We start from the raw sequence: 54277 nt of genomic DNA, 5'->3' as shown, positions 1-54277 counted from the left end.
CCACTGGTGAGCGCTACTGTTAAGCCCGGAGAAGGCTGGTTTTGTTTTTTCTTTGTTCTGTTGTTTTGTCTTGTTTTTTAAACACAGGGTACTGTAATAAAGCCCAGGCATGCAACACTACATCCTGCTGGAAGGTTGTTTTAAAGACAAAGAATCCCAGGAAGGGTGTGCAGGGAGGCCACTGGACGGACACCAGGAGAGTTCACAAGCCACTGGGACCCCGTGAATGTCGTTCACGATTTTGCCAGAACTTCACCGTCTGTGGCTGTCAGCCAGCACGGTGAAAAACAGACCCACATTCAGTTCCTTGATGCCCGACGCGATCAGTGGCATCACTGGAATCCTTGCCGAAGAGACTACAGAGTGCTGAGGAGGACGCATGCGCAGTATTTGAGAGACTGGATGAGACTACCAAGGATTACTCAAAATGACAGAATGGTCCAACAACCCCACCTGCAGTTTCAGCAGCCGGTGCTCACCTTAAGTCTTGATCCATGATATTATGGCAGACTCTAGAGTCATCTGAGAGGCAAGGATAGGAAGACAGGAAGAGGAGGTTGTATTTAATGGCCACAGGCTTTGTAAGATGAAGAGTTCTAGAGTTGGGGGTGGGGGACTGGGCAATGTGGATGCACACCTTCAAAAGGCATGTAAGGAGGGGAGTTGGTCAATAGCTATGTAATACAGAATTTTAGAACTATGGTAGTTTTTAAAGTTAGTTTTTAGATTAGCATCCAGAGTAGTTACTTTCTTCACAGCATCTCTACACATGTGTCGTCATACACTGCTCGTCTCCGTCCTGAACTGGGCCCCCACCTTCTGCCCCTCAAGCTATTTCCCTTTTGCTCGGTCATGCTCCCCTCTGCCTTATTTCCTGTGCTCTATTACTCCGTGCTCCACCTCTCTTAAGATATCTCCCTCCCTGCCATGATTGCTTTTGTAGTTTTCTGAAACCTAACACACACACACACACACCATATATACACACATATACACACACTCACACAACATACACACACATACACATTCACATACACCCATACACATACGCATACACACACTTACACTCATACACACACTCATACACACCCATACATACGCATACACACACTCACACACACCCATACATACACATACACACACTCACACACACCCATACATACACATACACACACTCACACACACCCATACATACACATACACACACTCACACACACCCATACATACACATATACACACTCACACACACCCATACATACACATACACACTCACACACACCCATACATACACATACACACACTCACACACACCCATACATACACATACACACACTCACACACACCCATACATACACATACACACTCACACACACCCATACATACACATACACACACACACACCAGAACACAGTTCTATATCTAGGATCTGCATATGAGGGAAAGCATGGCTAATTGTCTCTATGCTTATTTCAATTAACACATTGCTTTCCAGCTGCATCCAGTTCCTGAAAATGTGATTTCAGCTTTATGGCTGCATAAAATTAGGAAGGATCTTTTACTTTTCTTTTTCTTTAACTTTTTCTCATTTTTCTTCTTTTTTACAATTTTACTTCTTCCTTATTTTCTTTCCTCCACTAACATTTTCTTTATTAGTAACAGCTTTTAATTAACTTCAATTTTTTACTTAGTCTACATTTCAGTGCCTTTCTTTATACTGCCAAATGGTAGCATTGTTTTTAACTTTGTAAAGTGTATTACTGTGTCTGGTCTATTCTTGCTATGGTTGCTGTTACCAGTGCATCCTCTTTAGACAGTACTGGGGATGGAGTTCTCCAGAGAAGCTAGTCACTGAGACCCTCACAGAAACTGGACATTATCCATGGAGACATATGCACAAATCTCAACACAGAAACATAAGAAACATGGTGTGTGTGTGTGTGTTGGGGAACAACTTGATTCCTCCAAAAAAAAAAAAAATAATAGCTTTACAGTAACTGAGACTCCAAAGATACCAAAATGGATGAAAAGCTGGACAAAAATTGAAATCAGAATTTATTTATTTATTTAATTACTTACTTGTTTATTGGTTGGTTGGTTGGTTGGTTGGTTTTGTTTTGAGACAGAGTTTCTCTGTGTAGCTTTGGCTGTCTTGGAACTCACTCTGTAGACCAGGCTAGCCTTGAAGTCAGAGATCCACCTGCTCCCAAGTGCTAGGACTAAAGGTATATGCCCACCACACCCTTAAATCCAGTTCCTCATGTTGTGGTGACCCCCAACCATAATTTTGTTGTTGTTGTTGTTTTCGAGACAGGGTTTCTCTGTGTAGCTCTGGCTGTCCTGGAACTCACTCTGTAGACTAGGCTGGCTTTGAACGCAGAAATCCACCTGCCTCTGCCTCCCAGAGTGCTGGGATTACAGGCGTGCACCACCACCGCCTGGCCATAAAATGATTTTTGTTGCTACTTCATAACTGTAATTTTGCTATTGTTATGAATCACAATTTAAATATTTGGTATGCAGGATATATGATGTACGACCCGTGTAAAGGGATTTTTTGACTCTCAGTGGGGCTGTGATTCACAGGTTGAAAGACTCCGCCTTAGATTAACTGGATTTAACGACATTACTGAATATTCCATTTAGTAGGAACATACACTTTGCTTTTTTTCAGCTCCTGAAACCTTTTCCAAAAAATACACAATAACTTAATTATTCTCTTGCATCTGATCAGATCTTCAAAATGAAATCAGAAACTCACAGATATCATAAAATATATAAACACATATACTAGATAATATGCTTTTTCATGAATATTGCCATGTTTTCTCTTAGACATGGAAGCCAGAATTACAACTCACACACACACAAATGCACACACACACACACACACACACACACATCTTGAAAGCAGAAAAGGAAATAACAGGGTGTGCAAGAGGACTAGGGAGAGGAGGAAGACGGAGGCAAGAAAGCATGGGAAGAGTGAGTTATGGTCAATGCACTGTACATGCTGTGTGGAAACGTCACAGTGAAACTCACATAGAACAATCTGTAGTCATAATTATAAAGTTAAAGACAAAGAGAGGAGAAGAAAAAAGGAGAAAGAGGAGGAGAAGAGGAAGAAGGAGGAGAAAGAAGGAAAAGGAAGAGGAAAGGAGAAGAGGAAGAAGAGGAGGAGGAAAAGAATAGGAAGAGGATGAAGAGGAGGAGAAGGAGGAGAAAGAGGAGGAGAAAGAGGAAGAGGGAGGAGGAGGAGGAGAAGGAGGAGGAGGAGGAGGAGGAAGAAGAAGAAGAAGAAGAAGAAGAAGAAGAAGAAGAAGAAGAAGAAGAAGAAAGCAAGAAAGTGGGTTATGCCCCTGGGAAAGTTGAGAATTTTTAGTTGTGGGATTTTCTGTTTAATGTTCTTGAACTACAGTTGTCACATAAAGTGAAATGATGGTTTTGGGGGACACCACTGTCAGGCCATCTGGGCTTGGCTTGGTCAGAGCCATGTACACTTTACAGATGTGCCCTTCCGAGGCAGAGGCCCAGGGTATTCGGCATGTGGCAGCGGTGCCCTCGACATCCACATGAATGGTCTCCACGCTGCCTTGCAAGCAGCATTCCTTCCAGAAAGCCATTGAAGGGAGGCGCAACCTCACAAACTGAAAACTCATTTCCTGCTGAAATTACTTCCATGGTGATTAACAAATGCTTCCCAGAAAAAGCAATAAGGAAAAGACGCGAGGAACAGGCAGAGGTATGCTCGCACGCCACGGGCTGGAAAGAGGTGGGATCTGCCCACTCTAAGTCTTCACAGCAGCCCGGGGGCCGCAGGAGACCCTTTCCTCCCGCTACAAAAATCAAGGCATGCTCATCTGCTGAGAAAGAGGCATTCTAAAATGCTGGAAGTCAGATCTCCCAACTAATGAGCTTAATGGAAGGGTATCCATGCTTTGTTCTCTGCTACATTTCTGCAGGTGGTAGACAAGAAAGGGCTTTTAGAGACACTCTGAAATATCCCAAGCTCATCTGCTGCCTTTGAGAGTGATTTCAAAGACAGAGAAAATGTCCCAGGTCGTTGTGTTGTTGTTGTTGTTGTTGTTGTTGTTGTTGTTGTTGTTGTTGTTCTTCTTCTTCTTCTTCTTCTTCTTCTTCTTCTTCTTCTTCTTCTTCTTCTTCTTCTTCTCTTCCTTCTTCTCCTCATCCTCTTTTTTTTTTTTTTTTTGCATCAGCACCTACCTGTGGCCCAACTAAGATGCAATCAGGGGTAAGGCCCAGTTGCCCAGTTGCCAAGCCAGGCTATTAGGCATTCCTTTCTGGCTCAAACACATTGGTGCTCCCAGACCATCAGGAGGTGGGAAGACTGTCATGGTGTGACATTTCCATAGTCTGGGACCAGGGACCAATAGTTCGTTGAGAGATTTGGGGTCCCCGGGACCTGCCAATTCACACTGTGCTCTTCAGGCTTCCAGCCCCAGAACCTGCACAACCCCCCTTGGGGAGCCTGTTTCCACAGAGCCATGGGCCCCTGGCCCGTATGATGTTGAGGTGGGGTCAGACCACAGTATCAAGGTGGGCCCTGTGAGGACAAAGGACATCCATTATCCCTAGAGGAAAGGCCTAGTAGCACTTGACTTCAGGAGATCCTGCCAAGAGGAAATCCCCAGGACCGAGGTGGGATGTGTGAGCCTCCCAGGGTCCACTGACCAGAGGAGGAAGTTGGCTGCATTGCTGCCTATTAGCCGAGCAAACAACTCATTTCCCAGGGGGGTGAGGTTCCACTCCTGGATATATGAAACCGGCAGGGCCAGGCTTCAGGAAGAGCGTCTTAGACCCCAGGAGCATCTTCTGAGTCTCTTCCACCATGAAGCTTACCACCACCTTTCTAGCGTTCTGTGTGGCTCTGCTCAGTGACTCTGGTGAGTTCCCTTGGGGCTTAGCATCTCCTGTGGAGGACCTGCCATTGGTCCCTGCTCTTTCCTGGCGGCTGCTTTTCTAGCTCTTCTAGCAGAGTTGTCTACAGGGGAACCCAGAGGTTCCTCTGCTTTTCCCTTCAAGGCTTCCCTCCGTTTCTACCGTGGCCTTTAAGGCTTTCTGCTGTCAGCCGCACCTGAGCCTGTGAGCTGCCTCTCATTTACCTACTCACCTCCAGCCCTGGGTTGACACCACCCATCCCATCTGTTCTCACCCTCAGTCAGCAAGGCCCAGTATGAATGTCCCCAACTCTAAAAACCTTTCCCATCTCCTATGGCTCTCTGTAGCTATCTCCTCCCTGGGCCCTCTATGTGGCCACCTTCCTAACATCTGTTGGCATCTCCCTTGGCACAGGGTAGCCATCAATCAGGAAGTAGGTGGGTGTCTGTCAAATCTCCCTTGGGTACCCTCCCTGAAGGAGTTGGGTCTTCAGAATTCTCGAGAAGGTCCCAGGTTCTGTTTGTGTTGGCAGGTGTGGCTTTCTTCGTGGATTCGTTGGCCAAACCCGTGGTAGAACCCGTGGCTGCTCTTGCTCCCGCTGCAGAGGCTGTGGCGGGGGCTGTGCCTAGCCTACCATTAAGCCAACTGACCATCCTGAAGTTCATCCTGGCCGGCCTGGGCATACCATTGGACCCTCTCATAGAGGGTTCCAGGAAGTGTGTCACCGAGCTGGGCCCTGAGGCTGTGGGAGCTGTGAAGTCACTGCTGGTAACATGGGCATCTTCCTTCCATGGTTATTCCTTCCTGGGTGGGTGCCCCCCAGCTACCTTCAACATGGTGGGGAGGGAGGGAAGGAGGGAGAGAGAGAGAGAGAGAGAGAGAGCACCCTTGCTTCCTGATCTGCTCCAGCAAGCCATATCCTAAATAAACTGGGAAGAGTCCATGGAGTTCTTCAGGGTTTACCTTTCACAAATGGCTGCCAACGGGCCATGACATTTGTCCTAAGGGATCCTCCCCAGAACCAGCTACTAAGCTTTCCTGTCTTGAGTAACCTAAGGCGCCAGATCCTCTCCCGAGCAATCCTTGGCAGCAGTGAAGGGCACTCTCAAGCTTGGCTTCTCTTCTCCAGGGGGCCCTGACAATGTTCGGTTGAGGTGAACCTGGAAATACTCTGCCTGACAAGACGTTATTTTTCAGCAAGAGCTGGAAAGCCTGCTGCTCGCACCTTCCCTCTCTACCTTAATAAACACAGCCTGAGCAGCTTCGCAGTTGATGTCTTCTTGCCTCAAGGCCAAATCCCTCAAAGCCAAAAAGCATCATACTTGTGTGGTGAGGGGTAGGGGGAGAAACTGGAGATACTTAAGATCTTTCACACTTAAACATTGGGCTGGGATTTTCTATTCCTATTATAATAAATAAACAGGGATTTGAACTTTCCAATTTGGGGAGATGATGAGAAAACTAGAGTAGAGAAAACCTAGAGTAGAGAAAAAAGCTGCCAGGATTCAGGTGAGGTTTGAGTTTCCTTTTCAACCCACTGCCCCTATGATCACCAAGGGGTGTGGCTCTTGGTGGAAGATTCTTGTCTTAATAGTCACAAACACATATAGACGTCTTCTTTCCCAACTCCGGTGAAGCGGGTGGGGACACCCTGACATGTAGCCTGGATAACTTCTTAACAATAACATGCTCAGACTCTGTAGATTGTCTCATAACATGCCCTAAGTTGCCACAGAAACACCGTACACTACAGAAGCTCACTACACCTGGGGGTGGGCAGGCTTGTATTGAATGAAAGAGCCCAGTCTGAGCTCTGCTACCCTTCTTAAACTGGTGACTCTCCCCCAGGACAGTGAGAAAGAAATGCTTGGAAGAGACCTTAGGATTCGGCTGAAGCCCAAGACCAGCTCTTGTAGATTCCAGGGGAAATGAGACCAGCAGAATCCTGGTCTGATTAGGAGGTGGATCCCAGAATCTTTTATTTGAGGAGTGAGGAGAGTGCAAAGGGGCGACTGTACTGGATGTCCCCACATCACCCAGTTTCCCCTTCATGGGGTCCTTTCCATAGCTCTTGAGAGTTTTGGCAACTGACAGCACCTAGCTGAGTTGCCTTCTGGGAACCACCCTCAAAGAACTATAAAGTCACAACTCTGAGCCAGAGGAAGTCTGCATTCTGGTTGATGTGGATTTATTTCTGTCACCAGCTCTCTGGGGTAGGTCATAACGACCTGGACAAGAGGGAACAATTCTGAAGGGTTTTCGTACCACCAGGGTCGTCACACCCCATTGGATCATCACATAGTGATTCGATTACCACTCAGCTCCCCCTCTGCCCAATACGAATTCCTTAATTTTTCCCACCACACCACAGAATTGTAAACTCCAGGGTGTGGGCAGAGTTCTAGAGGGTGACTCCTCATCCACACAGGTGTCATCTCCGATCTGGTACCTGAATTTCTCCTTTCCCATTTTCCTTAATGTTTTTGTTTGTTTATGTATATGTATATGCATACACACATTCATGAGAGTGCCTCTGGAGGTGTATAATCTCTTAGAGCTGGAGTTCCAGGTGATTATGAGCTACCTGACTTGGATACTGGGAACTGAACTCAGATCTGTAAGAACAGCAAGCACTTTGAACCATCTATCTCTCCAGCTTCCAATTTTTATCTTTCAAAGGCTACACCATCTCTCTATCTTTTCCAACAGAATTCCTGCACATAACTGTGTCTCAGAGAATGCACTATGACACAGGTTATATTTGTTAAGAAAGGTGTCTCTGGTTTGTTTTTGTTTTTTTTAAATCAATGGCAGGGAGAAAGAACTAAAAGGCTTTATTTCCTTAAATAAATCTTATTTTGTTAATTTGCCACTGTAAATATTGAGACTACTACCAAAGCCAAATAAATGGATTTTGAGAAAGACAATCCTCTAAAACTTGACAGTAAGAAGTAAATCTAATTTAGTTACTGAGGATAGCCACAATAGAAGTAATCCATATTACAGAAAAAGATGGCAGTGGAAGAGGGTGTACCCAAAGACAAGAACTGCCTAAATAACAATACATTTTTTTTAGTGGTGGCATTGCTATCCTGAGGCTGTCAATGGTACATTCTAAGTTAGATGAATACAGCTTAGTGGTAGAAGACTGACCCAGCATGCACAAGATTTTGGATCCCAGGCCCAGTACTGGGGATAAAGGGATCTTTTGTTTTTTTTTAAAAAAAAAAAGTCAGTTCAATGGGGAGGGGGGATCCGGGAAGGGGAAATCATTTGGAATGTAAACAAAGAATATAGAAAATAAAAATATTAAAAAAAAAAAGTCAGTTCAGTGTCATTAAAACCCAAGTTGTTCTGGCCAAGTTAAAGGGAGATACTGACTTAGGACCATTAATTTCAAGTACAAACCGTATGGTTCAAATGAAAACGGAAGTAGGACTATCAACACTTAACATATTAGTTACTTTTTCCATTGCTGTGGTAAAACGCCATGACCAAGACAACCTAGAGAAGGGTTTATTTATTTGGCTTAAGTGTCGGAGCCGTGAGGCAGCAAGCAGCCGACATGACAGCTGGAGTAGAAGCTGTGGGCTCACATGTTGAAGGGCAGTGCAGGCAGAGAGACTGTGAAGTGGGAATAGCATGGGTCTTTGAAATGTCAAAGCTGGTTCACAATGACACACCTCCTCCGAGGCCATACCTTCCAAGCCTTCCCAAATGGCTCCACAAACTGGGAACCAAGCATTCAAGTGTCCAAGACCACAGGGAACATTTTCCTTTCAAAACACCATGGACATATTTTATCTTTGGGGGAAACGCTCACTTCTGTTCTCTGAAATGACCCAGAACTCAGAAATGAGTCTCCATATGTAACTTCCTACTTCAAGCCTACTTCAAGAAGCAGAAATCTTTGAATGAATAGTTAACTACAGTCCTCATGTCGTAAGAATAAAAGGTAACAACTATCAGGACCACCTCAAAGATACACGGGCCATAGATTAGGTTATTTTTGAATGTTAATAGTAATAGCTGAAACAAACAAACCTTACCCCAGTGTGTATATAAATCCATGTTCTGGACCTTGAGCAATAAATGGCTTATTAGACAACCTTTTATCAAAGAATGCAGGGAAACCAACTTATTCTGAAAATGGATTTAAGAAATAATCAAGAATGTGCCTTGCCTTTCCGATCTAACACAGGGCAACTGATAGGGGATGTTTTCACAAAACATTGAGCGAAGGAATACTACAGGCTAGGGTTTCTGTTTGTTTTAATCAAAAGCTAGATGAAGGATTTGAGACCAGACCTCACTAGGTAGTCTTGGCTGGCCTGGAACTCATTACTTACTTGGGAACTCAGAGACCCACCTGCCTCTGCTTCCCAAATCTGAGATTAAAGGACGTTCTACCTTGCCTAGTTAGTTGTAGGATTGTTGCCAATGGCTATTAATATCACGAAAAGACAATGCATTTAGCAGAAGCTGAAACCCTAGAACTTTTGTTTTTGGAGTATATCAGTATGCTTTTCTTTTGATTTATATTTTATGTGTTTAAGTGTTGCCTGGACCGCACATGCGGTGCCTGGTGGCGACAAGTGTTGGAGCTCCTGCTAGAACTGGAGTTACAGCCAGCTGTGAGCTACCAAGTTGGGTGTTGGGAACAGAATCCAGGTCTTCTGCAGTAGTAGCCAGTGCTCTTAACCATTGAGCTGTCTGTATTTTTGACTGTACTATTTGTGTATACACCCAGATGAGTGCGGGTGTTCTCCAATGCCACAAGTGTTGGATGCCCCTAGAGTTAGGTTGGCTCACTTGATGTTAGAGTTGGGAACTGAGTCTGGGTCCTCTGCAAGAGCAGTAAATGCTCATATTTACTGCGCCACCTCTCCAGCCTGCTTCATCTGCTTTGGTATCAGGATGATAATACTGAATTTATAAGTGAGGCGAGAAGTTTTCACACACACATACACACACATCCTTCAAAAAACTACTTGAAGACCTGAAATTTTCTAAATACAAGAATTAAAGGATGAAGATTGATACTTTAGTCTGTTGGAATTTAGCAAGACACCATCCAGGCCTGACCTCTTCTTTCCAGAGTTTTTTTTTTACTTTGTATTTCCCACTAATTCAGTCATTACTTGTTACATATCTACTAGGATTTTAAGTCTCTCTTTTTTGAGATGGTATGCAACATTCATCAACATTCCTGTTTTTCTGAGGTTGGTAGTAATGTCCTTTTAGTATCTAAATTTCGTAACTTGACTTTCCCTTCTGCTGACCTGTACACTCATGAATTCTGCTCATCTTTCTAAAGACCCAGCACAGGTTAATTTTTAATTTTCTGAGTCTTCATTCCACACTTCTGTTTTACTCATTTCTTCCTGCTTCCTGCTTTGGCTTGCCAAATGGTATTAGATCATTTTCCTCTTTAATGTCTTTGCTTGTAACTTCCCTCTGTGCATTGTTCTGTGTTCCCTGCTTTGATGTTAATATTTTTTTCATTCATTTCAGAGAATTTTGCTTTGCCTTCTCTTTGATCCGCTGGCTTTTCTGGTACTAACTTCCACTTATTCTTGAATTCTCCAACTTTATTACATGTCACTAACTAGATTAAATTTTGTATGAATTCAAATTATTCCATGTGTAGTTGAGAAGACACACACTCTATTACTGTCTCATTCATTCATTAGCTCTAGCTGAGTATAGTAGTTCAGTTTTCTATTTCCTTATATCCTGTCCAGTCTTGGTTTTGACAGTTCCTATTCTGTGCAGTAATTGGTGGTGCTGAACTTGTGTTCCACTGATTGCTCCATTTGTCCACTAGTTCAGAGCTCTGTGGTCTGATGTGATCATCATTACACACAACCCCTTAGGTTTCTAGTAAGGATTTAAGCCTGTGACTGGCATAACCACTTAAAACTAGATGCGTTTATGTGACACTTTTCATCTGCTTATTGTCAACCCACTGTCTTTATTCCTAAAACAGGTCCTGTGGACAGCATCTATTTATGTGGGAGCTGTGGATCTTCATTCAGGTCCCAAGCTTTGGCAGCAAGTGAGCTATTGCCCCAGCCAAATTAAAAAATATCTTTTTTCTTTAAACATGGAAAATATTCTAAAGACAAAACAAAGTGTAAATTAGGCAATGTATGCACCATGGGCATGAATGTCTCTGGAGAGCTTCGGTCTCCCTGGAACTGGAATTACAGACAGCTGAAAAATGACATGTGGATGCTGGGAATTAAACCCAGGTCCACTGCAAGGGTCCTTAATTGCTGAGCCATCTCTCCAGTCCTTCAATCAACTGACCTTCTGTGGCACCAGGAAAGTCTTGTGCTCTGGGCTAACCGCAAAGCTTGCACTTTTATAAGACACTCACTCAGTCTTTTCATAACTTTGCCACTAAAACTTCCCTATCAAATCACTTTCCATCCAACACTCCATTTTCCCCTAGTGCAATATGAGCCCTTTTATAAAAGCTGGCTGACCCAGAAGCCCAAATCTGTTCTTTTTTTTTCTAAAGCTTTTTGTTCGATATCTTAACCTCATATGTTGTTCTACTTCTTTTATTTTTTCCAAGACAGGGGTTCCCTGTGTAGCCCCTGGCTGTCCTAGAACTCACTCTATAGACCAGGCTGGCCTTGAACTCAGAGATCCACCTGTCTCTGCCTTCCAGGAAGTGCTGGGATCAAAGGCGTGTGCCACCACTGCCTGGCATCATCTATTTCTTGACCACTGACATATTATTTGGGAGAAATATTGATACAGTTCTTATTACTGCCTTTAATTCACCTTTTTACACAACAAAAGGCTTTCCTTTTTCTCAGCTATAGCAAACTGTCATTCCTGCAGATTTTTGTGGCACACTCAGTTTTCACTATTCTTGATGTGGTGATAGCTCTGCACATCTAAATTCTGTGTTAGAACAGATTCTAATTTTCCCACACTTGTAAATTTAAAGGGGACAATACAAACATACACAGGTACTGTACTTTCCTTTGTATTAGACAGTTCCCTTGCCATCTGCACAAAATACTCAAATCAACTTTATGTTTTAGCTAGTAGCAATACATGACTAGAAATCAAATCTTTGACACTAATGTGATGTTTGCATATAACACAGATAAGCAACACGGTAGTTCCCTTCCTTGCACAATGTAAAGATGAGCCAATTGGCTAGAGAGACAAATGGCTCAGCAGTTTAGAGCGCTTGCTCTGCCTTCAGACTGGAGCTTGTTTGAATCCCAGTACCCGTATCAGGAAGCTCTCACGTAAATACGCACAACTTTTTTTTTTTTTTTTGATTTAGTTTTTTCGAGACAGGGTTTCGCTGTATAGCCCTGGCTGTCCTGGAACTCACTTTGTAGACTAGGCTGGCCTCGAACTCAGAAATCCGCCTGCCTCCCAGAGTGCTGGGATTACAGACGTGCGTCACCACCTCCTGGCTTACGCACAACTTTTTAAATTAAGAAATCTTTTTTAGGCTGGATAGATGGCTCAGCCGTTAAGAGCACTGACTGCTTATCCAGAGGTCCAGAGGTCCTGAGTTCAATTCCCAGCAACCACACGGTGACTCACATCCATCTGTAATGGGATCCGGTGTCCTCTTCTGGTGTGTCTTAAGAGAGACAGTATACTTACATATATTAAATAAATAAATCTTAATAAAGAAAGGAAGGAGAGAGGGAGGGAGGGGAGAGGAGAGGGAGGGGGGAGGGAGAGAAAAGAAATCATTTTTAGGGGCTGGACAGATGACTCAGCAGTTTAGAGCAGCGGCTGCCCTTCCAGAGGTCCTGAGTTCAATTCCCAGCAATCACATGGTGACTCACAACCATCTATAATGAGATCCGATGCCCTCTTCTGGTGCGTCTGTAGACAGCTACAGTGTAGTCATATACATAAAATAAATAAAATCTTTAAAAGAAATCGTTTTTAAAAGTCAAGTCTCATAAATAACAAAAGCTATTTCATGGTGCTGTGTTGCGGAGCCAGGCTTCAAGTCCTTAAAAGTCATGGGTGGCGGAGGCACAGGGCCAATTCTCCTCCCAGAAGAAACTCATTTAAAGTTTTTGGACTGCTTTGATTGTCGTCAAAGGATTACTCTGTATGTTTTCTTTAAAGGTTCAAGTGAACCATACTGACACTAGCAGCTGATGACTAATGAGTCTCCTTATCTTCATCTCTCCTCCATAGTGCTGTTTATAGTGATGCTTCCAGATTTTGTTTTGTAAAGTATGGTTCAAGGATTAAAGGGGCACCAGGAAGTGGAATGCAGCTAAATCCTGTGTTCAAGGAGATAACCAGATTAAAGATATTAAATGGAATTAAGGGAGTGATGACCCAACTAAGCTTCCATCGTGTGAAAGGGAATCAGAGAGAAGCTAAAGTCCAGGCAGGTGTGTTGGTCCACTACTTCCCAGTCAAACCTTCATGTGGCTCTCTACACCACTCATAGAACAGAGTTCAAACTTCCCACGTGGTCCAAGTGCACTCCATGAGCGCAATAGTCACTGGCAGTCCATAAAGGCTTCTAATAGAAATTGTTTTGTTCCTCTGGGAAACCAGTTCTTGGTCCTTTAAAATACAGTCACAAGGTCACCTCTCCAGCCATGCAAGCAGTTGCTCCTTGGTATGCATGTGGCATTAGGATATGATGACAAACAAGCTAGAGACTGTTCCTATACATTTCTCTAACTAAGTATAAAACTACAATCCAAAATGTCTGTTCATCAATGCAACAACAACAACTAGCTTAACCCCTATTCATCAAGGTGTATTAGCACCCCAAGCGCTCTCCTCATTCCTATTCACCAAGTCTGAGCCCAGAGGCTGCACTCACTTTGTTAGCAGGCTGGAGAATAGTGAATCATTACTTAAGTCTGCCTTAGGTCAGATTAACAAAAAAAAAAGTTTGTCCTGATAGGTCCAATGTAAATTTAATAACTATGGGTTGGATTATAGTGGTTCAAGTTTGCACTTCAAAGAAAACAAGAACAGTGACATCTCTTTGTTCAAGATGTGTTAAATGTGCTCAGGAGTCTAGAGGAAGGGCTATGACAGCCATCACCCACCCAGCAGGCTCCCCATTTCGCAGGTACAGACAGACTCTCAGGTTACACTCATGATGAGAACTTGGAACCTGATTGGGGACAATGTACTTACAAACAGGCCCAAAATCTGCCAACAATTCTAGTAAGAGATTTTACAACATATTTTCTTCTAATATATGTTGGGTATGGTCTCTGTAAAGCCAGGAGTGGTAGAGAACACCTTTAATCCCAGCACTTGGGAAAGGAGGCAGAGGCAGATCACAGGATCTCTTAAATCTCTGGAGTTATCTCTATCTCTAATAGCTTATCAAAATCAATTTAAACTCAAAAGGGAATCTTTGACATACATTAACACTGCTACCTAAAAGCTGAAAACGTTATACTAAACATTTTCAGCTCATATTTTAGATAACTATTACCTAAAAAAGAAAAACACTAGTTAAAATTTACAAACTATACTTAGCTTTTATATTTACTTGCTTTGAGCAAATATTAGACTCAGGTTTATGATATGTATTTATGCTAAGAACCTAACCTCATTCTCTCTAGTCTTCGGATTTTAAACACTTTTTTCAGCGTGCATACAAAGTCCATGAAAGCAGCCATTCCTTCCTCTCCTTTTTAAGAGGGATAATTGGAAACCACAATCCTCCTGCCTCAGCCTCCGAAATAGAATGGTGTAATTTAAGAAAAGGAAATCAACATTTTGTTTTTAAACTGTAAACTCACACATGAAACCTTGGGAAATGAAATTAAAACCATTTTAAAGGTTATACATACAACAAAATTTAGAGATTAACAATAATACCTTTAATAATTATCTTAACCTCAACACAATGCTTGCTACTGGATTTAAAATCATTTATTTAAAATATATGTCAATGTCCTTAACATGAGCTCGTTTTTATACCGTGAGGTATACGGTGACAACAAAACTCCTAAAATGTAAAAGGACCATCCATAACCTAAATATAAAATTGAACTTTGGCAAAAATGAGTGTTACAGAATTAACACAGCCCATGAGGAAAAGTGTTCACACCGTTTCACTGTACTGTGCCTGTCCCCACTCACTCCCCCACCCCTAAGGATGAACTGTACCTGTCCCAGGGGACTCTAAACTGTAAGTGCACGGTCTTCTGATTACCACCTGTTTGGAAGCCTCAGTGCTAGAGCTGTACAAACTACACTTTTAAAATATTTGAAACAGATATTGAATTTATTGGTTGGCTATGAGTAGGAAAATACATCGGTAAGGAAAAGAGACCCTGTATATAAATATAATACTAGCTAGTTACAATTTGACCAAGAAGATTCCACTGAAAAGAACAGTACAAGCCCTTGTTAACCACCAGTCCATATGGTGCAGATTCAGTTTCTCATCACCCTTATCAAAGAGCTGCCTGGGCAGATGTGACATTCTGGAGCATAGTGCAGAAAGTGTGCTGGGTTTTGTTACAAGAATGGTAAACAAGAGTTAGTCCAGTGCATTACACAACAGAATGTACTGTGAATAAAGACTACTCTATTTTAGACACTACATCAACATACTAGTTTTATAAACTTATGTAACCAAAAGGAACAAAGCAAACATCTTAAAATACTGCTTGTGGTTGGAGGACACCTGCTTATGTTCTCGGAATTATCGCTGTACTGGATGTTACGGTGGGACTCATCGCAAGACTGAAGTGTCTTGCCTGGTTGGCTTTGTCCTATGATATGACCACCAAACTTCAGAGTCATGATGGAAAGGAGTTCTGTAGTTTAAATAGTGGAAAAGTGGAACTCTAAACCATGAATGTTATTGGAAAATGGAAATCTTAAGAGGTTTCAATTATAATTTAAAGATTTAGAAGTGCATTCTACCCAATTTAATTACTTATTTAGGTTTCAAAGTGCTAATATGAAATAAATTTTCCTGGTTGACACCAAATCAAATAAATGTACAAACAAAAACAATTTTTGGAGATGCCTGTGTTCTGGGATTATTAAAGCTGCAATCAACAATTTACTTCTAAAACTTCAGTTTATACTATGCCATAAATTAATTTCAATGAACATTATTTAAATTCTCAAAGCATAAATAATTACCACCAATACTGTAAACTGTACTTCATAAGATTTACAAAGATTTGAGTGCCTCCAATCTGCTCATCTTTAGAAAGGGAAACATTCCAAACATTCTGTAAAACACTCCTAAGATGTATTTATCAGCAAGAACACTGAAATTACATTATAGCAAAACATTACATATATTTATTACAGAATTTTCCAAAAATAATCTACATTATGAAAACAGACTAGTTTTATGCATTTTAAGAAGTATAGGTTCTTGGAAATTATTTTGGACACAAAGCATTTAAAACATAAAACCTTACTTAACAAAGTATCAGTCTATTTTGGTGTGAACATTTATTCTCAATAGATTCAAAATATTTTTCTTTTGAAGATTATACTTGTAAATCTACACTCTCCGTTCAACTTATCACTATCTAACCAAGGTGGAGATGTTCAAGCTGACCCATAGAATGCAGTATGCCTAAAAGAGGCAAAACAAGTACTTCCAAGACATAACAGGCAATTATAGCTTACTATGCTGCCCCCAAATTCAAACATATTGTAGACAGTAACAAATACAGATGAAATGTTTTGTGTAAAGCTCAAACCTTTAGCATCAAACAAGTGCACTCTAGTTCCAGCATCCATGAAAGGAATACATCATCCACTAACAAATGCAGAAATGAGTAAGTGCTCCTCCCCACTCCTCACGCCACACTCTGGACCTGTGCTTCTCTTAGCAGGTCACAAGAAAAGTGGGTTCCTCAGTCCCATCAGTCCAACCAGATCCAGTTCACCTTCACTGGAAATTGTCATGATGCACACTACCAACACAGTGTTTAAGAAAATCGAGTCAACACATCTTATATTCACACTTTACAAGAAAGAGACAGAGACAGGGGAAGCGGGGATGACAGGACAAAAAGCCATTACAAGTCATGTACTGGTTCTACACCAACCTGTTGATTACAAACTGGATGTGTTTGGTGCCAGCACATCTTAAAGTAAAAATCCACAACAAATAAACCCAACATTACAATTAAGATTAAACAAACAAAACAAAAAACCTTAAAGGAAAAACAAGGTCCAAGATAGATTCAAGATCAAGACCTTTAGAGAATTTCTTAAAAAGAAAAAATTCATTTATTTAAACAGTATGTAATTTTATTTCCTCTTAAAAACAGCATAAGCAATTAAATGTCTTCTCATAAAATTTTGAGTCATCCAAAATGGCTCAGTCTCTGTATAAAACTGCTAACACTCAACAGTTCACTGTAGTGCCACAAGGCGCCCTTCTGCTCCACTGCCTGCAGTTGAAACAAAAGCAGCCAGACAAGTTCCCTCTGAATTCATTTGATTTTGAGAGAACTAACGACTGAGAACAGAACATATACAAGTTAACTTTGTAAAGTTAAAGGTGACTTTAATCTCTAATCTACTAATGGCACTATGGGCAAAATATAGGGTACAGTATAACTTTTATCTTGGTTGACATACTAAAATTCCTTAGTCACTTTAAAAATGATCCAAATAATTGTCTTAGGGAAAAACTGTTTTGAAAATGCATCTAATTTATACTGCTTCATAAACAGAAAATTACTCTTCTTAAAAAAAAAAAAAGGAATGATTTTTTTTTTAAAACATTAAGAGAATAAGAAATACACATGATAGTGGCACTCTGGGCGCAATGACACCAGGAAGCGGTGCTGGGTGTGGTGAGCGAAGACCCAGGACCCAGGACACGTTCCAGAATGTGCTATCCAATGCTTTACAACGAGGGAAGCCACAGCTCATACAAAAGCATTTCCATAAAATTCTCACAAATGTTAGTTTTTTTAAAAATATAAAAGATGCACAGATTTTCTCTGCATGCACAGGCAGTGCTCTGTGAGAACAAATTTAGGCAGGCACAGTGGAGACAGAACAGAAAATGTCTCAGAAAGGACTTAGAAGCTGTACCTAAGCAGCTGTAATTTTTTAACATAAAAAGTAAAAGACTTAAAAATACCAGAATGTACATGTGTCAACTCTCATATTCAGTCCACTAAATGCCTACAGATCAGCTTATCTGTCCTGGTAGAAAGTTTCCATAGAAATTCAGGAGTTCATACATAAGTTGCCTCTGGTCCAAGAAAATATCCCAAGGTCTAAGCAAACTTACATTTAAAGAGTAATGTTCTCAATTTAAAAATAAAGTAGTACAAAAGGGCTAACAAAACCCTAACAGTGCAAATCACTGCAGAGAAAGTCTGATGCAACTTTGTTATACCAGCTGGCCTTCAGAACATAGGACACAGGTTAAAAAAAATTAGCCTTAGTTTACAATACAATTGTTTTCAATTTTGCTTTTTTTTTTTAGTACAAAAATTCATAAATCAGGTCTTCTGTGGATCATATACAATCATAAAGGCTAAATTCAAATTCTACATTTTACAAACAAGTCTGAAAAAAGAGGGAGTAAAGTCTGGAAGAACGGTCTCTGATGTTACTACTGGCCTCAGAAAACAGTGCTGTGGATTTCTGTGCAAACAGCACACTGCTCACACATCTTCCTATTTCAAGGCATGACAATACATTGGAGAGAAGAAACAGGAAAATTACTTGTAACAAATTAAAAGGTGTAAACACACCAGTCCCTGTCTAGCAGTATATAAAGTACACTGGGCTCAGAATTTGTCTGTTGCTAGCACCTGGCTTTCATACTATATCCTTTATCAAATAACCAGACTGAAAATTCAAATGATCATTGAGAAAAATCCCTAGTGGCCATACCTCACTCCCCTCTATTCAGATTTTCAGGAGTTTGCAAGTCAATCTGAGGTCCTCTGAAAGCACGTGACTACCTCCTGCCGGGAAGGTGAAGGCCGTTAACCTGGGGCAGGAAAGGCAGTAAGAGCTCCAACTGTGCAAAAAGGGAGAAGTGGTCGGAGGGGATCAGCGGATGTGGGCAGCCGCTGATGTTATTCTCAACTAGCCAATGGTGGTCCAGAGGTCCCAGGATGGCTAAAGTATTCAGCTGAGGTTTAGAATAGAAGATGTAGTCGATTATACCCTGGAAAACAACAATAAAAATGATAAGCTCCAATCAAGAAAACACTGAAATAGCAAATGTTTTCAAGATAAAGTCTTAGACATTTTATTTGGTAAACAAAAGCAATTTGCTAGCCCGAAGAAATAACAGTATGCACAATCTCTAGGCCTACACCAGAAAAACAGAAAACAAACAACTCTGACAAAGTCAAATTCTGCAAAATAACCAGTTCTGGCTGGACAAGCTCTCTCCTAACGACCACAAGTACCCATGTTCTTGCCACCTGGCTAACTCCTTACCAAGCATCAAACCCTCCTAAGTTCTGTAGTCACCCCTTAATAAACCCCAACCCTGTTCTCTTCCCTGGCTTAATGCACACCTTAAAGTGTAAGAACATACTCAATTATGTTGTTGAGATTGACTGTGATCTTATTAAATGTCCCACGGGTCCAGATGTTAAAGGCTTGGTGCCCCAGGCAGGGCTACTTGGAGGTGCCAAGAACCTTCAGGGAGGTCTTCTAGACACTAGAAACACACCTTGAATAAGATTATGGGATCCTAACTATCCTCTTCCTTTTTCTGTTTTTTCTTCCTGGCAACTGAGGTGAGCAGTTTGCTCTGTCAAATGCTCTCACTATGATATTTTTTCCCAATATAGAGGCCCACAGAAATAGTACAACTTGATTATGCACAAAAACCTTAAAAAATGAAAGCCAAAATAAACCTTTTTTTTTTTTAAAGTTCACAATCCCAAGCATTTTGTTACAGTAACATGAAGTTATCTGATACAAGGTTTTCTTTTTTAAGCTAAGTGTGGTGCTGCACACTTGTAATGTCATTATTTAGAAAGCTAAAAGGAGTAAGAATTTGGGGCAAATGTGGGCTGTGTTGCGTGACCCTGTCTCAAACAAGAACAAGATGTTTTTCTTACTCATCAGAGTTGCCCAAGTGCAGGCCTGTGTCCACTTGTGCATCTCCAGCATTACTAGGTAACAGTACACAGAAGTGAAGTGAACCTGCCAGTTTGGGGGCTCGCCTCCACTGACTCCATCCTCCCCTCTCTGAGTTAAGGACAGTAAAGCGCATTCAAGGGTTTCCTTCCTATCTCAGTTACGAACAAACAAACAACAATAATGTCTTCTCTACTTTGGTCACCACCCTTGTCTTCCCTTGTCAGCCGCCTGAAAATCTAAACCATCACTAGTACAAAAATGATAATTACTGAGAAAAGGTACTCATGCTGCAAGCTTTTAACTGTGTAATAGAACATATAACAGACTTTAGAAGCCAAGACTAAGGACAAGCTTAAGAACACCTGCCTAGTAAACGTAAGGCCCTGGATTCAATGCCCTGTACAAAACACACACACACACACACAACTTCTATAAGGATAGCAAGATGGCAATGGGTAAAGACACTTGTTGCTAATCCTGACAACGTACATTCAGTCCCCAGGGGATGAGACACACACACACACACACACACAAAATGGAGAGAACCAACTCCTCCAAGCTGCCCTTGACATTAACACAAGCACTGTGGCAACATGAGCACCCTCTCCCCAAGACACACACACACACACACACACAAAATGGAGAGAACCAACTCATCCAAGCTGCCCTTGACATTAACACAAGCACTGTGGCAACATGAGCACCCTCTCCCCAAGACACACACACACACACACACACAAAATGGAGAGAACCAACTCATCCAAGCTGCCCTTGACATTAACACAAGCACTGTGGCAACATGAGCACCCTCTCCCCAAGACAGACAGACAGACACACACACACACACACGCGCGCACGCACGCACACACGTGCGCACATACAGGCACACACAAAAATGTTTAAAGGTGGGTAAGGTACCTTTGGCTTTGGTACATTTTGGCATTCAAAGGTGTTTCAGTTAAAGTGTGACAGAGGAAGCCTAACTTCACCTGACAGCAAAGTGCATACTGAATATCTGGCTTTTAGTGATCAGTATTTAAGAAATAAATGTCACAAAGGTCAAAGAATAACCAAGGAGTGCTTTACTGCCACATTTCACCTGACTTTTTACTATGGAAACCATTCTGCTAGGTTATCTAGAAAGACTGACACCAATCCCATGCTTGTCTACAGAACAATGACTATTGCTGCTGGTAAGTTAAGGCTGCTCAGCTCCAGACAGAGCATACCCTGGTATATAAGACGTAAGAAGTTACAAGACACGCTGACAGAAGTGAGGTTGTGAGAGCTTACCTTGAAATCAAATGTATAATTCGTGTAAGGCATCAGGCCGTTCTCATAGGCACTCTTTAACTTGAAACCATGAGTGATCCTTCCATTGCTCATTCCATTCTTCCCATTGCAGCTGAAGTTTGTAAGACTTTCATTGTACCTCAGTTCCTTGAAGTCTTTATGATTTGTTTCTACCCCACCAGTGCTCAAATACTCTACAACACCTAAGCAAACAGAAAGACACTTATATTTGTCAAGTATATGACACAGAAAACAAAATTCTTAATTTGTCACGATTTGCCCAAATTCACCTTATGAAATTATAATACCCAAATAGTTTACATTTTAGTTTGTTTAAAACTATCTGACAAATAGATGTGTCTTCCCAAATCCTTCTACAATTAAATAAAACAGATGACTAGAATATTCCTGCTTAACTTCAGACTTAAGAAAACATCATAAATCAAAATAGTATGCAGGCTTCCTCATTTATCCACAATGTCCTCAATTATCCACAGGGCTATGCAACCTGATTGGGGGTTTTATATAGCATCTTACCATCCCACCAAACTGTGGAACAGAATGTTATCAACTTAAAGAGCAACTTCCCTATGTTCTTGAACTTGTGATCACCGTAGGCTCTACAAATACATTCAACTTTCCCATCCCCCTGCTCTCTCCAATACTTTGCACCTAGAGCATTGAGCAGCACATGGCGCTGTGAGAATCCTCTTCAACAGCAAGGATCTAGACAAGTGGAGGACTTGATGGCACGGAGCTAAAGGACTAGAGTTCTCAGGCACTTTTTGTTGCCCCTGAAAACAAATTTTAAGTTTCTTCCTCGTGGCTCTGTTTTGTCATAATAATCACGATGTATTATCATCTTTGTCGACTATCAACACAGCAGTGTAGAGTCAACACACGCACATTGTTCGATGAGAATATGAACACGAAGCTGGAGCAGAGTGAACTGTCTAGCTTGCTACTGGAAGGGATCTGGTTTATTCTCTGTGCTATCCATAGCAAGTATTTAAGAAGATCGGCTTTCAGAGTCCTACTTTATGACAAAATCAAAATCAAGGGTCTTGTTTGTTTTATCATACAACACAAAAAGATATGGTGATATCTTTATATGATAAAAGGTCTTAATTTCTAAGATGTACTTTTTATGAAAGTCATTAGAAGAAACAAAATGTAATATACTGTTGGTCAAATATAACTGTGGACATAGTTTACCAAAGGCTAGAATCCCAAAGAAATTATCTTTGGGATACAGCTTCTAAAGAGTCTGGATTATAAATATCTCAGAGAAATAAAAACAAAAACAAAAAAACAAAACAAAACATGTTTCTAACAAGTCATCAGCCTAGAATCTGGGGATATGGTGACACGCATGCTGTGGTTATACCTACTTAGGAAGATTTCTTCAGTCTAAAAGCCAGCCTCAAAAAAAAAAAAAAAAAGGTGGAGTGGTGGAGCGAGGAATCAGGGAAGGGGAGACCACAGAGAGAATGTGCAACACCTATCATCACTTCCACAGGTTTCTATACTACTACTTCAGAATGGTCTCTTCCCCTTTGCCCATCTTACAGAAAAAAATTGTAAAATCTGTACACAGCCGCCACTACAAAATGAATTTTCCTTTAGTCTAAACTCTGAATTACCAAACAATATAATACATTACATTACAGAGCCGCTGAGATGGCTCAGCAGGTGAAGGTGCCTGTCCTGAAAGTCTGATTACCCGAGTTCTACCTTCAGAACCCATGTAGTGGTAGAAGGGAGGAGTAACTACATAAAGTTGTTCTTTGATCCTTATGAAAACCTGGTTACATGCATTTGTGCAAGGAGGTGCACATACACTAGGTTCTTAAAAAAAAAAATCTGTAAAACAAAAGGTAGCTATTCCATATAAAATATTACTTTTCTCACCAGAGTCTGGCAAAGAATTCAGATCTGCACATAACACAAGTGGAATAGTTCCACACTCTCCCAATACATTGGATTTGAGGCTCCGAGAGGCTTTATCAATAATATTCTTCACTTCTGAGAGGAACATCATAGTTTGTACCAACTTCACGTCTGAGTATTCAGGGTCCCAATGCATATGAGCATTAGCCACGAGAATAAGCTGCTTTTCTGTTCCCAGATGTGGTTTTCCAGCTATATAAGATAAAAACAAAACAAGACAAAAATCTGCTCATTGGTCTACAGCTTCTTACAGTGTCTCAAAAGAACTGAAATTTCAGAAGAGAATCTAATGTATCTAGCGATTTCCTACCCAGTCACTGAATCTGATCTAGATCTCCACATCCGTTCCATGCATCCAGCACTAAAGCCTGCCTAGACAGAGACAGTGCAGGCCAGCTATTTTTAAAAGTACCAAGTCAAGTCTCATATTAAATCTAAATTCTCTTGGATACATACTTTTTACCAGTTATTAATTCTTTGGCCTTTTTATTTCCTCAGAACTAAAGAATGAACACAGATCTTGTGCATATTCTGCAAGTACTAACACTGGAACATGATCTTCAGTCACAAGATTTTATCTTTAAATTAAATATCCCAAATTCCACAACAAAGAATGTAAAAGAATTCAGATCTGTACATAACACAAATGGAATAGTTCCACACTCTCCCAATCCTCTGGATTTGAGGCTCCAAGAGGCTTTATCAATAATTCTTCACTTCTGAGAGGAACATCATAGTTTGTAGCAGCTTCAGTGATGAAGTTTCAGTTCTCAGCATCCACGTCATTATATACAATCCTCTTAACTTTTAAAAGTAGTCAACCTTCCCCAAACTCACGATCCTTAGCATGATCACTCTAAGTCAGTCAGGAAGACTAACTTATAAAAAGTTAGCTTTGCCAAACACCCTTGCTGATAAGAAATCATGGGAGCTTATGGAATTCTTATCCCTGAGCAGTTGCTTCAATTACTATCTACCTTGGTGTTTTAAAACATCTTTTTTCTTTATACCTTTCCAAGGTTGTAATTTTTGGGAGCAACAATTTCTCATCTTTAGCTTTATGATAGAGAAAAATGATATATGATATTTTAGAAAAGACAAATAGTTAGACCAGCCTATTAAACATATACTGAGATTTCTGTTTTGAAAGTATCTAATTGGAACTATTAAATTTGGGACGATTGCAGTGTCAATTTTACAGGCAGTGAAGCCATCACTCACTCACATGATATTTCAATCAATTCCTTTCGAAGTTCTAGCAGTACTGCAACTCCAATGTTATCCTTTGTCATGACTCTGTTCAACATGGCTTCAGACCCTTCGGAATTCGCCATTGCTAGCTGATTAAATTCAACTGTGTGTTTCTGAACCAAAGTAAATCTGAAACAAAGCATAAACATGAAATCAGGAATACAAGACACTAGCTCTGAGGGAAAAGTCTTCTCTAAAACTTTATTCAGATACAAAAATCACTTCAGTCATACAGTGGAAAATCCTCCACAGTACCAAGCTCCCCAAATTCACTTAAGGTTATTTCCAGCCTAACCTGGCTTGTTTTTGTGTTATTGAGATTGAACGCACGGTGCATGTTAGGCAAATTCTCTGACACTGGTGTATATCCCCAGACTTTTAACACTGATGTATAATATTCCTAGATCTTAAGAGTTGCTTCCAGTTTGTTACTGATCTACAGATAAGACCTTTACAACTTAGTACAGTGTAGTTGGTCATCGTTACCATCACTGCTGAAATATTTCATCTCATAATAATTTTTAAACAATTATTTTCCAAAGCATAGCTTTCTAAGAGGAAAGATTACTTGCAAAATATTTCAATTAGCACCAGAATAAAATCCTAGTAAACCACTCTCAATATGTCCCAATAGTACTCTCAATATGCCCCCAAAACAAGTTATTTCAAACAAAAACAAGACCTTTAATTTTAAATAGTCATGTTTTCTTCAATAATAATATAGCACTTCATTTTCTTATTTACCAATTAATTGCTACATTCTTGGTCCCACTGCAAATATTGAGGACACTATCCTACTTTTTAAGAAATCAGACAGGCTTACTTTTCAGTCTTGAAGAATATTGCACAGCCATCAACATGCTTTCGTTCTTGTTCAGACATAGTCCTAGCTCGAGACTTAGGACTAAAGAATCCATTATAGCCACGTTCTTTCAGTTCTACCAGAAAAAAACTGTAATACTGCTCTGTTTCAACTTCCTGAAAAACCATAACCAGCAAAGTTACTTCAAAGATAAATATCTGTCCTATACATTAAAGAATGGAACATCTTCAAAATGTAATTTATCTAAAACCAATCTTAAGACTTTATTATACTAGTTGCCAATGCTAGTTCTTTATAGTCTAGAAGTAAAATGAAAGACATGGGGCTGAAGAGAGGGTTCAGTGGTTTAGAACACTGAACCCTTCCTGAGTTCAATTCCCATTAACCACACAGTGGCTCACAACCATCTGTAATGGGATCTGATACCCTCTTCTGGTGTGTCTGAAGACAGTTACAGTGTATGTACACATAAAATAAACAAATAAATCTTTTTTTAAAACATAAAAGACACATACACCTACACATATATATTCATGTCTTAGAACTGATGGGACAAGGACCATACAAGAAGGAATTGCAGTTGTCACAGATTCTAATTCTAGACCCAGAAAAAGAAAGCAAACTGATCAAAACTGTATTACTTATAAATACATGTATATGTAAATGTACATGTAAATGTATAACCTTAAAAAGGTTAGCTACTGTGCAGACAGTCCAATCTTTTTCCACCTCATCATACTTTTTCTAGTAACAGTGCTGGTAAATAAAGAACACACCAGACACAACAGAATGTCAGTAACTGTGCCACACAACTCAATGAGGTACAAAGGAACACTAAACAAAGGAGGAAAGTTACTACCAATGTCTGAAACCTAACTAAACGCATTTCCTTATTTGACAGCACAGGATGCACAGCAAGACAGTTGACTTTTCTCTGTCTCAAAATTCATTTAAAACAGAGAAAGCCAGGATCTTTAAGGGTTGCTGAAGCTGGCATTTCAAATATATCAGCATGATATATTCAAGTATAATTGCTTCTTGTTTTGTCCTGGCTTGGAGGGTCACATAACTTAAAAAAGAGTCTTCTGCAAGACTTACCTGAAGACTTATAATATCAGCATTGCAGCTCAAAATTTCTTGAATAATGGCCTTTTTCCTGTAGTCCCAATTTAGTGCCCAGGATGGACAGTAGCCGTATAACTGCCGGGTCGCATATTTATCACAAAGAACATTATAGCACATTACAGAAAACAAGGCTGCAGGGAAGAGAACTTATTCACACACGTGGCAGAGAAAAACAATCATAATTACTTCAGCAATAGTCCTCACTGTTAAGTCAAACTTAACCATTCAACCTACAGTCGTTGAAAAGCTATTACTCAAAAAAAATAAATGTAAAGGCAGATAGATGAACCAAATAGGATACAATGTTCTTGTATCTACAGAACCTAAAAGACAGGACAAACAAGACTCCTTATTTCTTTTATGCTACTAACTGTAAATGCAGAACATGGAAACTTGGCAAGCAGTTTCCTTAACAGGTTGCCCAATTTTCTTCTTCCTATAGACTAACTGCAGACTAGCTTGGAGATAGTCTGTGAGTTTGGCTTCAGAACACTAAGATAGAATGAATAAGTAACAAAGCAAATCACGAGGTTACTTTTGGCTTCTTGAGACACGCAAAAGTCTTTCATTATAGTCTATAGAACAGCACTCTCTTAAATACATAGACTAAGAAATATTTTATTTCTAAGAAAATGTTGTCTTGGCTACAGGAATGGCAATGGTAGACTGGGCTAATATAAGGCTGCAACAAAAGCTCAAACAATTTAATTATCTATGAAGCAAAATAATGCAAAGTACTATGAAACAAAGTAGCCTGTGTGTTGATTCATGCACAAGGACAGCCTGTTAAACATACTCAGAGAACTAAACTATTCTCACAAAATTTAGCCAGTAGTAGTTCAATTTTTTTCTCTCAAGTAAGAAAGTTATCTTATATTTTCCTGATATTAAGTACCTTTAGAACACATCGGCACATGGAAACCCTCAATGTAGAAAGATGTGAATCTGACTGATACAAAAGGCCAAGTGCTCAAGGTGGCTAAAGTCTTCTCTTATAGGGGCTGACTCCGTCAGGCACTGTAGGATACTTAGCTGTGTCCCTGACTTCAATCCTATTTCACCCTATTGTATTTCTCCTAGTTTTGATAATCAGAATTGCCAAAAGTGATACATGTCTGTAGGGGGTGGTTCTGATGCTTTGATTGGGAATGAATGAAGGTCCTACTCCCCTGATGGTAGCAGCCAATGGCTGGGCAGAAGAGGTGGGACTTCCAGTTTCCCACAGGCAGGAAGAGGAAAGGGATTCAGGATTCACCATGCTTCTGAGGGAGAAAGAGCCACCAGCTATGTGAGATCTTGGGTGGAGTGGCCATTGGCCACTTTTCCAACTGGGCCTAGGATAGCAAGTGGGAGACTAGAAACATAACTAAGTGGAGGGCAGACTTAGCGTGCTGAGCTGGGAGTAAATGACTGGGCAACTAAGTTGAGGGAAGAATCAGAGTGTTGAGTTGGGAGTAAAAATAAGGGCATGTTAGCCACAAGAGGCTTAAAAGTGTCTGGCCATTGAGCTAAAAAACATAGTAAAAATGAGAGAGAGAGAGAGAGAGAGAGAGAGAGAGAGAGAGAGAGAGAGAGAGAGAGAGAGAGAGAGAGAGTCTTTCATCTGCTGATCCAGGGTAGCTCCTAGAGTACGCACGTGCGTCCAGCCAGAAACACTTAGCAGTGTAGAAAAAAACTACATGCTACACATGTCCCCCTCCTCCCCAAACAAACTGCTTCCTGGTTGAGAAACAATGCATTACAGAATTAAATCTTTATCATTATTTCCGAAATCAAACCAACTTATAGGAATCTTTAAATCAACCTTAAATATTGTTCATAATCTGAAGCACTGTCAACAATACTTTTAGGTCTATCACAACCTGATAAAAAATTAATATTAAAAAACAGGGCTACCAACCTGTTGGCCTTGTTCTATCTGGTTCTTGTAACATGATCCAAGATCTTGGAGGTGGTTGTTCTGTTGAAACTGGGTATATATGTATATAGAAAAAAATAAATAATAATTAGGTGATACCCTTATATGTTTTCCTAATAAAAAGTCTAAACAAACAGCCACTTACTTCTTTTTGCAGTACCTGACAAATTATCGAGCAAGTAGTTCAGTAGCCTTCTTGTTCCATCTGGTTCCAGACAGAGGTTCAATATATCCTGGGTAAGTGGATTTCCTGAGAAAATTTTAAGTAGGTAAATTAAGATAATAAAGTGTTTCAAGCTTAGAAAAATTACGTAAATATAATCACCTAATACCACACAAAATATTATTACAAAAATGTTAGAGTTGCTAATAACTTACCAAATAAAAATGTTGCTTTTGAAATTTTTATATAAAAAAATAAAACTTTGCACTAAAAAATGTATTTTTGTTTTATGTGTATGGGTGTTTTCCCTGCACTATCTGGGCATCATGTGCATGCCTGGTACCTTTGGAGGCCAGGAAAGGGGGGTTGGATTCCCTGGGACTGGAGGTCCAGGCAGGTGTGAGGGGTCATTTGGGTGCTGAGAAATGAATCGGGTCCTGTGAAAGAATACCCAGTGCTCCTAACCAATGAGCCATGTCTCCAGCCTCAAATTTTACACTATCTACAAAAGTTCATAAAAAGATTATTAATGGATTAATGTTACTAATTCTGAACTGGATGAATATACGAGTGGCTTTCTCTGACATGCAATGGACTTGAACCATTATCAAAGTTGATGGCTGCTAAAAATGATCACATACACACCAGTGTTTGTATGTATTTATTTGTTGAACAGTTTTACGATATAGCAAATGAACTTAACGGATTATTACCTAACCCTATAGCTATCTTTCAGAAATATGAATGTAACTCTTAGAGACTTTACCCAGAAGCCTTCGCTTTAGGAAACAGCTATCTACACCTGCCCAGACTGGTGAAGAACCAATCACAATTACAAAACGTGCCATGACTTGACACACTTTAAAAATCTGACTTTGACTCCTTCTGGCCTAAGCCATTTCATAATAGTTCCCACTGCCTTTCTCCTTCCCACTTCTAATACTAAGTACCCATAAGTCAACTTCTTTTTAAAAAAGAAACCCTCAAAAGCATATCAACTCTTAGCTTAGCTACTATGGAGGTAAAATCCTTTGGTGATATGAGGGACACTGAAGTACAGCCTTATTACAATGTCTAAAAACTGTTCTTATTTTGGGTTTGTACCACAGTAAGAACCAAGATTTTAAGCTCTACTAGAAACAAAACAAACAAAAAGACTTTATCTTTTTATGTTCATTTAATAACACATCCACCATTTTTATGATTGGCAAAAAATATATATTGTGTTGAATATAATAAAAAATAAAAATTAAAAAAAGGAAAAGGAAAAAAAACATAATATTAATACCAGGACCAATTCAAAAATTTCTATTTACTGGGGAAATTTTCTTTCTAATTTTATGGGAACTGGACTCTGATTTGAACGTAAGGGAAAAGCTGTTTGAGACATGATGAGAGAGCATAGCCTAAGTAAGGCAGCACCAAGACGAAGCAAAGAAAGCACACAGGCCAGGGAGGGGCCAGAGAGCACGGATGGGGTGGAAGAGTGGCGGGAACCACTCAGCACAAGCAGAGCCACACAGCCCAGGACAGCACGGCCACCCAGCTTCCCACAGCTTCTCTGAAACTCTAAGAAAAAAATGAAATCCTACCTTTCAGGCTTAAAGTCTGCAACTGAAACAGTTTTCCCAGCTCAAAAGGTAGAACTCGTAACTGGTTGTAATTTAAATGGAGCTCCCTATTGATATAAAAATTCCAGGAAGTCAGAAAACATGTTAATCTTAACAGTAAAATCAACAATGCTATTTCTAAGAAAATATGTGCCTAAGAATGACAGAGTTTTATACATCATATTCCAACATCGAGCCTTGGCTTTTCTCCAACTCTCTCTATATATGTAGTTAAAACTAAACAACAGAACTGCCACAGACAACACTTTTGTTAAAATACAGGGGGGAAAATTACTATAAAAGAAACAAAAACAAAGTATGATAAAAGCTTTAATTTTCTAAAGTTATTAAATCCATGGATCCTTCATTACAGGCAGCCTCAGGGCTAGGAGCCCACACGGAATAAAAGGGAATAAAAAAGAAAGCACATCCGCCTGCCCGATGGATGGCGGACGCAATGTGATCAGCTGCCAGCACCTCTGCAGCACGTCGTCCCCAGCACGATGGCTGAATCCCCTCCGTCCATGAATCTAACGAGGCACTTTCTCCTTTAGGCTTGTTTCTTGTCAAATGTTTGGTTATAGCAACAATAAAAGTAGTTGCCACGCAGCCACCTCAGAACTGCTGAGTGTGCTTACGATGGCATGCGGTTATATTAACCAGCTCTCCAAATTTAAAAGACTTTCAGTTTAAAAGTAAAAACTATATAAACAAGAGATTATTTTAATGTTCTTACAAGCACATTATAAACACCACAGGAATCTTCAAGGAAAAAAAGCCAACCAAGCACTGAATGCCAGCCTGAGATACAGTCACCTTCCTGCCTTAAGTTACTAATCAAAGTTTAGATGAAAAGAATGATCTCTACCATCCTTGTTTCTTGATACAAATTTTGGTTACTTCTGAGAAAACTAAACAAGAAAAACAAGATCTGAGTAACTGGTTCCTATTTATTTTCAAATACATTAGACAGAAAGAAGATTATGTATACATGTTTGTTTCTGAGGATTAAAAAGTCATCAGGAGGCAGAGGTAGGGGGAATCTCTATGAGTTCGAGGCCAGCCTAGTCTACAGAGCAAGTTCTGTGTAGCCAGGGCTACACAGAAAAACCTGTCTCAAAAGACAAAAACAAAACAAAACTAGCAAAACTGTCATAGTAAATACTCAATAACTGAGTCAAGAAAAGTGTTAAAAAGCTGAACTGAGACTGATAAAAACAGCAATTTCTGTAAGTCCTTATATTTCTGTAATTTCCTTATATTAAAAGGTAGCAGAGACGCCATGGAAACCTCCATGCCCTGAGGAGGTATGCTGGGTTTGGATTTACATAGATCTTCTTCAAACAAAACCTTCAAAGGCTTTTTAAAAAAAAGAATTATTATTTATTCTATGTATACAAGTACACTGAAGCTGTCTTCAGACACACCAGAAGAGGGCATCAGATCCCATTACAGATGGTTGTGAGCACCATGTGGTTGCTGGGAATAGAACCCAGAACTTCTGAAAGTACAGTCAGTGCTCTAAACTACTGAAGCATCCATCTCTCCAGCCCATAAAAGGTTTAAAGAACCAAAGGGGGGGGGGGGGGAAACAAAGGAAAAAAACAGCAATTATCATTTGCTGAATCTGAAAGCTGGACCAACTGAGCTGCCAACATCCTAACCTCTGGCTAAGAAGCCTGTTGAAGATGACATAATTTACATATGGCAAAGTAAGTTTCTCAAAGGAATGGGATCACTAATTCTACCCATAAGCCTGCGGGCTTCGAAAGCACAGTAGCTAAGTCTAGCTCTGTTCATGCCAACCAAGGCTTTCCTCCTGTGGGCAACAGGCTGTGAGGACCATTTGAGTAAGTATATTTGTGTGGTACCAGCTGCTGGCCACAGAAAAAGATGTTAAACAGCACAGTGCCTTAGAGTCATTTATCTCTACACTGTTTAGGATTTTTTGGTTCAAAAATAAAATATGTAACATAAAATACATAACACGGTAATAAAAAATTAAGCAATGGACCCACCTGATTATTACTGGACATTTGATTCTTACCAAAAAACTTTTTTAAAAACTCATAGCTATGCCTCCTTTCTTCAAAGATAAAATGGCTTTATTTCCTAACTATATACCTGCTGCCTTTTGTTTCAGAGGAACCTAAAAGTCCAACATTGAATCTGCATACCTGAGTGATACCATGTTTCCGAGTTCTGCCGGTAAACTCTGGATTTGATTATGGGACAGGTCCAGATATACCAGATTGTGAAGCTTGGCAATGTCTGAAGGAATACAGGACAGGGAATTGTCACTCAGATGCAAAGCTGTCAAGTGAGTTAGTGACCACAAAGATGAGCTTAAGCTTCTTACTTTTCCTGCAAGACAAAAAAAGGAGGGGGTGGGAATTATACATAGTGATTGCCAAAATATGTTCCATGCAGTAAATAAAAAAAGTCAGATGTTTTAATTAGGAACTTAAATTATTATTTTAAAAGGTTTGAGAGGGCTTAACAAGATTTTACCATTCTAGAACAATTTACAATGCACAAAATGATTAACTCTAATTAGCAGAATGAAGCTAAAATTTAAAACTTAAAGTAAAGTGTCAATACTTGAAACTATTTTCACTTTAAGAATACAGTGGAAAGAATATCCTTTAAATGACCTCAGATATGATAAACAAAAATATGAATAATCTACAGCAATGATAAATCTAGAATTTGGATACTATGAAAGATTTGCCTTTATGTAACACAAGATTAAATAGTGTCTGAAAACTGTTCATCCTATACACAAGAAAATAAAAATTTTACCTAATAAAAAAGGAAGCTAAGATTAGTTGAGATTAGGGACAACCTACTCAAGTGATAACTGGATCATATAAGACAACAGTATGTGTGTCATATTGGTGCCGTTGAGGCAGTGAAGCCCAGTGTAGTAGTACAAACCAGCACTGGAGAGTCAAAACCCAGCTGGCCTCTGGGAGTTCCAGGTCAACCTGGTCTACACAGTGAGATCTTGTCCCTCCCCCACCCCCCTAAAAAAACCCAAAACCCAAGAAAGAAGACGACAAAACAACAACAAAAAACCAAAGCAACAATAAAAAAGAAAATCTGTACTATTTTTAACGTACAAGTGAAAATATCTGCCCAGAAACATTTTGGATACCTAGCCAATTAATTAGACACAGTGCTCAGTAACTAAAAAATACAACCTTCTTTCAACACAGTATTAAATCTATATTCAGGAATTTTTTGATTAAGAAACCAATAGTTTCTACATACAATACATACTTTCTCTATAATCTCTCCTCAATGGTTCAGGCCTAATCTGTGAGAGAATGAAACAAACAGATGAAGTAGAAATATACCAGTCTTTGAGAGCTGATTATAGCCTAATGGTTGAAAACACAACCCTGAGGCTTTTATTTCTAGTCAAGACAGGGTAAGAAAGCCTGAATTTGTTATCCTACAGAAGACCAACCAGGGTAGCAGAGTTACTCGGGAGGAATGGGAAATGGACATGGTAGTCTCTACCGTTTTCTTGGTTTACTTCCTGGGCAGTATTCACAAAAAAATGAACAAGGCAGGGGCAATCCCAGTTACAGCGAGTAAGCTCCTGTGCTCTGGAGACCACAGCACCAACACTGTAGTGGTTGGAATCCGAAGAACAGTGCAGAACAATCTGTGGATATGGAGGTTTCCCTTAACCACTGAATGTGAAAAACTGCCGAGCCAGAGGAGGAAACACCCAAGTGGCCAAGGCCACGCTGCTCCCAAATGCTGATGGAAGAACAAAATCCTTTCAACTCAGAAGGCTAGGGTCAAAATTCAACTCCAGACTAATAACTACTTTGGTCATACTAGAAAGCTTAAGATCAAACCTCAAGAGTCAGCTGTTTTCCTCTGACTTCACTGCACCCCTGTAACAATGCCCAAGGTTAGTTGGAGGAATCCTCACACATATCACCCAAAGAAAGCCTCAATTTCTGGCACCAAAAAGAAAAATTACCAAGAATGTAAATCAGCAGGAAAGTAAAAATTCATAAAGGGAAAAATTAACCAAAAGTAAGAAAAGTAACGCCCATGTTGAGATAGAAATGATGGCCCAAACACCAAAACTGAACTTGCAGAATTTTGCATTTACATCAAGATGCAGAACAGAGTGGGTGGGGGTGGGGTGGGGGGACGGCCAAGATGAGATTAACAGTATATTAGACACTGAAGAAAATTAGTGGATTTGAAGGCAGGATAAGAAAAACCTAAACAAAAAAAGGAAACACACTGAAGAAAAAAAAAAAAAAAAACCCATGGCACTTCAGTAATGTCTAGGAAAACTTTTAACAGTAGAAGCATATGTAACTGGAGACTCCAAATAGAGATGCTGGAGACAGGAAAAAAAAAATTAAGAAATAAAAGAAAGGTACAACTGGTTAACCAAATACAAAAGAATGAAGTCAAGGTGCTACCGACATGGGTTAGCAGTTAAAAGCACTGGCTGCTCTTCCAGAGGACCAGAGCTAAATTCCCAGCAACCATAAGGCAGCTCAGAACCATCAAGAACTCCAGTCCCAGAAAACTGGATGTTCTTTTCTGGTGTCTTTGAGCACGGGCAGTCTTGTGGCACACAGACATATACACAAGAACATCACCACACACAAAAATGTTTAAATGTTAAAAAAAAAAATGTTAAAAAAAAAAACTGAAAAGCACAAGCAAAAACAACTGAATTGTAATTCATTAAAATTAAAGTCTTTTGAACTATGCAGGCATGAACCTTTAATCCTGGAACTTAGGAGGCAGAGGCAGGAGGATCTTTGTAAGTTCAAGGCCAGTGTGGTCAACAAAAAGAGTTCTTAGACAGCCAGGGCTACACAGAGAAACCCTGTCTAGGAAGAAAAATCTTTTGCACTTTAAAGGACATTAGAAAGGAACAAACCCACAGAAAAGGAGAATATTTGGCAAATCATAAATTTGCAAAGTCATTTATATTCTTAAAACTCAGAGAGGCTCCGGGGAAGCCAGCTCAATGGGTAAAGGGGAAGCCGGCTCAATGGGTAAAGCAATTAGCAGGGAAGTGTGAGGCCTCAATTCCAATTCACAGAATTTCCATTACAAACCAGACAGTGTGAGTATAACCTCAGAGCTCTCAGGGAAAGGGAGGCAGAGACAAGAGAACCCCTCAAAGCTCTTAGAAACCTGTAGGCCTGGCAGATGTGACAAAGAAATCAAGAGGCCCAAACTCAAACCAGTACAATGGTGAGTACCAACACACAACCTGTCCTCTGACTTCCACACAAGCATGGAGGCACTTGTGTACCCATATTCACACAGGCTCACATGATTTACAAAATAAAATTAGGAAAAGATCTGAGCACAACTGGAACAGGCTTTGTTTATAGTGTTTAGGAGGCAGAGGTGACACCAGCTTGAGCTGGGCAGTAGCTCCCAGGCTACTCAGGGCTACCACATGATAAACTACTTCAAACCCACCCGGAGTAACACAATCAGAAAGTATTAGTAAACAGAGAAACTCAAACCTCACATGTTGCTAGTGGAAATGTCAAATGGCTCAGGTACTCAAATCAGCATGGCAGTTTCTTAAAAAGTTCAATATAGAGTTAATGTATGACAGGCAGTTAACTCTTAGACATATACACAACAGAAATTGAAATATATGGCCAGATAAATGACTACAGGAGGTTTCAATACTTAAAACTGGCTAGGCAGAGGCAGAGTGAGTTTGAAGTCAGCCAGGTCTATAGAGTGAGTCCAAGACAGCCAGGGCTACACAGAAAAACCATATCTCAAAAACTTAAAAACAAAAAACAAAACAAAACAAAAAATACCTCAAAACTGGAAATAATCTAGATGTCTATGACTCAATGAATGAGTAAATGTGGTATGTTCACTACCATAGAATATTATACACAAAAGGGATATGTGCTAGAACAAGGATCAACCTGGAAAATACTCGCTCAGTGAAAAAAAAAGGTGATGAGAAATCATACACCGTACATGAATGCCCTTACATGAAATGTCCAAAACAGCGAGCACCCACCAAGGAGGAGTAAGAACAGCTGTTGGAAAGGATGCTGAGGAAAAAAAAGAATGCTAGTAAGTATAGAGTTCCTTTTAGGAAATAATGAAAATGTTCTCAAACTGAGATCAACACTACAGAAATCTGACTACACAAGGTTGATGCATAAATTGTATTCCAAGCTGTCGTAAGAAAAAAAGATGCAGAAAAATGTTCCTTATACAAAAAAAAAAAAACTATAAACACAGTGTGATGGTTAGTCTTGATGGTCAATTTGATGGAATTCAGGACCACCATGGAATCAAGTCTCTGGACAAATCTCTAACCAGACAAATTATTACTTTTAAAAACAACAACAACAAAAAAATCCCCTAAAAAAGAAAACTGTATGAAGGCACACAGGATCAAATGGCTTAAACAGTAGTCTACCAACTTCACTAGATTCCAGCCCCACTGATTCTGATGGATTTGATTTCCTAGAAATTTGCTAAGAATTTTTATATACATGAGTGTGTGTGTGTGTGTGTGTGTGTGTGTGTGTATATATATATATATAAAACACATGTTAATTAGTGGTCTGAGCGCCAATCCAGTGCCACAGCACTCCACACCCAAATACCACCAGGAGAGAGCTGGTCTCCCAGGAGTGCTGAAAGCTGGTGAACACAGGAAAGATCACCACTTCTGCTCAAATTCCTGGCCCAAGAGGGACCTTGGGCATAAGGACATAAGGACACAGGAACCAAGTAACAGCCTGGGGCGGGATCCTTCCAGTTTCCGTCTGCACCCCAGAGCTGAAGAGCTGATCCTGTGCTCTCCGTATCTAACTCCCTCCCTGAGAGAACTGGTCTCCCAGGAGTACTGATACACAGGCTTGCAGGAGGAACATGCCACAGTCAGAGACAGCAAGACCAGCTAACACCAGAGATAACCAGATGGCGAAAGGTAAGGGCAAGAACATAGGCAACAGAAACCAAGGCTACTTGGCATCATCAGAAACCACTTCTCCTACCACAGTGAATAAATAACTCCCTTAAATAAATACAGGAGAACATAAGTAAACAGGTTGAAGCCCTTTTAAGAGGAAACATAAAAATCCCTTAAAGAATTACAGGAAAACACAACCAAACAGGTAAAGGAATTGAGCAAAACCATCAAGGAGCTAAAAATGGAAATAGAAACAATAAAGAAATCTTCCTTGGTAGCCAAGAAAGATATGCATATGCCTAACACTCCAAGCTGTGAGACGATGATTGCGTAATGAAGGTCATGTCTCTCAAGGAGACATGAAGGAGCAGTTTGCCTGGATACATTTCTATTGGTATCTTACAAACGAGAGTATCTAGTATCTCCAAGATTATCTTCACCTTCTACTGGAGATTGTGCCTGTCACCCTGAGCCACAGTCACCCTGAGACCAAAAGGCCTTGGCCCAAAGATACAGAGAGTAAGTTACCTGCAAGAGGAGAGGTGGACAGAGATACCTACAGAAGGAATGCTGTGTCTCCTGGGGCTCACAAGAACGCTGAGGCTGGGGTCGGCTCAGAAACTGAATTCTAGTTTAGAGATGGTTTTGGTGGTGAACAAGGTCAGCCACCTCAGAGAAACTGGATATTATGTTGTACTGAGTAAACTTTAAGTGAAAAAAAACCCCACAGTAATGAAATACATATATATAACATAATTTTATATCAAAAAAAGGCATAGAATAACTTGTTTATGTGTTTGCTGTGTAACACAATGAGGAGAGGAATTGTGAAAAACAGTCTTTTGTGGTGCATCTTTTAAAAAATAGTTTTTGTTTGTTCCCTTTCCTAAACTGCCCTCAATCTCAGTTCTATTTGGCTTATATCACCATCTCAGTGCAAAGCTAACCTAAGATGCTTTCTTTAATCCTGCTAGGCTAGTAAAACCTTAAAAGATAACACTTCAACTATTTGTCTTCTGTATTTATCACAGTTTCACTACTCATATGTCAGGACTCATATAGTTTGTAAAATTTTGGAAATCTTTACATGTAATCAATCACCTACTTATCGGTTCATAAAAGCAAAGAATGAATGAATGGCAGTAAGTAATTCCTAACAAGCAAGTGGAGACTTAAATTGCCATTGGGCTTTCTTTCTTCCTCTCCTACTTTATTTAGCCTGACTACTCTTAGCTTCTGGAAAACAAGCACTGGATGGAGAGCAGGAAGTTCCTCAGCTGACTACATAATGAAACCTACCTGATTCTCAAGTTACATTTAATAATTACCCAAAAGAGCTTCATATAATATTCTTTTAAAAATCATTAATAACTTTGATTCAGAATTTTAGTCATGGTCTATTATTTGCCATAGAAAAGTAAATCTAAATAAAGCTTATTCAATAAACTCAAATGTTACAGAATGTTACACATGGACGCTAATGTGTGGCCTACAGGGCAGGAAGATGCTTGCTTCAAAAATCTTTCACTGGGTGCCAATAAGCTCAGGTCCAAGGCTCTATCTCCTGGAAGCTATCCAGGTATAGCTCTGGTCAGTACACATCCTCCTCCTTACAGTGGTATCACTGAAACAAAACAGCTGATGACCTATGGGTGGACCTCCAAAGCAGGTGCCCACAGTACTGCCCCCAGAAAAGGGAGAACAAAAGGGGTGGGTGGGGAGGTAGGTAGGTAGGTTAGGTTAGGTTAGGTTATTTGGCATCTTCAGGCAGAATTTCTTTTTAGTACACTTCAAATTTTAGATTCCTATAAAAAGAGTTTTGTGGGTAGTGGGCAAAAATTCCTACTGCTAGCCAAGAAACAAAGGCATTTGATTGGTGCTGCATGAGGGAAAATCAGTTTTCTTCTATGAAATGACACTTGGACCACAGTTTAGAACAAGCCTCACAATCAGGCATATTTGGCCAAACTGGACTCCCTGTGTTTTTTTTTTTTTTTTGATTGTTTGTTTTTGTTTTGTTGTATTTAAAAAAAAAAATGAGCATGAAATTGACAGGCAGGGAATTAGAAGAGGACCTGGGAGGAGTCTGGGTGTGGGGAGAGAGCATGTATCATAAGAAATGAAAAGCTAAAACTAACTAAATAAAAATATTTTAAAATACCAGATTGCTCAACTTCCTTGTGGTTGGCCAGCTGTTGCTCTGGAGAACAAAGGAAGGAAAGATCCAACAGATAAGCTGGAGAGAGAGCAGGGAAGCTGGAAGCGCAGAATGGATGAAGAGGATCCTTTCCTCTTCACAGTAGCAGCTCCAGAGCCACAAGCAGCAGCTAACGAGTGAGCTGAAAGCAGATGCTGAGGCCGGAGAGAATCCAAGCCATCTTAAATATTGTCAAGATTAACGAAGAACTCCGAAGCCTCGAGGAAGAAGATCCGGTTACACTACCAAGATCCCAGCTGGGAGCTATAAATGGAAGAGGGATGATCCAACAACAGGCAGAGATGCGCACAACCAGTGAGGTCTGGCTCAAGTCAGATCAATCCCTGAGTAGATTAAGTCCACGTACCCCTTCCATAATTAACGGAAAAGTACACCAGTGAATTTACTCCTAAGGAAAAGAAGGCCATGAAATTACTATTTCCAACAATGAATATAAAACAACTAAAAACACAAGAAAAAAAAACAATAGAACAAAAGGAAGGAAGGCAGGATTCACACAGAAGACATTCAAGGATGCCTTGAGATGGCAGACTCCAGACAGCACAGGACACCAGTGACTGGTGGGAAATGAACTCAGCTCAGATCACTATTCTGCCTAGCGTCCCGAAGATACATAACACAGAACCTAGGCAAAGTCTGATGGTCTACTGAGTTGAGATGAAGGAAGGAACTATGCAGAGATGTGAGGAAAGCCCCCCATGAGCCCTCAAGTAAGGAATAACCTGCACAGAAAGAGGAGAGCAGAGAGAAACTGACAAGAATACAGAAAGCAATCCATGAGGACTCCAAAGATCAGAACAATTTGATTTTCCACCAGCCAGAGTGGAAAACCTTTTGACCAGAGAGTATTTAGAGGGTAATACTTACTGAAAAGTAGACTTTAAGTGAAGCAAATTGTTTCTAAGGTATTTAAGTCTACATCATAACAAAGCTTCAGAGTATTTCCAAGAATGTAAAATTATTCAAAACTCAAAAAGCATAAACCTCTGTACTCTCTATGTTAAAACGAGAATTAAATTATGAAGCATGCAAACTGGAAGAAATGACTTTAAATCAACCTAGAAATGAAAAGAATATGACAGAACCAATGCCAAAGACAGTGAGTTTGGTACATGCTTTTATAAGGGAAAACAAATTCCCACAACCTCTACTGATGAAAATTAGACACTGGGGGACAAATTATTGAAATTAAGGGTATAGTAATAAAAACTAGTCCAAAAGAAAATAAAGGTAACAGTAAATTAAGCATAGCTCATTGTTAAGACAAGTTAAGTAAACTACAAGTCACCATGTAGCTCCAAAAGGGAATGGGGAGGAATGCAGACAAAATTATTTGACCAAACAGTGCTATAAACTGTAAACCACAGATCCAAGAAGGTTGACAAAACCTATTCACCAAAGAAACGGGTGGGGCACACCTTACACCAAAGAGACTTCATAATCATGGTGCTTAAAACCAAAGGCACAAAAACTTAACAACTGCTTCAGAAAAGGGACATAGATACAGAAGCAAGGCTGGGAATGACTGCAGTCTTAAGAGAAGCAACTCAAACATGAAGGGGGAGTACCTTATTGATGATGCAAACCATTAACTGATAACTCTTCCTCCCACAGATTATCTTTTAAATTAGCACAAAATAAATGAGAGTCTCAAGAAAAGATCCATCACTAGACTTTCAAAAGAACAAAACCAACAAAAATCTGCATGCTTTAAGAATGAACAACACTGGAAAACCTAGGTGGATAAAAACTTAAGACATTTAAAGGACTAGTATCAACATACAGTGAGACTTAGAACTAGAACACATGAGTAAGGTTTATAAAACATAAAGGAAGACTTAAAAGTCATTCATTCTCCTTTAATCTCAGCACTTGGAAGGTAAAGGCAGGAGGATTTCTGAATTCGAGGCCAGCCTGGTCTACAGAGTGAGTTCCAGGACAGCCAGGGCTATACAGAGAAACCCTGTTTCGAAAAAAATAAAAACAAAAACAGAAAGTCATTCATTCTGTTTGATATGACAATGATGAATAAATGAAATTCAAAATAAAAACACCATCATTTACATTTGCACTAAGACAAGGAAAGATACAAAATAAGGAAAAGTATAAAATTCCATATAAAGAAATAAGTAGGAACGAGTAAGTGAAAAGACAGCCCATGTTCATGACTGAAATCCAGTGCTGCCAAAATGTCAGTTCTTCCCAATATATATATTTAATGTAATACAAAATACATTTAAATTTAATAATGTCTGCCCTTGGAGCTGGAGAGGGCTTAGCAGTTAAGAGCACTGACTGCTCTTCCAGAGGTCCTGAGTTCAATTCCAAGCAACCATATGGTAGCTCACAACCATCTGTAATGGGATCCAATGCCCCTTCTGATGTACTCATATTAAATAAATCAATCAATCAATAAATAAATCGTTTTTTTTAAAGTCTGAACTCAACTGTCAAGAGAATGAGAAGACAGGCCATAAAGTGGAAGAAAATATTTATAAAATAGGTTTGTTCGTTCAAGGACAGTGTTCTCAACCTTCCTAAAGCTTCAACCCTTTAATACAGTTTATGTTGTGGTGGACCCTGGCCATAAAATTATTTTTGTTATTTCATAACTATAATTGTTCTATATAAACCATAAAATAAATATTTTGTGAGACAGAGGTTTGCCAAAGGGGTCATAACCCCCAGGCGGAGAATGACTGTTCCAAGTACCATTCCAGTACAGAAGGAAAATGCATGGCAACTGGCAGAAAAGGTATGGTGGCAAAACTCAGAAGCCAGCACAGCATCGACTTTTCAGAAAAACAGAATAGAGAGAAAATGGAACCAGACTAAAAAGCACCTTCAAAGCCTATAGAGCTTCACATCACCAGAAGAGACCGAGTATTCAAACATAGGAACCTAAAGAGGGACATTTCACATTTAAACCACAACAGAGCTGTCACTAAGAAACTACAAAATGCCAGAATACCAGGCAATGGTGGCACGTGCCTGTCATCCCAGCACTGAGAGGCAGAGGCAGGCCGATCTCTGTGAGTCTGACTCAAAGTACTGAGGACACTAAACCCTAAGGAGGTGCAAAACACGAGTTCTTGTTCACTCTGGTAGAAACACAGTGCTTTAGAAAATATTGGGGTTTTTTTGTTTGTCTGTTGTTTGTTTTGTTTTAAAAAAAAAACTGATCAGTTTCTGATGAAAACTAAGCGTGCTCTTAGCATAGGAGCGATGATCATGCTTCCTTGGTCTTTAGCAAACTCTACCAGCAGGTGTTTGGAGAGGCAATATGCAAAATGCCAAAACCTGGAAGAACCCAAGATGTTCTTCCAGACATAAGCAAGCAAGAGCTGATGGTTCTTCCAGACAGTTTAGCATTACTCAGGACTAAATAGAATGAACTAATGAGCCATCATAGCTGGGCATGGTACCTTTAATGCCAGCACTCAGGAGGCAGAGGAAGGCAAATCTCTGAGGTCTAAGTCAGCCCTGGACAGGACACAGAGAAACTTGAAAAGCCAAAAAGAAAAAAATAAGGAAAGAAACTTAATGCTAAATCATCTCTATAAAACACTAACTCTGCATTAAAAGTTCAACCAGACCATTTTCTCACACAGCTTATTTATTACACACTAATACAACACAGTGAGTGATCTTCCTAGTAAAAAGCCTAAATCCATAGTCTCTAACCTTAGAGTTTATGACAAATTAGGAAGAACATGCACAAGAAGTAACACGCAATCAATGAGATTTAAATTCCAACTCAAATCACTTCCTTTCACTGGCCCTTCCTGCTCCAAAGTGAAATTAACATTTGTAAAATACAACTGTTGCTCTTATATATGCATTAGTATTAGAAAACCTAACTTTCCAACATATCTTTAATCTCTATACCATAAATTCATGCTAACACATCTTACCACTTATTTCAAGCTCTGCCCAATGTGATTTCTTTCCATTTGCTGCTTCCTCAGAGGACATAATTGTGTACATCCTCCGAGGGTCAGGGGGCTCGTACTTTTCTTTGGGCATGCCTGTTAATAAATGAAGACAAGAAACCAATCAGTACATACTTAAGAACCAAATAAATAAAAACACTGTTTTGTAAAAAGCAGACATATTAAGATCATTAAACAGATTGCTACCAAAAAGAACTAGGAGTGCCATGTAAAAATGATTTTTAGTTCTAGGATATGGCTGATTAAATCCTGGCGCTAATAAAGATGTTATAGCCGGAAGAAAATATAGTGTTAGCTTGAGAAGTATTCCACTGGCCAAATAGAAGAAAATCCAAACGTCACAGAGTAACCACAACTGCATCAGTATAAACTGCATGGACTCACTTTTATTTTTAATGTCTTTTACATTTATCTGTTTGTATGTGCATGCACATGTTCATGTACACACTGAGCTGCCATGCGTGTGGAAGCCAGAGGGAAACCTGCAGAAGACACTCTCCTTCTACCTTGTGGGTCCCAGGAAATCATGCCTCCACACAATGTATCTACACTGCATACACTAGTCACTTAGTAGCTGTTTAGATTATACTGCCACAGTATCACAGTGCTTGTTTAAATGACTGACTTACATCCTCAGATACTAGAATGATGTTCCCAATTTAGATAGCAAAGATATAGTAGTTTTCTTTGGCTTAAAATATAAACGTTCTTAACAAGGAAAAATAAATTCCTGCTAGCGTTATAGTTCAACTGTTACTAATCTCTCTGCTATGCTTTATTTAGAAATTAAAAATAAGTATGTATATATGGGGAAGTAGGCATACTGTACATACAGAATTTGGTACCATTAAAGTTTTAGGCATCCACTGTGATCTTAGCATGGACTCCACTGTAATATGAGGGGAGGAGGGAACGGCTATACTTCTCTTTGGTGTACCAGCCAAACTGCTAGTATCAGTACTCTTGTGCCTTGGCAATACAGAGTAAAATAAGCATTTCTTAAACACTCGCCACTGTGGTACCATCAGAGTTCATGTAATATGCCAGACCAAATGACTAACGGGCAGGCAGTACACACAGTGTGGATAAAGACATGATTCATTTTCTGGGTGTAGGATAGTACAAGTATTCATCATGCATCTGAAATGGCTTGCAATCTAAAACTTATGAATATAGGCTTATTTCTGCAATTTTTCCTTTAAGACACCTTGGCTGTCCTGAAACTAGCTAGCTCTGCAGACCAATCTCACAGAGATTTGTCTGCCTCTGCCTCCCCAGTGTTGGGATTAAAGGCATGTGCCGCCTCCACCTGGCTTATTAATTTACCACTTGTTATTTTTGGAGTAAGACTGACCACAGACAACTGAAACTTCAGAAAAATAAGCTAGCAACAAAACAAAGTTCTTTGTAAGATAAGCAGTTGTCAATATAAGAAGTAATACAGCATAAATCTAGGGCATCTTTCAATGTCAAAAAACAAAATCTAATGGGATTTTCATGTCAACACAATACATGAACTAAACAAAAGGAACCCTTCTCACTGGTCATAGTGATAATTTAGTCAAAAAGAATCACAATTATAACAGGCTAAAGCACAATCAATAAAATGAGTACTTCAAAGAGAGAATGCTAAACGGAAGAATTAACATGAGGCTACTTGCGCTGCAGAGAAACATAATGCAGAAGATGAAATAACAGCACAGAGATACTACTCCAATAACAGCAAGTCAGGAGGGAGGAACCGTGAGAAGAGCGAGAGCAAGCAGCACAGAGCCAGCAGGCCCACCAAGCTCTCCACCGGGGGAAAAATCAGAGAACTGATACCTAAGAGAAAGGCATACCTAGTTATCCCTTCAGAGAGGAAGGGCATTCAGAGGAATCCAACTACAGGAAAGCCCCACCTTACAGATGAATCCAAAGAGCCTGACTGTGGCTAGTCTAGAGACGGCTCAAAGGTTAAGAACTCCGTATGTCTTCCAGAAGACCACAGTTCAATTCCTAGCATTCCCAGCACCCATATGATGGCTCCTAACTGTCTTTAACTCCTGATGCAGTGACTCTAATGCCCTCTTCTGGCCTCTGAAGCCAACAGGCACACAAGTGGTGCATAGACATATATGCAGGCAAAACATTCATACATATTTAATAAAACCTGGTGGGGTAAAATAGAAGACCCTGTCTCAAACAGATGAAAAAGCTAATAAGGCAAATGAAGTATAAAAGATTTAAAAGTCAACACTATTATGTACAAGTTGTAACAATTTTTTTAACTCCTAATGAACATTATTCAGGCAAGGAATATAAGCTAGGTTAAAACCCGTTAGCACTGAATGGAAAGACTACTAAGATAACACCACTACAAACTACTTTCAGGGCATAAACTAGAAAAAGTTCTGTTACCCACCTCCTTGTCAATCCTAATGATCTTAACAACAGAGAACCAAGCATCAGGTAACTTAATGTGATGAACTATGAACATTTACCCTTTCTGAAAACGAGAAGACTTGGCCAGATGATACCTCAAGAGCAGTTAAGACTTACTCCTTCCCTGCGGCCCAGAAAGATTTTCACAGCAATCTGAAAGCAATTTGATACAGATGAACTATGCTTTAAGGGAGATTTCTTTATACAACCATTCATTCATAAAATATTTGCTGAAAAGTTTTAGTGTGTCAAGTACTCTGTCCGGTACTAGAACAAAAAATAAATCAGAAATCTTTAACCTATAGAGAAAAACAAAAATGTTACAGCAATGTAATCATACTCAACCCTTTATTTGTACTGCTTTATTTCTTCTAAATTATATGCACTTTTAGGATTACAACTGATCTATGTACCACTCTCAAATTATTCTTCCTAAAGCTGAGTTCTAGCTAATTATACTACATTAAAGAACCAGCCTTCATTGCTTATCTTCACTGGCATCTAAAATGGCAAAGCTTAACTAGAGTTAACTTGTGGTCCTACGTCAGCTTTAAGGATCTACGGCATCCCTCTACATCTTCTTCTGACCTGTTGAATGAGGGCGTAGCTCTGTAGAGGACCTACTTAGCACACACATTCCATATTTTGCACTGCAAATACTACTAAATTCCTACACCTTAGAAAATAAATTCAAACTCCATAGTTTATCATTCAGAACCCCTACCTACTTTCTTCTTTGTTGTTGTTATTGGTGATGGTACTTGATGATGGTTGTTCCAGATAGTTTCTCTGTACAGCTCTGTCCTGGAACACCCACTCTGTAGACAAGGCTGGCCTCAAAAAGATTTGCCTGCCTTTTGCCTACCAAGTGCTGGGATTAAAGGTGGGTGTCAAAACCAATCAGCTGCCCTGTCTTCTCAACTTCTATCCTAGGACTTTCCTTTGCACTTTTGACAGAGCCAGCCAACAACTGACATCCTTCAGATACGCTCCACTTCTACCTCCAAAAAGTTCTGTCATTGCACACTAAAATTCTAGTCATTATCTCTAAAGTTAACTAGGTAGATCACAAACCATTTTCCTACAACATAGAACCATGAATATATTCACTACATAAGATTAGACAAAGCGATAACAGAGTTCTGTGGATGTCCTTCAAATAACATTCTTTTGTTCTGTTTTTCAAGGTTTCTCTGTGTAGTCCTGGCTGTCCTGAACTTTGTAGACCAAGCTGATCTCAAACTCAAGAAATCTACCTGTCTCTGCCTCCCGAGTGCTGAGATTTACAACATGTGCCACCACTGCCAGGCTTCCAAAGAACATTCTTAAAGATTTATCAACATGTATTTTCATTTCAAATGTATGTACAAGTACTTGTATACAGGTCTGATACCTGCAGAGGACAAAAGGAGCCGCTAGATCTCCTCAAACTGAAGTTGCAGGTGGTCTTGAGCCACCACGGATACTGGGAACCAAACCCTAGTACTCTTTTAAGAACAGCACATGCTCTACACCACTGAGCCATCTCTCTCTAGCCCTGTATATTCCATTTTGTTTTTTGGCAGATTATCACTACATAGCCCTGTCCAGCCTCGATCTCACTAGGCAGACCAGATTATCCTTGAATTCAAGAAATCCACCTGATTCTGCCTCCCACATGCTATGATTAAATTAGTCCACTACAATGCACTGCCTTAGATTTATTCATTTTCCAAAGACCATTCTGAAATTGCTTCATAAGAGACTAGAATATCAAATAACTCATGTTTCAAATAATCCTATAAATGTACATTTCTTTTACCTTACAGTAGGAAGAGAACAAAAGTCTAAAAGCAAATTTAGCCTTTTGATCTTCTACCTTGTCTTTCTTCCTATGACGCGTGCCCAATTTTCCAAGACAAAATGAGTATTCAGATTCTGATTCTAACAAATTTCTCACCAATTCTGCCTTCACCCCTTCAGATCTTATCTGAGTTATCTGCACAGTCTCAGATCTATTTCTTTGTTCCACTGTCTTCCTACCTTCATTCATTTTAGATATCATCTTTGGTGACTATCCCTAAACTAAATTGTATTTGTTCTCAATGTACCTGAGACAAAGTATTAAATACAATTGTCCCAAGGTATCTACTTGGGATTGATTTCAGGATGACTGGTTCCAGGAACCCAAAACTTGAATAGAAAATGAATACAAGCCTTTCAGAATGTGCCTTATTTAAAAAAAAAAAAAATCACAAAATATCTTATCATGGTTTAAGTCATCTCCAGATGACTTTTAATATCTAATAAAACATAAGTGCTATATAGTTTCATCATTTGAGGAGTTGGTAGAGCATATTTTTCTAGTATCTACCAAATTAGGTCATATTCAGTCAATGTTTGTATGAATTCAAGGGGGAAAGCTGTGATAGTTAAAAAATAAAATAAAACAAAACAAAAGCTATGGTCTATCTTATTAGGAATATGAAAAAATTGATACCCAGGGTTCACATGGTAAAGGCGAAGTCCAGAGAAACCAGACTAAAAGAACCTTCCTATTGTCCATGAGAACTGAAAATACCGGTTCAGGATATCTTGAGATAAGCAAAAAGTCAAACCAAGCAAACATTAATAGGTATAATGGCAAAATTGAGTTGTGCTGATAATTACCACACCCTAAACTAGCATATGAATATTTTTTGCACACTCACTATTTTTCAGGCCTTTCAGGCACTTTGCATGCACTGAAATTATACCCTCAAGCCAAGTGGAGTGGTGCAGGCCTCTAATACCATTCAGAGGCAGTCGAGTGCATAGTGAATTCCAAGCCAGCCAAGGATACATAGCAAGACTTTGCCTCAAATATATAAATAAATAGGTAGATAGATTTTTTTAAATCTTAAAAAGATATTGTACCACTTGATACTCAAGACTATTATTCTCCATACTCAAAAAAAAAAAAATCTAGAGAATGAGAAAGAGCTACTATGCAGTATCTGTATTATCTTAATTTTAGTACTTTCAAAATTGTTATAGAGTATCCTAGTTTTTCTCCCCTCAATGTTGATGTCCTCATTCTCTCATTAAAACCTAATCATCTCTCTAATCCATGTGCATCGCATAACCAAAAACTTCCACTTCAGTGTCCTGACCCTTTTCATCCAGTCCCACCATTTTTTACTACTTGTTTCCCAAGTATGTCACATGAAAACTCTCAGTGGGCTCCCACAGTATACAGGGAGATGCTCTAACATTTTAAGAAAAGTCGCCAAGGTTGTTCCTGCCTTCTGTCTACCATCCTTGCACAGCCCACATTGTGTGTGACTTAATGTGGACACACTGTTGCTCTCACACACCCTATTCAGCCTGACAAGCCTTACTCATCTCACTTCAGCTCAAACATCACTAAGGTAACTCCTTCAAAGGTTCCCAGGCAAACTTAGATTCTTCCTAAGGACACACAAAATGGTTTACATATTTCTAATTACCATATAACCTGCTATATCTATTACTCTTTTGTCTTTCTCTCTGCACCACTGCAAACTCACTCTGAATTGAATATTATGTTCAAATACTGTGTTCAAGTATAGTTATATATACTATATAACACTTGTTTGGAAAAATGTGAATTTGTTCCAACATGACTGACAATACTGAACAATCACTGCAAACTTCTCACTTATGTGCTATTTTAATCTGTGAAAAAAAAAAAAAAAACATTAGACAAAGATAGAAAACTGCCCCAGGTGAACCAATACATAAAACAGGAACACTAACCAGTAAGTCAGCTCCTTCCATGTTGTAGATCACACCCACTCAACTTTCCTGTCAGTTTGCCAGGCTTTCAGGGAACTCTCCTGACAACTCAGAGTAACTTACAAGGAGCAACCCTACAGATGTGCAGCTCAAATACACCAGGTGGTTTTTGAGGTTAGGTACATAGTTATTGTAATACTGACCTACTTCTTAGCCATTTAACATGAAAAAAATATGCAACCATTCTTACCAAGTTCCTGTTCTTTTAATGTTGGAGTGCTGTACTCCAATTTCACTTCCTCCCAAGCCCTGGGATTCCCACACAAACCCAGTAACAGCAGCATAAGAGTCCCATGGCTTCAAAGTTGTAATATTCTACTTCCAGGAATTTAGAGGAAGAACTCATCTTCCCCCAGCACTTCACAAAATACTATATCCTAACCATCAGAATATTCCTAAATAACCTGACTGTTTTGATTCTAGTGTGCACAAGGTTGACTGTTGCAATTAAGTTCTCTAGCCTGTCTGCACTCTAGGAAGCAAAGTCCACAAACCTAAAGCTTCATGTGTATTTCAGGGCTTTCACTCCTTTGACTGCTTTTCACATCTTCTAAAACACCAACATTCTGATCTGACATGGCCTTGTATTACAGAGCAAAGCCCATTACAAAAGGAGCCACAGACACCACATCCAAGTCAAAAAACACAGTCACTACTAGTATTATTTCAAATATAACTTCAATTTTACTTGCATGGTCTTTATTCCCCACAAGCTGATACCTGGTATTTTTAAGATTTTTGTTTCTTGCTTAAAAAAAAAAAAAAAACAGACCCTCCTTTGCTACAGGGAAACAAAGCTCAGCAAATAGTCCTTCAAAATCTAGGCTAGACACACCTTTTGTAAAGGTGCTCTCAATCCACTCCTACTGTTCCAGTAACATCTTATGGTGACTGGCCTTACCCCCAAACCTGATACCTCAGTCTCATCACTGTTCCCTTTGTTTAGAATGATCCCCTTCTCCAACTTGGCAAGCTTCTACTCCGTGTTACTTTTCTTAAACTGGCACCACATCCTCATCCATAAGTTTACTCATTCTTCTGTTCCTTGAAGCACTTGGACACCCATCACTCCTATGCAAGACAGGAAGGCAGAAACTGAATATGGTCACCTCTGAATTCTCATCATCAGGACCATCAAATGCTATTTATTCCTCAGTATGCAACTTATCTGAAAATATAAACGGACAACAGAAAAGTAAAGCCCAGAGTAGAATTAAGGCAGCCTGACTCTCCATCTTAGACTCAAATAATCATTCTTTTCTTCTTTAACTACTTATTCAAACACCAAACTCTACTGCATTCCATTTCAAAGGTACACGTTTTATACACACACACACACACACACACATACACACACAGTTATGCTTGGGTTTGGTCAGCACATAACTTTCAGATAACATGGCTACCTTCATAGCCCAAGTAACAGGTACAATTTAGAAAAACTATATATTTTGTAGAAACTATAAAACTTAACAGAACTTTCTTCTCCACAACAAAAGTATAATGTGTGTGTATGTGTGTTTTTAGCTGAATGTATGTGGACATTTTCAAAGTGATAAAACATGTAAGCTTGAGCTTCTTATTCTTCGCCAGTGGACCTTTCTCAGGAGAGGGTTGCATGTATACAGGAGATGCTGATCCCTCACCACACAAGGACTAAAGGATCCTCCACATACTTCTTCTAGTATGTCTGACATATATTGTCCTGCTAGGCTGCACTGAATGAAAAACTTAAGCCTGGTGCTGTGCACCTTTAACCTCAGCACCCCAGACAGAAACAGGAAGATCTGAGTTCAAGGCCAGCCTATTCTACAAAGAAGATTCCAGGCCAGCAGGAACTGTATTTTAAGACTTCTTTTTTTTTTCCCCCCAGTGGGATGTTTAAACATTAACTGAAATACTAGTTAAAACTATATGCATAGTAGGCAAATTCCTATAATAACCAAGTTCTGCATATCAGCTTCTATGTCTGTTAAAAAAAAAAAAAAGCCTGAAATTTCTCAGCAACCATAATACATCTGAAATTATACAAGGATTGTCTTTCAAGAATTCTCCAGTCACACTGGAAAATGTCTGCCACATACTTTTTGTCCATGTTAGCAAGCACCTTGTGCACTTACTAAGAAATGGCCACACTGACCTACTTTAATATCTACCTGATAAAAACACCTCCCTTCTTTCTCCAAAACCCAGATACTTAAAAACTATATTACTCTTTCCAAAGACACAAAGCCTCCTGACTACCCTCATAACTGTAATATCCTGATCCAGTCTCTTCGGTCATTCTAGGGTTGTTTCCTCAGGGACAGCTTCAGAGAATTAGACTAGACCACTGGCTCCACGTAATTTTAATTCTAAAATGTATCTTAAAAGTGCCAACTTCAAAAGACTGGCAGCAGTTTCAAAAAGCAAAATATGCCTTGGCAATCTTTTGACCAGCCTACAGAACTGCGGTGGGATGGTGGAAAATTCTAGGGAAGTGTGGAAAAGACAGTGCTATTACACACCGAATTGTTTTTCATTTAGTCTCCAAAGTTAAAATTCCAAACAGAAGCAGAGAAGAATTTAGACCTAACAGGAATCAGGCAATTTACCGGTTAAACAGATTTACCTGTACTCGAATTCAAGCACATTATTTAACCACAGTAACAAGATGGCCCGTTCACAATGTTGTCACTTGCAAGAACAGTTAAAAGTAAAGAATTACAGTTGCTTATGCGCAGTCTCTGAAGACCGTGTCAGGGTAGAGTCAAGGCGGAAAGAGAAAAAAAAAATGTTACCAAAGAAAATAACTACTGGCTTTGAAACATGAAAAGGCTACGTCCGGCTTTGGTTAAACTAGGGAAATTTTCTCCGAGAAATTAGTACTTGAGTCCTGAGTCCAATAATCTCTACAGCTGATAATCACTTCTTCGGCCACGCAATCCGCCCCGCCCCTAGCAATATAAACTGACTTTGAAATACTTTAGGAGGAAAAGGATGAGCATTAAGCGCATCCACGGAGTGCCAAGTTCCACGCCGCACGGTGCGCCACCCCGCACAGTCACTTCTCCAAAGTTGCCACCCGTTCCCAGCCCCTAGTCCCGGCACAGCAGCTCCTCTCCTGGGGCGCGTGACCGGAGGCGGGGGTCCGAGAAGCCAGGGCTCACGCCACCGCCCTCGGTACGCCGCCGCACTGCCGTCAATCAACACTCCCACCCCCCCCACCCCCACCCCATCCCCACGACCGACCGGGGGCGCGGCCAGGGGACCGACGGGATGGCGATCGCTGTTGTGTCAAGGAGGGGGACGGACAGACGTCACTCCCCAGAACTACTAAGTTGTGCGCCAGGGCGCGCTCGGGGTCCCCCCGCAGGGCACGACCCCTGGGGGATGGGGGGAGCGCAGGCAGCAGAGCCTCGGCGGGACGCCGCTCGGGCTCGTCGGCTCACCTCTCGAGCTGCGCCGCCTTCCTCCGCCGCTGCCGCCGCCTCCTCCCGGTGAGTGCAGCGGGGTCTGCCCTGTGGAACCACCATACCAGTCCCGCCCGCTGCTGCAGCGCCGCCGCCGCCACTCCTCAGCCGCCTCAGCCGCCGCTCTTTGTTCCCCCTCCTCAGCCGCCCGCCTCGGCCGCCCGGACCCCACGAGCCGCCGCTACGCTCTGCCGCCCTCTCGGACCCCGGCCTCGCCCTCCTCGCCGCGCCGGCCGCCGCCTTCGCCTCCGCGCCGTCGACGCCGCCGCCACCGACGCCGACGCCTCCTCTTCCGCGCCCCCCTCGTTTTCATTGAAAGCAAACAAGCATCATGGCGGCGGCCGCCGTCCCCCTCCCACCCCAGCCAGCGAGCGCCCCGCTCACCGCCGCCTCTCCAACATCCCGGCTTCCCATTGGCTGACGCTGCTGGACGCGACCATCCCGCGTCGGGTGGGAGGGTGACTCTTCGCAGCCCGACGCTTTAGCCCCGTCCGCGTTCCCCCTGCGTCTCGGAGCAGTGAGCCGACCCGGCGCGCTCCGGTCCGCCCACCCAGCCTCGCTTCCCGCTCTCTTTGCGCCTATCCCTCTCCGCGCCTTCCATCTCCTCCTCTCCTAAAGCCGTTCCTCCGCGGTTTAGCTGCTCTTTTTCTTTCTCGTCCACTTTTATCTCCACTTCACCCTTGATTTTTTTTCCTCCTCTTGATTCACTTTTCTTTTCCTTGGCCTGTCAATCACTTGGGAGCACAGATAAATTCTCAGACGTTTAACCCTAGCCAGTATCTTGATCTGCCGAGAGACAAAACTTTCAATCTTCAATAGTCAACTAATTGTTCCTGCCCTAACTATGCAGAAAAAAATTATTAATAGGCAGGGTTTTTTTTTATTATGGGGTTCTAATTTAAGTAACAAACTATATAGCTGCCTTCAAGAGCTAACATAGTCTATTCAGGATAAACTGTGGTTTCAGGTAAACAGGAAAAGGAACGGGCTGATTAATGATACTTACATCAGGAAAAAGTAGTTGGCTGGTATTCTGGGAACAGGGATTAATCTTGACCAGTCAGCGTCATTGTGTATGGGGAAGAGTAACACCCAACAGACTTAAAACACCCTGGCGATATAAGCTGACAGGAATTGTGTGTAGGGAAATAGCTGCCTCTACCTCCGTGGCAGATCAGCCCAGAAGTGAGGGTGAAATGGCTTCCAGGAACTAACAAGAAAAAAAAAATAGATAAATGCATGTCTCTCACGGAAGTCCATCTTGAGTTGCAGGATATAGGAATTGCACGGCTGTTGGCCTAAGGCAGAAGAGAACTGGCCAAGCAAAGTACTGGAGGGACAAAAGTCCTTCCAAGAAC

General features: G+C 40.3%; 2 protein-coding genes across 4 annotated transcripts; one reads left to right on the top strand and one right to left on the bottom strand.

Annotated features, from left to right (window-relative positions):
- Positions 1-4846: 4846 nt before the first annotated feature.
- Positions 4847-6828, top strand: Scgb3a1 (secretoglobin family 3A member 1). The gene is made up of 3 exons (XM_052195971.1): positions 4847-4901; positions 5429-5664; positions 6745-6828. Exons 1-3 carry the CDS (start codon positions 4847-4849, stop codon positions 6826-6828), a joined length of 375 nt encoding a protein of 124 aa, XP_052051931.1.
- Positions 6829-15145: 8317 nt separating this feature from the next.
- On the bottom strand, positions 15146-53276 carry Cnot6 (CCR4-NOT transcription complex subunit 6). 3 transcript variants are annotated; one of them, XM_052194769.1, is made up of 13 exons: positions 52899-53276; positions 45732-45825; positions 43210-43323; positions 32300-32486; positions 30105-30190; positions 28495-28599; positions 28332-28400; positions 26405-26562; positions 25307-25461; positions 24458-24612; positions 23194-23424; positions 21283-21485; positions 15146-19057 (listed from the first exon to the last, which is right to left on the bottom strand). In XM_052194769.1, the coding sequence occupies exons 3-13, from the start codon at positions 43319-43321 to the stop codon at positions 18845-18847; spliced, it is 1674 nt and encodes a 557-aa protein (XP_052050729.1). In that variant the 5' UTR covers positions 43322-43323; positions 45732-45825; positions 52899-53276; the 3' UTR covers positions 15146-18844. The 3 variants fall into 3 exon arrangements, with proteins under 3 accessions (XP_052050729.1, XP_052050728.1, XP_052050730.1); XM_052194768.1 differs by lacking the exon at positions 45732-45825; XM_052194770.1 differs by lacking the exon at positions 45732-45825 and having other exon boundaries at positions 28510-28599; positions 52899-53275.
- Between the last annotated feature and the right edge of the window lie 1001 nt (positions 53277-54277).

The sequence above is a fragment of the Apodemus sylvaticus genome, chromosome 10, assembly GCF_947179515.1.
Source record: "Apodemus sylvaticus chromosome 10, mApoSyl1.1, whole genome shotgun sequence".
Classification (NCBI taxonomy): domain Eukaryota; kingdom Metazoa; phylum Chordata; class Mammalia; order Rodentia; family Muridae; genus Apodemus; species Apodemus sylvaticus.
This window is presented reverse-complemented; position numbering and strand designations above follow the sequence as displayed.

Coding starts and splice junctions, on each gene's coding strand:
- Scgb3a1 (XM_052195971.1), top strand. CDS start 4,847: ATGAAGCTTACCACCACCTTTCTAGCGTTCTGTGTGGCTCTGCTCAGT. Junction 4,902..5,428: donor GGCTCTGCTCAGTGACTCTG/GTGAGTTCCCTT, acceptor TTGTGTTGGCAG/GTGTGGCTTTCTTCGTGGAT. Junction 5,665..6,744: donor GAGCTGTGAAGTCACTGCTG/GTAACATGGGCA, acceptor ACTCTCCCCCAG/GACAGTGAGAAAGAAATGCT.
- Cnot6 (XM_052194769.1), bottom strand. CDS start 43,321: ATGCCCAAAGAAAAGTACGAGCCCCCTGACCCTCGGAGGATGTACACA. Junction 28,401..28,494: donor GTCAGGTACTGCAAAAAGAA/GTAAGTGGCTGT, acceptor ATATATACCCAG/TTTCAACAGAACAACCACCT. Junction 26,563..28,331: donor AGATAGAACAAGGCCAACAG/GTTGGTAGCCCT, acceptor TCTTCCCTGCAG/CCTTGTTTTCTGTAATGTGC.